We start from the raw sequence: 60,948 nt of genomic DNA, 5'->3' as shown, positions 1-60,948 counted from the left end.
TTCTGGCTCAGCCTTGTGTTCCTCGTTCCTCGGCATGACACCTTGTTAGTTTTCATTTCGCGTACTCAGAGGGTAAATATGCATTTCCCCACGTGCTGGTTGCCACATCCAAACGGTGTTTATAATAAACAGGACCTTTGCTCTGGAATAAAGCCTGTCCCCTGAGGGGCAACATAGGGTACTTCCTAGAAGGTGTGGTTTCGAGGCTGGGTAGAAGGATGTGGAGTCCAGGCAGACTGGGAACTGCGTTTTCCGGGGGTGGGGATGGGTCACCCCTGCTTCCTCCCACCAGGGCAGCCAATGCAGAGGTGGGCAAGGATGGAGGTGAGACGGAAGCTAGCTAGGGCTAGAATGTGAGGAAATGGTGACCTGGTGAGGTCAGTGAGGTCAGTGGATGCTTTCCAGTTAAGTGGGCGACGCAGCAACCCGCTGGCGTTTGTTTATGTGTTACCGCGCAAAGGAGCAGAGTCTAGGTAGCGTGCTGGCAGGAGGAATCCCGGCTCAGTGAAGGGAGACCCGTGAGGCATTGAGTTGTGAGTCCTGGGTACCATAGGCTGTATTCTGAATTAGGACACACAGCTCACTGTTGCTCCATCTTCTCACTGAAGGCTCATGGACATATAGCCCATGAAATGATGGATCTGAGGAGGTTTAGCCTGGAGTGGAGAGTCCAGGGCTTCAGCCACACACTAACACGGAGCTTAACTTTCCCACGAGCCTTCATACACCAGACCAGAACAGTGTGTGCTCAGCTGCCCTCTTACACAATGCTAATATTATTATGTAACTTAAGTTTATTTATTTATTTGACATGAAATCTTGCTGTGTGAATCAGGATGTCCTAAAAGTCCCCATCCTCCTGCCTCAGCTTCTGAAGATCTGGGATTACATGCCACCAAGTGGAGCCCTTGGTTACTGTTATTATTAATCATTCAACCAATGAATTAGATAATATTTGTTTGCTTGTTGGGGGGTAGTTTATTGAGTGGACTACAAGGAGGCACACAGGTCAGTAATAACCAAAACCTCATATTGTTTTTTTTTGTTTGTTTTTTTTTGTTTTTTTTTTTTTTTATGAGACAGGGTCTCATGTATTCCAGGCTTGCCTCAAAAATCACTAAGTTAGTCGAGGATGACCTTAAATTTCTGAACCTCCTGCCTCGATCCTCCAATCCCAAATTGGGATTAGACAGTACCACGCAAATGATAAATCTTAATAATTTTTTTTTTTTTAAATGTGATATAGTCTCTAGGGTCACGAAGTGGAGAGAGCCGCGGAGGATAGACTTTTCCGGAGACGTAAGTTTCTAGGAGCCTTGTGCTGTGCAGGGAAACGTGAGCTGGAGAGCAGTTTGGGGACACCTGAAATTCCCACCTCACTGAGTACCAGACCTCTTTGCTACCGAGGTGCAACCTGGGCAAGTCGGTTTAGACGTGGTGTTGTTGCTAGGCGACAGTAACCTTGGTTCCCTTTGCCAGATCTTGCTCGCTGCGACGCCGCCTGTGCAAAGGTCCTGACTGAGAGCTGGTTGCTAAGGAGCCTCGTTAGCGCAGTAGGTAGCGCGTCAGTCTCATAATCTGAAGGTCGTGAGTTCGATCCTCACACGGGGCATCCTGCATTATTTTGTTTGGGGCCTTTGTAGCCGGTGGCCCAGCCTTTTCTAGGGGCTGGGCATTCCGGGCTTGAACCCAGCGACCTCTTTTAGTGAGCAGCAGCGCGTCACAGGTGCGGGAAAGTGCGGAGCTGGGAGGAGGTCAAACGCTCGGGGGCGGAACCTGGCAGTAGGGCGTGGCAGTAGAGAGGGTGTGGCCACACGCAGGGGCGGGTTCTATCTGCTCGAGGGTCCGGTCAAAGCGTCTAGGGGAGGGCGAGCCCACGTCTAGGGGCGGGACCTATCGCCTTTGCGGGGTCGGGCGAAGCTCCGCGGGAGGGGTTTTGTAGGAGGGCGTGGCCACGTTTTGGGTGGAGCTTGAGGCTCCGGCAGGCCCCGCTAGGCCGTCTCGCCTACGCAGAGCGCTGTGCGTGCACGGTCGCGTGCGCGCGTCCGCGGTGATAGCGGGCATGGCGGTGTGCGCTCGGCTCTGCGGCGTGGGCCCCGCGCGTGGGTGCCGCCGCCGCCAGCAGCGCCGCGGCCCGGCCGAGACGGCAGCGGCGGACAGTGAGGCGGACACGGACCCCGAGGAGGAACGTATCGAGGCGGGGCCGGCGCGCTGCTCCCTGCTGGAGCTCCCGCCTGAGCTGTTGGTGGAGATCTTCGCCTCGCTGCCCGGCACCGACCTGCCCAGCCTGGCGCAGGTCTGCAGCAGGTTCCGCCGCATCCTGCACACCGACACTATCTGGAGACGGCGCTGCCGCGAGGGTGAGCGAAGACATCCCATATCCCGGGCATTCGGCCGAGATAGGAGATGGTGCAGAGTGCTAAACTAGGCCTGGCCGCAGAGTGAGACTCTTAGAAAACTAGTCAATTAACAGGCCTGGGCTGCAGAGTGAGACCCCGTCTTTAAAAATCCCACCCCAACAAACAAACAAACAATAAAAGAAACCCAAGCCTAACCAGCCTATCAGTCAGCCCACCCATCCAGTGCATTACCGCAAGAATGAGGACGCAAAAGCTGTCAGAGTCTCATTTGGAAGGCCTTTCTTCCATATGCGTACAGCTGCTCGGTACGCGCTCAGCCTGAGTGGTTTGTTGCTGGGTGTCCTAGAGCCTTCCTGAAGAGAGCTTCAGGGATTCTGCTGCTTGCATGCTACATGGGCTAGTCCCCTGACCGTGGGCTTCAGCGTTTCTTGTCTTCTGGCCACAGCACTCTGAAGACTGCTTTGTGCATTTTGTAGACATTCAGAGGATTTGCATTTATTTTCGGGAACCCCTGAGGTGATCTTCGTGGGCTTGCACCTCACCTCTCATAGTGGGATTGTGGGATGGCAGGCTGGGTGAGAAAAGCAGTTTCCCTAGGTCCTCCCCAGCGGCAGGGTTCTTTTTACCTTTGCTGTGTAATTTCGTGATTGACACCAGAGTTCTGGCCTTGGCTCCACTTATCCACTGTGAGGTGTTGGGCAGATTACCCCAAGTTTGAGTGAGAACATTTGGTGGCAGGTGCCTCTCCTGAGGGGTAAAAGAAGCATGCCCAAGCCCACAGTCCTGAGCGTGGCTGTTTGGCATGTCTGTTGGCCTATGTGTAATGCCCTGCTTATCTTTTGTCTTATTTTCTCTTTGGAGGCCTGATTTTGCTTAGAAAGTTAGTGAGACTCCTCAGTAACCTTTAGTCACATAGGAACAAGTGAAGTTTGTTTTCACTTTCTCTCTGAGCACTGTCTTTCCTTTTTACACATAGCATCTTTGGTTTAGTATTGTTATTGTGTGTGCGGCAGGTTTGTGAGTGGAGCATGCATGTTTGTGGAGATTGGAGGGCAGCTCCTTTCTCTACGGCGGTGGTTCTCCACCTTCCTAACGCTGTGACCCTTTAATACAGTTTCTCCTGTTGTGGTGACCCCCAGGGATACAATTATTTTCGTTGCTACTTCATAACTGTAATTTTGCTACGGTTATGAATCGTGATGTAAATATCTGTGTTTTCCGATGGTTTTGGATGAGCCCCGCACTAGGGTTATTTGACCCCTAGGTTGAGAATCTCTGCTTTGTGGGCTCAGGGGATGTGCAGCAGGTGCTTTTGCCCTCTGAGTTGACCGCTCTTTCATCCGATGTTTAGTGTGTACACCTGTGACACTCAGCTCCCTCCAGAGTGCTCCCTGTCCGCCTGCTGAGCCTGTGCTGGTCTTTGGGGAAACTGTAGATGTGGGTAGGTCATTGCTAAGACCAGAATCACAGACTTGGTTAAACTAGACGTTTCAAAGGGATGTGCCAGTCGTGCTAACTGAACCGGAGCTTGGGACACGCTCTGCGAGCTGTGAATAAATATGTGTCATGTCCCATCGCCAGTATGGAAAGCAGTGGCAGTTGGGGAGGGTCTCTTCAGTGCCCCCCGCCCCGCCCCCACTGCTACAGCTCTTTGGGACTCGAGAGCCGTGACCAGAGAATAAATCATCTCACTACACTCAAATTCCAATATTGAGAAATTAAAGGCCCGAGAACTGAAAGTCTCCGGAGTGTTGGTGTTACAGGTGTGAGCTACCACATCTAGCACTAACATTTTTAATTTTTTTTTTTTTTACTATTTTTATTTGTGTATATGTGTGTGTTTGTGTATGGGGTACGTGCATGTGGCTGCAGGTACCTTCTGGTTCCAGAAGAGGATATAAGATCCCCTGAGGCTGGAGTTACAAATGGTTAGGAACCTCTCCATGTGGATGCTAGGAGCTAAACTCAGGCACCCTGTGAGACCAGTATGTGCTCCTAACCGCCAGACAGTCTCTCCAGCCCTGCACACAATATTTTTTTTTCCTTTTATTTGTGAGTTTTAATCAGCTTATCAGGAAGGGTTTCAGGTGGTCTCTGACACTCTAAGGTGCTGAGCTTGGCCTGTGACTGTGCTGTCTGGGTTCCTGGCAGCCTTTTATGGGATGAGGTCTCCCAGTGCAGATCAGGCTGGTTTTGAACTCTCCATTCCCCTGCTTCATCCACGCACACACTGGGTACAGGCGCTGGGTGCTGTGTGGGCTCGGTACACCTGGTGCACAGCAGGTGAACGCTAATCCGTGCAGGTGAGGGATGGGTTGGCTGGCAGGCCTGGATTTGTGGCTCTCCGAGGCAGTCTGTGTGTTGTAACTTCCTGGGGAACTGCTGTGTGTGAGACAGTCCTGCCCTTACCTCTTTGAGCCCCTGAGCATCTTCTTTCCTGGATTCCAAAATTAAGTTGATTTTGGTGAAGAGCAGCACCTGTCCCCGCCTCTCGAGCAGGCCTGGGTCCTCCCAGCCCCTGCAGTTGCCTGGCAGGGCTGAGATGTTGGCCCAGGAGAGTGGGTGAGGCTGGTTGGAGTGGGATTTTCTGAGACTTGGGCCATGACCGATAGTCAAGGCATGGGCCGAACATGGTGCTTTAATATGTTTATCAGTGGGGCTTGGTGGCCTGGCTTGCAATCCCAGCCCTCAAGAAGCTGCGGTAGATGGATCAAAAACTCAAGGCCTGCTTGGGCTATAGACTGAGTTCCAGGCTAGCTCCTGTTTCAGAATAAAAGGTAGAGAGAGCCTGGGGTGAAGCTCAGGGGATGAACACTGGCCTAGCATGTATGAGTCGCTGGGTTTCATTCTGTAACTGTTAGAAATTAACAAAGACAACAAAAAAGCCAAACTCTTTCTTTCTACAAGGGTAGGGTGGTCTGGGCCTGGATGACGCCCTCCATGTTTAGACTGTTGCTAACACGGTGAGCACCTCAGAATCTTCTGTCCCCCGCTAGTGACATATGCAGGTGCTGCCTTTGCCCTCTGCTGCCGCGGCACACACGTCAGGTTGTCAGGCTGAAGACTGACTTGGGGCAGCTGAGCGCCATTGCAATCGTTCCCGGAGGTCTTTCTCTGGGCAGGTCAAAGTGCGCCTCCCATTAGCCAGCTCTGTCCTGCCTCAAGGGCTTGTGCCGAGGGTGGCGAGAACTGAGTACTCAGCCACCTGGGCATAAACATTTTTTTTGATGCGTCACCCCCTTGGCCACGGGCCACTTGTAGTTACGTCATGTGGGAAGAGCTGTCATGAGTCCTGGTCTCCAGAGCACCGAGGGCGGGAGCCTCAGTGCCCGTCCTTGCCTGGCAGGCCTCTGTGGTTAATGCTTCCTCCAAACCTGCTGCTGGCCAGTTTCCTACCTTGTGACTGGATGTGCCTCCCGAAGCCAGCCCAGGGCTACTGAGTTTCGACATTTCAGGCCCTGGTTCCAGATCAAACCATTCATGCAGGGGCTGGCAAGATGGCTTTGTCAGTAAAACCATCAGCTGCCAAGCCTGATGCCCTTAGTTCGGTCTCTGATCCCACCTGGTGGAAGGAGCAAACGGGCTCCACAGAGGCTCCTGCATGTATACGAATATGAGAAAATGTGACAATTTAAAAGATGGAATGCAAAACAAGGAAACAGTCAAAATTCGCTTTCCCCCTCGGCACCTTACTAGGACTGTAGGGCAGGCACCTTAGGTTCCCACTGTGATGCCGCCTGTGGTCCTGTGCAGTGTTGTGATTGGAGTCTGCCATGGGCGCTCATCCTGCCCCTTACTCTCTGACGCGATGGTGGCGGAGAGGAGAAGCCAGCGCCCCTTCTCTCCCAGTTTGACTCAGTCTCAGTCTGAGTGCTGTGTGTTAAGTCGCTGAGCTTAGAGGTGCTGTCTTAGGAGGACGTCTGGAATTGGTTTAGGAATTTTTTTTTTTCTGATTTTTGGAGACAGGGTTTCTCTGTGTAGCAACCTTGACTGTAGTAGAAACTCACTCTGTACACCAGGCTGGCCTCGAACTCACAGAGATCCACCTGCCTCTGCCTACTGAGTGCTGGATTAAAGGCGTGTGCCACCACCGCCTGGCTGTTTTAGGAATATTTAGTGTCTAGGGGACAGTTGAGCTCACCTGCTCTGTGGAGGGAACCCATCGGAGAAACAGACTGTCCAGGCAACAGGGCAGAAGGCCCAGAGTTGAGAGTCACCTCCCCGCAATCCCACAGCTCCCTGCTTGAGGAAGCGGTTACATTCTTGTTTTAGGCTGGCTGGCTTGTTCCTTGTGAGGCAAGGCTGTGTGCTCTCTAGCCCAGGCTGTCCTCATATTGGACAAATCCTTCTGTTTCAGCCTCCTGAGTGCTCAGGTGACAGATGTGAGCCACCATGCCTGGGGAGGGGTGCGGGGTGAGGCACAAACACGGGCCTTGATCTGGCAGGTGAGCTTTCTACCTCTGTCATTGGACTTGACTGTGGACTCGGGCTCTGTGTGTCTGATTTTTTTTTTTTTTTTTTTTTGAGGCTGGTTCTTGGTTTGTGGCCCTTGTTGGCCTCATCTTCCGCAGTGCTGGGGTTATGGGAGTCTACCACACCAGGTTTAAACCTGTTTTACTTTTTGCTGGGCGGTGGTGACACACATCTTTAATCCCAACACCCAAGAGGCAGAGGCAGGAGGATCTCTGTGAGTTTGAGGCCAGCCTGGTCTACAGAGCGAGTTCCAGGAGAGCCTCTACACAGAGAAACCCTGTCTCGAAAAGCCAAATAAATAATAAATAAATAAAAACAAAACCCTGTTTTACTTTTGTGAGATTAGATCTCACTTGGTAGTCTAGGCTGACTTTGAACTGTCCCTCCTGCCTCAGCCTTCGGACCTGGGATGACGGGGATGTACCATCACAGTCCGGTTCTAAGGTGTTCAGAAGTTGACTTCCGTGTACAACCTGTGTGATCTTTCTCTTGGAGGCAGGTGCAGGAGAAACGTGCTTAGGAGGTCTTTAAGGCTGCCCTGCTATAGTAAAACAGGCTGGGTGTGAGTCTGTTTCTACAGGCCTAGGGAAAGGCTGACCTCGCCACAGTGAGTGGGTGGACCTGGGTGGACTGGCTCTCTGAGGTGGCCACAAGGCATCTGAGAAACTGGGTGTGTCTTCCCTCTGGGCAGAGTGTAAACACCAGCGTGGGGCCGGCCGAGGAGACGGTCACCTCCTGAAGCCCGCACACCTTTGCTCTCCAGAGATGCCTGGGCATTGTGAGTCATCGTCCTCTGGCAGATGCCCAGCTGTCCCCAGTGAGCGGGAGGGCAGGCCAGGACTCACAAGCCTGGCACCGGTGTTCAGGAGTACCATGTCCCAAACCTCTGAAGGGTCCAGGGCAGCTGACTCTGAATTCAGACCAACGATGGGTAGGGCCTTTGCCCACAGCGGGCCCCTGCTCTGCAGGTGTCTGGGGATGACGTGGTGGTCAGTAGTGGCTATCACGAGAGCAGAATGGGCTTCCCGAGCATGTCTCCTGGGGACTGGAAGATTGCTCGCCTTCTGCTGGCTGCTTGAGAGGCCACGCTGACCCCGTGTGCACTTCAGCTGGTCTGTTTGTTAGCCCCCGAGTGCCCAGGTGCTCGTGGACAGTGCGGGCAGTAGCTGCAGGAGCGGTATTCTGAATTTGCTTTATTTAAGATTGAATGTTCAGGATGGCGAGGTGTCTCTGTGGTTAGAGCACTGGTCACTCTGGCAGAGGATCCAGGTTCAGTTCCCAGCACCCACATGGTGTTGCACAACCATCTGTAACTCCAGTTTTAGGGAATCGGCGTCTTCTGGCTTCCACATGCACTGCATGCTTATGCTACGCATGCATGCATGCATGCCAGAGACTTACGCACATGAAATGAAAACAAATGAATACATGTTTTAAAAAAATGAGGGCTGGAGAGCCAGCTTAGCAGTTAAGAGCATTGACTGCTCTTGCAGAGGACCTCGGCTTAATTCCTAGCACCCACATAGTAGCTCAGATCAGAACCTTCTGTAGCTCCAGGCCCAGGGGATATGACATGTTCTTCTGGCCTCCTCAGGCACCGGGCACACATGCGATACACAGACACGTGCACAGTCAGGACACCCATACACATTAAAATAAGTAAATCTTAAAAAAAAAAAAAAGAGTCAGTGTCTTCTGTAGTCACAACCACGACTGAGTCCAGCATCTGTGGCAGGGCAGACAGACTTCCGTGTCCAAAGCTGGAGCCTTGTGTGGAGGGGTGATCAGACTGTCCGCCCTGTCACTGGTGAGCTCATCTGTCACCACCTAGCTCCTGGCCTGGCCCCGTGACATCACTAGGAGCTTGCCTCCGAGGCCCAGGGAGTCCAGTATCACTTGCTGGCCTCTTGTCCAGTCCAGAGCCACCCATGCTTGCTTCTTCCTGATCTTTGAGCTGCTGCTGTTGGGCTTCCTCTGGAACTCATGCCAGGGGTTCCCGAAAGAGACATTTGGGGACAGTGACACTAAGTCCCCCGTGGTTGAAAGATGGACCATCTGCAGGGAGCAGCTGGCAGAGTTGGCCGTGCTGGGCCAAAGTCCGTGTCCAGAGGGTGTAGCCCTGCACTAGAGCCCCGAGGGGTGGGACCCAGTGATTTGACTGTAGTCCTGACTGACCCGGAACTTGCCAGTAGACCAGGCTGCATTCCAGCTCTACAGAGATTCGCTTGCACCTGCCTCCCAAGTGCTGGGGTCAAAGGTGTGTGCCACCACTCTTGACCTCAGAGTGTTTTAAATAGTTTTTTGGAAGTTTTCCTGTCAGAACATTTGGACTATTTCCCCCTTAGTAGCCCCAGCCCCCTTTGGTGCACCTCTTCTTTCTTGTAATCCCGCCCAAGCTTGCCTAGGATTCGCTATGTAGTTCTGTGCTGGCCTCAGATTCATAGTTGATCCTCCTGCTTTAGCCTTAACCCTACCAGGATTATACCCTGTGTTAGCATGTACCTTCTTTTTTCTCTCTCTCGCTTTGTTTTTTTCGAGACAGGGTTTCTCTGTCAGTAGCCCTGGCTATCCTGGAACTTGCTATATAGACCAAGTTGGCCTCAAACTCACAGAGATCTGTTTTCCTACTTCTGTCTCCTAGGTACTGGGATTAAAGGTGTCCACAATCACCTTTAATAGGCCTGCCTTCCTATTTCTTTGTTTCTTTTTTTTTTTTTTTTTTGTTTTTGTTTTTGTTTTTCGAGACAGGGTTTCTCTGCTTAATAGCCCTAGCTCTCCTGGAACTCACTCTGTAGACCACGCTGACCTCGAACTCACAGAGATCCGCTCGCTTGTGCTGGGATTAAAGGCGCACGCCACCACCGCCACCCAGCTCTGCCTTCCTGTTTCATCACAGAACTTTTCTGTCGTATTTGAAGTGAAACCACAGAGTTTTTTTTAATTTTTTTTTATTTTTATGTTTCACTGCAGTAAAAAAAAAAATTGTAATAACTGGATATGTAACAGCTGGATACGGAGGTACAGCCTGTGATCAGAGCATTCAGGAAGCTGAGGCAGGAGGATCACAAGTTTGAGGTCAGTTTGTGTTACACAGTAAGGTCCTGCCTCCAAAAAAAAAAAAAAAAACAAAAACCCATCAAGCATTCATCATTAAGTCTACTTTTCCTCAGGTCAGGGATGGTAGGCTCACTCTTTTTTTGTTGTTATTGTATTTTTTTTTCTTTTGGTTTTTCAAGACAGGGATTCTCCTCTGTAGCTTTGGAGCCTGTCCTGGAACTAGCTCTTGTAGACCAGACTGGCCTCGAACTCACAGAGATCTGCCTGTCTCTGCCTCCCAAGTGCTGGGATTAAAGGTGTGCATCACCATCAGCTGGCATTTATCATAACTTTAAAGGAAAACTTTAAGTCTAATTATTTAGTCTTTATTCCATCAAAGACCCCGTAAGGGTGTGATGTTACCTAACAATAATGATGTTACCTAACAATAACAATCTGGCTGCCTGGACAGTCACCCAGAGTTCTTCTGTAACACTGGAGCATCCCACTTTGGCCAACAGCCCTAGTATATCTGGCAGACATTTTTGAGAAGGTGGGAATTTTGAAGGACTTTCCAACCTTGTCTTGGCAAAATTTGAAAGTTGCTTTTTGTGTGTGTGTCCTGTTGGTCCAGTTTGGACAGTATACTGTCAGTAATTGAGGCAAGAGCAGTTTTTTTTTCCCCCCAAATGGCTAGCTTTTGCCACAAAGAAAGCAAACTCCATGTGGAGTTTGTGTGGTCCAGTTTACACAGTGTCAGGTCCTCAGGGATCATCCATGTTGTAGTATGAATCAGAGATGTGGCTCATTGCATGTTTGTGTCAGAATTTGCTGACCCTCCCACAGATCCCCCTCCCCCCATTCAGCTGCTGTGAGGGGTGTATGAACGAGGAGTGTGACATTTCTGGAGACCCTACTTTCAGTTCCTTGGGCCTAAGTCTGGCAGCAGACTCGCTGACCCATGGCAATTCTGAGTTGAATTTTCTTTGGGGCCGTACAGTGCAGATTTGTGGCTTGCATACACATACTCTCCCGGGTTTGTAGCCTGCCTGCACCCTTTGCATGCACACACACCCTCCCAGGTTTGTAGCCTGCCTGCACACCCTTTGCACACGCACACACCCTCCCAGGTTTGTAGCCTGGCTACACCTTTTGCACGCACACACAGTGCTGCCTCTTGTGGGGTAGATGCTTCTCACGGAGAATCACTTACACCACTTCTCTAAAGTGAGAGGAAGTGCCGACCTGCAGCACTAATTGCATTGCTCAGGAGCACTGTGCCCTGGCCTGGGGATGGTGCAGGGTTTTATCTCTAGCACCATGCAAAAAAAACAAACAAACAAACCCAAGTCAGGTTGGTGCTGAATGATGGCAGGAGCACTTGCTAGCCTTCCCGCAAGGGAAGTTACCACCTAGCTGTTGGCCAGGTCCCAGTGTGGGAGCTAAGCTAAGGGCAGCTTCTTTAGAAGCTTGTGGGAAGATTGCAGAACAATGCCAGGATGTTGGATTGTTCTTAGCCCTGTGTAGACATGAGGAGCTGTGAGGTCAGAATGACTCTGCTCTTCCCTAGTAGTTGTCCCAGAGTCTGTGAGAAGGAAAAACCCATCGTGGCTTGCTGCCTTCATCGTACTGCGCACGGTCCGGCCGCTCTCAGTTCTAGTGCGGGTTCCATCAGGTTAGGCTGTAGAACAGCGATGTGAAGGAAGGGAGCTGTATGATCGCCTGCAGGGCGACAGTGGCACAGTGTTTGTCAGGGGAGTGCAGGACGGAGGGAGCAGCACCGGCTGACTGGTCTCTGGAGCAGAGCTGGTGTCCCTGAATGTCACCTGGTGGTGGGTGAGGAGGGTGGACCAGTTGCTGCAGTCCTCTTGCCCCCAGTGGGTAGACCTGTTTGTGGCCTTCGCCTGGGCCTGACTCTGCTCGGCACGGCCTGAGAGTCAGTGTTGCTGAGAGATAGCTGCTCATGCTCAGAACTTGCCAGAATTTGCCAGATCACATCACCGAGGCAACGCTGGTGGGCAGCTGGAGTGTTGGGCGCGTTCATCAGGCTGCCGCCCACTCATCTAGATCGGCTCCAGCTGACCTGGCATCCTGTTAAATGCCACTCTGATCTAGGAAGTCCCCGCAGAGCGCCAGGGGAAGCCGCTGTACCTCAGAGCCCTCTCTTGCTTGTGAGGTTCTTCTGTCCCAGTCTCAATGGCTGCTGCCACTCGGAATCCTACACAGCCCCACAGCCCCACAGGCTTAGAGGGCTGTGAGCAGTTATATTTACCCTAACAGCTTTCACTGAGTTAGGGACGGCTTCTCACCAGTTTTAACTGAGCCCTTTTTATCTTTAAGACCTTGTCTCACAGTGTGGCCTAGACTAGCCTGGAATTCACTCAGTAGCCCAGGCTGGCCTTAGATTTACTGTGCTGCTGAGGATGACTCTGAATTTCTGATCCTTCTGCCTCTTCCTCCCAAGTGCTGGGCTAGCACCATGCCTGCTTTGTGCAGTGCAGGAATTGAACCCTGGGCCTTGGGCATGCCAGGCAGGCATGAGCTGCATTCCTAGCACAAATTGTGCTTTTTTGAGAGTAAAGAAACCTCCAGTAAAAAAACAAAAAACAGAGAGCCATATTTTGGGGCCTCCCTGGGCTGTGTAGTGAGTTCGGGCCAGCCTGGTCTACAGAATGAGACTCTCACAGAAATCAAGGATAAAGTAAACCAGTTGTCATGGTGTTAGGGTGTCTCGAGGCCCTGGCTCTGGTAATTGGCAGAAGGGTTTTTAGCATTGTTTCCTCCGAGACGTTCAAATATTACAGAGACCTTCACAGTCCCATGGGACAGTCCTACTGCCTGACCACCAGACAGGTTCTGTACAAGTACCGTGGAGTGCACTACTGTAAGCCACCACACACCTAGGTCACCATCCTATGTCAGCCATTTGTGGGAGCCTCATAATGACTGAAATCACTGGGTAGCCTGCCCACGGAATCTCCCCAGCCCCTGGTGCTGGGGATGAAGCACGGCCTTGTGCGTGGGAGGCACGTGTTTTTCCGCCGAACTCCACCCCCAGCCCATGATAAGAATTTCCTGGGTTTAATTTGCAGACTTAAATCATGTTAGTGGTCAGGTTTCCTCTCTGAGGTTAGCCTGGTTCCTGGATCAAATCTGTTGGTGCTTGATTACAAAGGGCTGAGGCCTGTCACATAGCATGTCCTCGTGATGATCAGGTGGGTGTTTAAATGTTCTCTAGCCTGTGGTTACCCATGTAGAGTTGACCTGTGCATTGGAGCGCTCAGCTTTGGAAGGCAGTTCACACAGACAGACAGACAGACAGACTGTGGGTCTGAGGACTTGAGTAGAGGCAACTTTTTGGGGCTCAGTTAGTCAGCATTAAGACCTGGTGCCTCCCACATTGTGTGCACCCGTTGTGCAGTGAGACTCAGGGCAGCTGTGTTTGGTAGTCGGTTCTGGTTCTTCCTGGCAAGGATACCTCCGTGGAGGTCAGACCCAAGGTGCTGGGTCTGGGCCACACTGCTGCCCTTGTCTCAGCCCCTTCCTCCTCAGCTGACTTTATAGAAACCACTTAGCTCCAGCAATCAATTGCAAGGATAGACTGTGCTGGGTCACCATATTTGAAGTTGTATTCTGGGCTGTGGAGGGTATGGTGACTTTCTGGAAGGTGAGCCAGAGATACACGGCTAAGATGCTCACATCCTGGTCCAGCCGACTGTGGTCTCTCCACTCCCCGTCTCTCCTGCACATCTGTTGGTAAGCATCCTTCCCTACAGTTAGAATTGCTGTGAGTAGGCGGGGCCTTTTACAGACAGCTGGCCTGAGCCCCGTGTTGTTCTGGAGAGATGAGCTCACCAGTGGGGGGAGCCAGGCCGAGGCCCCTGTGTGTGACTCAGTCTCTGAGGTTCACCAGTAACATCTGTTTACAGTTGCGCACACCAGTGTGCAGTGCTGGAACCTTGCCTGGATCTTCTCCCAGAGGGGACAGCCAGGCACAGCTGAGAGGAGGGTACTGTGTGGGACCTGGGGTGCAGGAAGGGAGCTTGAAAGGAACTGGCACCTCAGGTCCCACCAGAGCCCCCCAGAGAGCCTCCTCGATGCCTGCATCTGACAGCCATGAGTACTGACAGGACCCCATCCATCCAGAGCATGGGGCTGGTGACATCTGTTACTGAGGAGGAAAAGACCAGCCTCGGGGGACCATCAGAACTGAAGTGCTGAGGACATGGCATTGGAGACACCCTCCCTCCCCCCGCCGCCGCCGCCCCACTAGGCTGCACTGTGACCCATTCCAGACAGCTGGTGTCCCACCCTGTGCAAGGCTTGAGTCCTGACACGGGAGGTCCCTGTGAGCATCTGATGAGGTCATACTGTGAAGCCCAGCCTGACACTTCACAGCGTGTGATCCTGGAAGTGTGAGCTGTAACTGTCTGGGTCCCAGGGCCCTCTTACCCCTTCTCATGCCATGTGCTCACTACTGGGGGTGCTGACCTAGCTTTAGTCCTGGGTCACACTGTAGCTTGTGGTCCTTTGTTCAGGTCACATCCCCTCTGTGTCTCCTGCCTCAGTGCTAATGGGTAGGACATGGTCCTTTCCTGGACATGCTCCCAGGTTTAAGTATAGTGGATCCTGGCTAGCCCTTGCAGGGGCACACTGGTGAGGGATGGCACTGTGGATGGAGGCTGCCCAGGCCTGGTGCAGTTAACTGTGCTGGTAGCACCCCCATTCCCCAACCTGAGATCTGAGGCAGAGGGCTGACATTTGGTCGACGTGAGTTGGGTGTGGGGTGGAGCTGTGGTGAGCTGGAGGAGGTGTCAGGCTGCTAAGGACCTTTCTATTGATGTGCTGTTAGAAATGGGTCTGGGCTGTCAAGACAATTACCGCATCATCCGAAGTATTTGAAAAGGAAAAAGATCTACTTCTGCAGAAGGGTTTTTATGTGGCTGTGCCAAATTAGCAGGCAATCACACCCAGTGGAAGTCCCACTTGGGTTTTGTTTCTGTTGCTTTGTTTTGTTTTGTTTTGTTTTTGTTTTTGTTTTTCAAGACAGGGTTTCTCTGTAACTTTGGAGCCTGTCCTGGAACTAGCTCTGTAGACCAGGCTGGCCTCAAACTCACAGAGTGCTGGGATTAAAGGCATGTACCACCACTGCCTGACCCCCACTTGATTTTTATTCCTAAGGCAGGTGGTCAGGGCTCGACCTCACCCTCTTACATGGCTGGCTAACTTAAAGGGACAGTCATTAGCAAAGAGCCCACTGAGGAGGGTTCCTGTTGGATGCCTCTTTACAGATGTCTTTGAAGATGGAAGGTCCTTTGCCCCATTTAGCCCTTTGACAGAAAGGGCCGCACATCCGTTTGCATTTCCCTCAGTAGGACTAGGGCACTTTGACCAAAGGGACATTGGTGCCCCACTGCTCTCCAGCATCTGCTGTGAGGACCGGTCAGGGCTGAAGGGAGCCAGGATGTGCCCCTGGGACCATAACACCAGTGTAGACTTCATATAGGTGTGACAGGCACCAGTTCCAGACCACTGAGTACCTCACCTCATTGTACAGTTAGGCTGCTGGACCACAGCAGAGCAGACCGCACAGGTCTGCATTGAGGGTGGCCCTGCCTGCAGCGGAGCAGGGCTCTCATTTGTGATAAGGTAGAGAGGTTGCCACAGTGAAGTGCTGTAGCACAAATTCTAACTGGACTTAATGAAAACCCTGAGTCAGATATTGGGGTAGGTGCTGAAAGATCAGAGAAGTAAAGGAGCAGGCACTAGAGAGACTGCTACCAAATCCTCAGACCAAAGCGGGCAAGATCCTGTTTCCACGAACTCTCAGACTGAATGCGGTGAGCTCCTGTCTCCTCCCGCCTTGTATTCTCTGCCCAGCCATATCCCTTCCTGTCTTCACCTTCCTAGTGCTGGGATTAAAGGTGTGAGCCACTACCCTCTTGGCTCTGTTTCTCTTTTAGACTGGATCAATCTCCTGTAGCCCAGGGTGTCCTTGAACTCACAGAGATCCTTCTGCCTCCCAAGTGCTGGGGTTAAAGGTGTGTGCCACTACTGCCTGGCCTCTATGGCTTATTAGTGGCTAGCTCTGCACTCTGATCTTCAGGAAGCTTTATTTATTAGCCTGCCTGAAATATCGCCATAAAGGGCAGATTCTTATGAATAAAGGAGCGTCTTTCTGTCACAGTCACCATCTCTGCTGCTTTGTGAGTTCCCGATTTTACTTCTGGTGTGTTTCTTGTTGCAGAGTATGGCGTTTGTGAGAACCTGCGGAAGCTGGAGATCACAGGCGTGTCTTGCCGGGACGTCTATGCAAAGCGTGAGTGGCCCCTTTGTCTTATCCACCACCCTGTCCTTTGTACCAGAGTGCAGTAAGTGGTGGCAGCCATGACTGACAGCGGTGCTTCTTTCTCCTGTCCTGGACACAGCACTCTTAAGTTCATAATGGCTAAAGACATCTTAACCGAGACACCCAGGGCCTGTGTTTCTGTTTACCTAATCTAGATTTTACTTTTGGTGGTGTTGGGGGTTCAGTGCTAGGCAGATGCTCTCTTTGTCTGTGACCCACATCCCAGCCCATATGTTCTATTATTAACATACATGATAGTTGTATGTATTTGTGGGTACAGTGACCTCTCTACTATACATAACATATACTGGTCAGGTCAGGGTTAATGGCATGTCTGTTACCCCAAACATTTACTCCTGTGTTGGGAGGGCTCAGGTTCTGACTCAGAGTGAACAGTTGTCTGCTGTGCCGTAGCACACTGGCTCTGCCTCCTGCCCAGCTCCCACTTATACCTGTTACCAGAGGCCAGCACTGAGCAGTGCAGGCTGGATAGGGACACTCTGGTCTTCTGGACTTGAGCCTGTTGAGATACAGCTTTCAGGGATTGAGAAGCGGAGTTGTGTTTCCCATCAGCTCCCTCAGGTTTCAGAGTGACTGCGCACGCGCCACGGTCCACGTCCTTCGATAGCTCTGTGTTCCCTTTCCTGTAAGTGTGTTAACCCCTGGTCTAATTTCTCATCTCACCAGCTCCTTCACTTTCTAAAACCAGCACCCTTTGTCCCCAGTTAGCCTCTCTCCCGAGCCGGTGGTGCTCATATGTTTCACACGGTGGTCAAGTGGCTGCCATTCATATTTTGGGTGATGCCGTCCCCTTCTGACTGCTCTGAGCATGGCTGCCTGACCCTCATCATTACGAGCCGGTAGACACAGCCTGCTCCCTGGGAGTTAGGAGCTCCGGGCGGCTCATCCTCACAGGGGTGCAGCTGTGGACACTGCCCGGGTGTCCGTGTCCTGTGGCAGCCCAGGGAGCACACATGGACGGGGTTCCTCAGCTGCGGTCTTCTGTCCCGTGGGAGAAACCACGTGGGTAGAGACCTGGAGACAGTGTTGCCAAGGTGTGGTGTAGGCGAGCAGGTGAGGGCGGCAGGCTTCTGCTGTTGGACTCTGTGAATTTGCTGTAGACACGGAACCCATCCTCTCTTCCTGCTTCTAGCACCCCGGGACTTTGGGCTGCACAGGCCAGAGCGTGCGTCAGTGGTGATTCTGCTGTGTGGGAGCTGAGACTCTGAAAGTCTGTGAACACTCCTAACCTCTGGGACTGATGGCTGAAGAGAGTTAGCCTGAGTCCCTGAACAGGTGGCCAGGCTGGTTAGTCTGGATTCAGCAATAACGGGTGATGTTGCCCTGAAACACACAGCGCGAGGACAAGGAGATGGCGAAGCTGGCTGTGGGCCAGTGTAGGGGGAAGGAACCCTGCCCGACCTCTAGGGACCTGTCAGCCACACCTGCTCTCCCACTTCCAGGCCCCGAAGAGCTGTGACCAGGGAGTGAGGGGGTCACAGGGGCCACCCGAGTTTATGGCTGCAGTGAGTTGCCGTAAACAGGGAAACCTGCCCCATAGTGTGCTCTGCAGTAGCCTGACCTCCGGCAGGAGGAACTGGGTGCCGAGTCCCCTGGCAGCTGCTCGCATGTGAGGGGATGGCCCTCAGCCTTTCCTGCTGTGTCTGTTCAGGTATAAACCCTCGCGTGAAGTCAGGACGCTTCATGAAAATTCTCCCCGATTATGAGCACATGGAATACAGAGATGTGTACACCTGCCGTACGTACCCACGCCCTGCACTGTGGCTACGCTGTCGCTGCATGGGTCACTACAGGCTCACCTCCTGTCCCCGGGAGGATGCTAACCCCCGGTCTTTTCTCCTTTGCTCTGCTGCAGCTGTGGTTTGTGGTTTGCTGTGGTGGGTCAGGCTGAGGGGTAGCCTGGGCTCTGTATGCAGGGGATGGGATCCCACAGTAGCCTAGCCGTTTGGGCAGGCATCTCTTACCTCTGGTTGTTAAGGCGGTGACAGAGAAATTCAGATAGAGCCGAGAGCAGAAGGCAGTGTAGAGGCCTTTAAAGCTCTTTCATTTGAAAATAACATGTAACTGGGCTCAGTGCCACATGCCTGTGAGCCCAGCCCTCATGAGGTCGAGGCAGGAGAATTGCTGTGATAGCTTCCAGGATAGCTTGAACTATAGAGTAGGACAACTTTCAAAAAACAAAATAATAATAAGAAATGTAAACCACTCTCTAAGTCTGTCAGTTAATCACGTGAGCTTACAGAAAAATCACCCCCACCCCCACCCCATCAGACTCAGGGAACCACTGCTGCTTCTTTAGAACTGGATTCTTGGCCCAGTGGGTCAACACGCTTGCCTTGTAAGGCCGGTTACCGGAGTTCAGTTTCAGGAACCCACGGAAAGGTAGGAGAACTGACTCCATCAGATCGTTGTCTCGGCTCCGTGTTCTGACTGCAGCATGTGGACACACACAAATGAAATTATAACAAAGTCTTTAAAAAGTCACCTACCTTGGTACTCTGAATTCTGGAAGTTTCCTTTGACACAGCGAGAGTGAATTTCAGTTGTCAAGAAAGAGATCAGAGGGGCTGGAGAGATGACTCAGTGGTTAGGAACTCTGGCTGCTTTTCCAGAGGCTCTGAGTTCAATTCCCAGCAACCACAGGGTGCCTCACAACCATCTATAGTGGGATCTGATGCCCTCTTCTGGTGTGCATGTGTACACGCAGACAGAGCACTCCATACATGAGAAAGAGATCAGAGCTGGGAGTGGCGGCCCTGTCTGCCACTCCCAGCTCTTGATGGAGGCAGGAGGATTAGGAGTTTAAGGCTTACTTTGCTATATAGTAAGTGTGAGGCCAGTCCTAGCTCCAATAAAACCCTAAACAAAAGTTATGAATGGCCATTTTCCCCCTAACAAAAGCAGTAGAACGAATAGGCAATCTGTTTCATAATGCGCTCTCGAGGGCTGAGCGCGTAGCTACTGTGGACACGAGGTTCTGATTCCCTGTGGGGACAGTCCCAGCCTGTGAGATGCTTGCCTTTGTCCAGCATGCTCCTGGGTGTTGTGTGGGCACTGCATAGCCGCTAACAAACACCTTTGCTGCATTGGCTGGCATGGAGGTGGACTAACGGCCAAGGTCATGACAGGGCATGGGAAGCCCTAGGCGTGGGAGGGCACGGGACCTGGGCAAGGCTGAGCTAGGGAGCACTGTCCGATTGCTGAGTAGAGACAGTGTTTCCAGAACACCGTGTCCCGAGCCAACCAGCCCTCCCTGCTGAGCAGAGAGCAGGAGGTCCTGCCAGCCCCACAGGGAGGAGACGGCTCTGGGAAGCCATGGGAACAGCTGACCCCGTGCAGGGTCAAGGATCTTCCCCACCCCCGACCCTGCTGTAGCCATACATTCTTCTGAAACAGCATGGAAGCCCAGCCCTCCCAAGACGTCTGGAGAGGGTAGTGCCTTCTCCCTCACCCCTGGGAGGTGCTGCTGAGTGCTAGGGTTTTCAGCCTCCTGTTTGGTGGTCCTGCTGCTTGTCCCTGGCAGCAGTGACAGAATGGGGATTGCTGTCCTATCAAGGTTTGAGTGCATTTGAGTCACCCAGCACTTGGTGGGGGCTGGAGAGCCAGAACAGTACAAGGAGCGTCACTGGTGGTGAGCCCCTGCAAGCCCTAGCCTCTGAGTGCTACCATGTGACCCGGAGCCTCATGCCTCTGGCTTCCAGGCACTTAGTGTCAGCCGGGCTCTAAGGCTGTGTTTTCTCTTCAGCCTGCTGTGACGTCCCTGCACCGAAGGCTTTGGGACCTTGTCCTGCCTGGGCTTTAGTCACCCACAGGGGCCTGAGTTGGGACTTACGTGTGGATGGGATGTGTCCTGATGGAGGACTGTCACACGGGCCTGTGGAGTGCCAGTGATCGGCCTCAGCAGAGCATTCAGGGACACTCTTGTCCTTGGTTGTTGTGGTTGTCTGTCCCTGCTTGTGTGGGTTGGGGGTGACTGCAAAGTCCTCTGAACTTACAAGGTACTTGGAGCGACTGTGGGTGCCAGGTCTGTGGTGATGCTCCAGAGTTCTGAGGCAGATGCAGGGTTGAGGACATGGCTTTGCCTGTGGTAATAGGATGTGGATGACTCCCGTGAACCCTAGGCTGCACAGTGGAACATGCTAGGAGGCCTCCCACAGAGCTCCAGACCCCCTCCCTCCCCAAGGAGCCACTAACACCGATGCTCCCAGAGGGCTGGGGAGCACATCAGGAAGTCTGGAAACAGGTGACAGGGCGGGCTAGTCTTCTCGGTATTGTGCACTATGGCACTTCTGCCTTTGACCCTGTGACTAGGACAAGAGGCCTATTAGTTGCATTTTTCCTTTTGGACAAGAGGTAAGTATGGGGCCACTCAGGCTCACCCACTGTCCGCGAACAGACCTGAAGACAGAAACTTACCCAGTTATTTCTGTCTTAGGTGGGGGTCATGCTCGGGCTGTTTTTCTGAATGTTGCTGAGATGTCTTTGTTCTGGGCAAGCCTAGGCTATCCCTTGAGATAGCACAGGACTCACCCTGGGAGGCGAGTTTAGTGTTTCGGTTGATCCTGTGAGCAGCTTATAGACTGGCTGCTGGGAGAAGCAGCTTGTTTCCTCTCCTCTGGGTGTCCGGCTCTCTTGCTGGTGTGAGCAGAGGGAGGAGGCTGGCCTCTCCTCGGGGTTTGTGTGTAAATTAATGCGCCACCAGATGGAGTCACCCGTGACGTGTCCTCCCTGTTCCCGCAGCGCACAGTCACTAATCTCTGAGTTGCACTGGTTTCTAAAATGGGCGATTTCTCCAGCTTTTCTATTTTTCAGCTATAAATGATGACAGACTGTTACTGTTTTCTTCTTCCACCTGCCCTTTGAAGCATCCTCCTTACCGTGCAAGATGACACAGTGGCCACTCTTTGGAGTGTGCCCCCATCTCCCTGCACTCTGGCTCTGGTGTTGCCTGCTGTGCTTGTGAGTTTAGAGACAGGTAGCAAGGCGATATTCGGAAGCTGTGGTTCCTGTGGGTCTGTGTGCCTGCAGCCTGTGTATCCTTGTAGCTCTTTGAACATGTCTGGTGGCGTCCCAGACTGACTAGGCAGCCTGACACTTGTTAGAGTTGCTGAGGATGTTGCTAGCATTAGATGCATTCAAAAATGTCCACATTAGTATGCCCTGCCCCTGGGCCCTCCTTGGGCCCTTCCCTGTGTCGAGTTGTGTCACTGACCTGTGTCAGTAATCAGTCACGACTGCTTCCCTGAGCCTGGGCAGTGACCCATGCCTGTCAGCCCCCTGTGATGGTCTTGGACTGGGCCCGGGGGTGGTGGCAGTTCTTCACAGTGTCAGAGACTGGGCTGCCCCTCTCCCTGCACCACAGGCCAAGGCCTCTGGGTCCTATTCCTTTGTGGTCCTGCCTCCACGGCCTTCACAGACCCCACGCCTCTGCACTGACAGTCAGGACCCTCAGGGGCGTCCTGCTGCATCCATCTGTCGCTCTGAGCAGCAGTTGTGCAGAAGCAGTAGCTACGGTGGTGGGCACGGTGGGACCGTCATCTCTAGTGGCTCATGGTGGAGGTGAATCCTGTGCCCCAGGAGCATCCTGGGTGAGTGGAGCATGCTGGGTAATAGTGCCCCTTCTCTCCCCACAGTGCTTCACCGATACAGACACATTTTGGGGCTGTGGCAGCCAGACATCGGGCCATATGGAGGACTGCTGAACGTGGTGGTGAGTGGGAGCCTCGTGGTGGCTGTGTGGGGGGGAGGTGCCCACATCGAGAGCGGCAGTGCCATTTCTTGACTCCATAGAGGAGACTGAAAAGCCGCCCCTAGCGTTTCCGTTCAGGGCCAGATGTTACTTTCCAAGTGAACAGAGATTTGTTGTAAGCGGTCCATTAGCCCTCTGACTGTGCTCCTGGACTGTTTAAAGACGCTCAAGCAGCCATAGGGCCCTTAGCTCCCGGATGTCCCGGATGCTGAGGCTGCGGGCTCATGTCTGCGGCCACAGGCTCTGATGGGCAGTTGGCTGAAGGAGAGAACGACCCGTGGTGTGCCCACTGTCTCTTTGCTGCAGGTGGATGGTCTGTTCATCATTGGCTGGATGTACCTACCTCCTCATGACCCCCACGTTGGCGACCCCATGCGATTCAAGCCTCTGTTTAGAATCCACCTGATGGAGAGGAAGTCAGCCACGGTGGAGTGTATGTACGGCCACAAAGGGCCCCACAACGGCCACATCCAGGTAGAGGAGGGCTAGGTCCCCTGGGATGGGACAGGCATGTGCAATTGAAAGGCCATCCTCCTTCGGTTGTCACGACCCCATGCCATCCTGGTGGGTGCCGTGGCACCTTTAGCTGCGTCCTGACGCGGTTCAACTATGGCCCCCTAGCTGTAGGCTCTGGCTTGCCAAGCTCAGTGGAGTGGGGGAGTTTCCCCCCATGGTTTGTGTCCGTGTGAAGATGGAGGTTGCCGGAGCTCACTGGAACTTTCTTTTGCTTGGAGCTTCGCTGCTGTCTCTGCAGGCTGATTTCTCCGCTTCTGTTGACTGGTGTGGCAGTGTGCAGTCACGTGCTCCACTCGGCTGCTGCTGCTGCTGCTGCTGCTGCTGCTGCTGCTGCTGCTATCGCTGCTATCTCCTGGGGGGGGGGGGTGACACGACACACACGTGCTGTGCCTGCCTCTGGAAGTGCACGTGCCAGGAGGCGGGGTTCTGACTCTTCCTTTCCAGTGGCCTCTTACAAATGCATTTGGGCCTTTTTTGTTTGGAATGTTTTGAAAAAATTACAAATCAGCCATTTTGTGTGTATGTGTGTGCCACAGTGCACATTTGAGGGTCATAGGACAACTTACGGGAGTCAGTTCTCGCTTGTCGTGCAGGCTTTGGGGATCAAATTCAGATCTTCAGGCTTGCTTGATGATAAATGCCTTTATCTGCCAAGCCATCTCACCAGTCCTTAAAAATTTATTTAGGTGGACATGTGTGTATGTTCACCTGTGTGTGGATGCATGTGAGCATGTGTATGCATCCACGTGGTGATGGGACCAGCCTCAGGTGGTGTCTGTTGTTACCTGTGAGCTATCCCTCTTGTGTTTTGAGTCGGGGTCTCTTGCTGTGACCCGGGACTAGCCAGTTATGCTAAGCTGGCTAGCAAGCCTGAAAGACTGGTCCGGCTTTGTCTCCCCAGCTCTGGGATTGCAAGCCAATCCCCCTCACCCCACTCCCTCTCAGGTTCTAATGCATCCAGCACTATCACTTCACTGACTGTCTTCGCCATTGCCGCTGAGTAACACACCCCAGCCCTGCTTTTGTTCCAAGACAGTTGCACTGAGTGGCCCAGCCTGGCCTGGAGTTCATCCTCTTGCTCAGGCAGAACCCAAAATCTCCTGCCTCAGCCTTCCAAGTAGATGGAATTATAGGCCCGCACCACCAGACTTGACGTATTTTGGCGAGGAGGGTGGTGGACATTGGGACTCATTGTTTCTCCTGGTCCCTTTCCTTCTGTGGTCACGCTGAAGATTGTGAAGAAAGATGAGTTCTCCACCAAGTGCAACCAGACAGACCACCACAGGATGTCCGGTGGGAGGCAGGAGGTGAGTTCTGGAGTCTAGGAGGGAGGCTGTGGGAAGATGTTTGCATGCCTGGCTGTCTTTTCTCCTGGACACTGACCTGGCTCCTGTTGATTGAAATAGAGGTCCCATCATTGGGAATTGGCATCTCATAACTGGTGTCCTTGCTGCATACTGTCCCTCCAAGCCTGCCTATGCAGAGATGTCTGTGCATCTCTGTGGGCACATGCCTGACCCTGAATATTCTGAAATCACTCCCTGTGCTCTCCTGCACCGTCTAGTGGGGACCTACCCTCTTCAGACTGCTAGAAGCTGTGTCTAGATGTGTCTGTCATTCAGGGGCCCTGAGGGCTCTTCAGGGCTATTTCTCCATTTGGGACCTAGTGGCCTGGGTTTTAGATCATGGCAGCAGAGTGGATACCCGAAAGTGCTCGGCTTTCCACTGCTTGCACAGTGAGTTTATATTGCTTTTGAGGTTTGAGTTTTGATTTTTGAGCAGCTAAGTCACACAACCATGAAGAACAACTAGACATTGTTGAGTGTGCGTGTCTGTTTATGATGGCTGTACATCGGTAGCCAGCTTCCGAGTTTCCAGGGTTCCTGGTGGCCAGAGACCCACAGGAGAGTTCCAGTAAACAGTGCTGTTAAACTTCGGTTCCCTGCAGTCATGACTTGCCACCCCTGTGAGATTTTTGGAGTTCCCTTCAGCTGTTAAGTTTAGAGGTCGTGGGCTCAGTTTCTGGAGTGTGTGATGGAATTTGAGGGATTCTAAAGGCTGATAATGCCGCATGCTCCTGGCCAACAGGAAACAAGGACTTTCCTGGGAGCTGGGTGTCTCAAGATGCCCTGTGTTCACAAGGTCTGGCTTTCCTCGGTCCTGGGCCCTGGTGACAAATGCATATCTCTGACCACATCCCAGACAGGCGTGTCTATCCCAGGTGTCCACAGACACTGCCTGAACTTTTCCTTACAGCAGCTAACCAGCGCCCTCCCCTTACCTAGCCAGCCCCCTTTCCTTCTGACTGGGGCCTTTAGAGATGGCCTGGGAAGAGCAGAGGTAGGGAAGAGGAAGAAGTCTGACCATGTCATCCCCCTTGGCCATCTCCCAGGACTGTTGGGAGCATGTGATGGTGATTGCTGAGTGCCAGGCACAGTGTGTTCCCTGGACGGACATGAAAGTCACTCCTGAGCTCTGTTCAAGCCCTTGTGTAGCTGGAGCTTGCCCTGGTGGGCTGACCGGTGATCACCCTGCTTCAGATCGTGGCTGGGGCTTTCGGGTGGTGTTCACGCCAGTCAGCTCAATGTGATGAGGTCTTCGTTGCTTCCATTCGGTTGCTTTTATTTCGTCTGTTACCTATTTGGTTTTTATGAAAAATGTTTCCTCCACAAGAACAGCCACTGCAATGAAAGGTTTAATTTTGAGGGTGGGACAGGTTTTACTAAGTCAGCTTGACTGTCCTGGAGCTCACTGTGTCAATCAGGCTAGTCTCCAGCACACAGAGATCTGCCTGCCTCTGCCTTTAAAATTTTTATTTTTAATATATGTGTGTGTGTGTGTGTGTGTGTGTGTGTGTGTGTGTGTGACTATTTGGCAGAGGAGAAGAGAAGATCACCTGGATCTGGAGTATAGGTCACTGTGAGATGCTAGATATGGATGCTGGGAACTGAACTCAGGTCTTCTGAAGAGCAGGAAATGTTCTTAGCCATTGGGTCATCATTAGCATGAAGGATTTAATTTCAGTGGGGCCTAATTTTCAAACAGATTTTTGGGGGTTTTGAAAAAGCCTTACCCCCAGTTTGCAGACAACTTCCCCTCCTCTTTTTAAACAGAGGCCTGGAGCCCTGCTGTTGGTGTCCTGACCTCTCCCCTCAGTACTGGGGTGGAAAGGTTTGGTTTATGGTCATGTCTGCTGCCTCTTGGATATGTTGTGTGAGTAAGGAATGGCTCTGTTGATTGAGGACTTTCCCCAGCCAAAGCTTGGACATCTTTGTTAAAAATGGGCCAGATTGTGGTCATCTGACTCTAGGAACCCGTCTGCTGGCTCCTCATGTCGTAGAGCACTCAGTGTCTGGCTGGATGGTTTTGAGAGCCCTTGGCAGCTTCTCATTTTGTCCATGTGTCTGAATTCTTTGCAATTCTGTATGGTTCCATCATGGACTCTCTGGTTTCTTGGTGTGGTGTCTGCTGAGCTTGTGTCTGAAGTGTTGGATCTAGAGGTCAGTTTGCCGTCTTGACAGGGCGGAGTACCTGCCTTTCCCTTCAGGCCTTTCCTCTGGGCAGTGTTATTCTATGACCTAGGCAGCAGTGGCCCTGTGCACTGTGTTTTCAAGCCCTACTTTGTGCAGGGTGCTGGAAATAGAAATTTGTAAAATTTCGTGCCATACCTCTGGCTTCCCTTGGGTTCTGCAGTGGCTCCTGGGTTGCTACACATGAAAGAAACCCATCCCAAGATTGTAACTTCTGTTTTGTAAGTTTTTCTTGCTTCCATTTGTGGAGCTCCTACTAGTCACTGGAAATGCCAGGTCATGTTTGGAAGTCCCTGTTAATTGTGTAGAAGTAAACCTTTGAGCAGGGGTTGTCTGAGCAGGGTCTGACGTGTCCTGAGTGAGCAGTGCCGCCTGAGTGAGCAGGTGCTGCCTGAGTGACCTGTCCCGAGTGACCTGTCCTGAGTGACCTGTTCTGAGTGCTGTGTCCCGAGTGACCTGTCCTGAGTGACCTGTTCTGAATGCTGTGTCCCGAGTGACCTGTCCTGTCCTGAGAGACCTGTCTTGAGTGACCTGTCCTGAGTGACCTGTTCTGTCCTGAGTGGCCTGTCCTGAGTGACCTGTTCTGAGTGACCTGTCCTGTCCTGAGTGACCTGTCCTGAGCGAGCAGGTGCTGTTTCTCACTGGTGGGGGTTAGGATGGTGTCCTGCTGACCTGTGCTCTTCCAGGTGCCTCAGGTCTCGGGCTGTGCAGGTTAGAGCTGGATCGGTGTGGCTACCACTGTCTCCCACCATGGGCACAGTAAGGGGCTGTTGCCCAGGACAGGGACTCTGACCCCCGCCTTGCCTGAGGGAACCTTGTGACCTCACTGCCCTCTTGGGTGTCTGAGGCTGTGTACCTTGGGAAGGTGAGGACCCTGTGCTTTTTACAGGTGGGCTGTTCTCAGACCCCCACCCCAGATGCTCCCCAGGAAACCCCTTCGGCTTGGAAACATTCATTCAGTCAGGTCATACATACAGCGACTTCTCTCCTTCCATTTCGGTGACTCTCATACCCTTTTTCTCTGAAGGAATTTCGGACCTGGCTGAGGGAGGAGTGGGGCCGCACGCTGGAAGACATCTTCCACGAGCACATGCAGGAGCTGATTCTGATGAAGTTCATCTACACCAGTCAGTACGAGTGAGTCAGGGCCCCTGTGGTAGTGGGAAAGTAGCTCACCTCACGCTAGATGTGAGTGCAGCTGTCTCTGTGCGGGTGTGGCCTACCTACGGGGACTGTACCATCCACAGTCTGTGAGTGCTCTGAATGCAGCCCCCCTCTCTGTGTATGGGTAACACAGCTGTTTCCTCTCTTTGGATACTGTGAATTCAGTTCTCCCTTTTCTGTGTGGGTATTGTGGATTTAGTCCCCCCTTTCTGAGTATGGGTATTGTAGGTGCTGGTCCCCTTTCTCTGTGGCTGCTGTGAGCACACCCTTACCTTCACCCCTCCTGTGATATTACCTTTGTCACCCCAGTGTAGGCATCAAGTGTCCAGTGTGTGCTGAAGCCAGGTGGCCCTGGGAAGCCTGGTGTTAGCCTCCTCCTGGCCTCTGGTTCCATGTCAGGTCATGACCCCTCATAGTCCTGTAGACATAGGCTTCTTTCGTGAGGGTAATGGTGAGCTGTGCTGTACTCATGAGTTTGCCCTCCTGGGCCCTGAGCGTGCACACTGGTGTCAGGAGTGCTGTGCCCCAGGGCTGGGGGCGGGTGGCTTAGCCAAGGGGCTGCTAGGCATGGCGGATACCTGTCTAGTCAAACTGAGCTCCTTGCTTCTTCTGTTCATGCCCTGCAGCAACTGCCTGACATACCGCCGGATCTACCTCCCGCCCAGCCACCCCGACGACCTCATCAAACCAGGCCTCTTTAAGGGCACCTATGGCAGCCATGGCCTGGAAATTGTGATGCTCAGCTTCCATGGCTCACGTGCCAGGGGCACCAAGATCACGGTGAGCTATACCATTGCCTCACAGCCACCTGGTAGGCAGGCCTGAGTCCACCATGCTCCAGGGACACAGGATTCGGCGAACAAGGATCCTGCAGTGCTGGTCGTGCTGAGTTTTAGGTCCGCTCCAGCATGGATGACCCAGACGTCTAGGTTCTGATTGAGCTGGCACTCGGGAAAGGCACCCCAGGCTGCCTAGCTGACACTCTTGTGCAGCTTCGTTGGGACCCTCTGCCTAAGCTCATGTTGGCTTGGTCAGTGTTGTGGTCTGGGCTGAGATAAAGCCCTCGTCCTGAGTTCTGAATGACTGGCTGCACACGTGGCTGCTAACGGCCAAGGCTCCTTAGCCACCACATTCACCTGTCATTGAGTTCTGGGGTTTAGGTTGTACTAATGCCTCCAGAGCAGAAAAGCCTCTGTCGGGGGCTTTTCTGGCTCACATCCCTCTGCTGTGGGAGAAACTCCATACAGATCAGGATAGGATCCAGAATCAGAGTGATGCCGGCCTCCTCCCCTGGGGTTTTAGCACCACACCACAGAGTGGCTGGGCCGAGGTGATGGGGGCTTCCTCCAGGCAGATAGCCTGAGCTGAACCTCTGGCCTGCTCTCAGCCAGGCTCTGAGAGGGTCCACATTGCTAGGCAAGAGGAATCTCTAGACACCGGTGAGCACCTGTGTGGGCCCACGCTCCCAGTGGGCATCTCGTGTCACTCACTGGTGCTGTGGTGGTTCTGGGAGCTGATTTGTGAAGGAAACCTTCACTCTCGTGCCTTCTAGGTGGCAGACCCTGAGCGTGCTCCGCAAGCCAGGAGGTTTCTGTGGGTTTCCCAGCCCTGCTGACGGCCACCTGTCCTCTCTGCAGGGTGACCCCAACATCCCTGCGGGGCAGCAGACTGTAGAGATCGACCTGCATCGCCGCATCCAGCTGCCCGACGTGGAGAACCTCCGCAACTTCAACGAGCTCTCCAGGATCGTCCTGGAGGTCCGAGAGCAAGTGCGGCAGGAGCAGCAGGAGGCTGGCGAGGACCCTGCTCCGCCCCGGGAGCCTTTGGCCAAGGGCCCTGACGGGCCACCTGCCGAGGGCAGCAGAGAGCCTGGCAGTGGAGCTGAGGCAGCCGGGCAGTCGGCCTCATCTGGGCAGGGGCAGCCGTTTGTGTTGCCTGTGGGTGTCAGCTCAAGGAATGAGGACTATCCCCGCACTTGCCGGCTCTGGTGAGGATTGGGGCCCAGCTCTTAGCCAGCATGGCTCTGGTGGCTTCTGGGAGGGTGGCGGGGCCCCTGCCTCACAGCTTAGAAGTCTGTTTTCAGGTGTTTTGTCATGTGGGGGTGGGAGTGAAAGGTAGAGAGAGGTGTCTGGGCCGTGGGTCACGTGAGGTCAGGACAGCTCTTGGAGTAGATCCTCTCTCACCTCTGGGCTCCAGGGATTGGGCTCAGGTTGTCAGCCTCATAGCGAGCGCCCTTACCCACTGAGCCATCTTGCTGGCTCAGGGTCTGTTTTTGGCTCATGGTTTCAGCCATTGTGGTGGGGGGCTGGGCTATGTTCCTGCTGCAAGCGTGTGGCAGAAGCAACTCACGTACAGACCAGGAAGCAGATTATAGGCTAGAAGCAGGGGTCTGGCTATCCCAGTAAACTCCTTCCTACAGCTAGGCCCTGCCTGCGGAGGGGGCCACCGTCTTCCAGAACAGCATCAGTAGCAATCACACCCTGTCCTGGGTGTGGCATGGGGCGGGACACACAACACTGCAGGTCAAACACAGCACCCTTTCTGGAAGGACCCAAGGTGGGATTTCCAAGAGCCTCGGGACATGGGGCCACTTCAGGTGGCACAGACTGCAAAGCTTTGCCAGTGGCTCAAAAGATGACTGGGTTATCCAGGTGAAAAAGACAATGCCACACGGAAAGGAAAATGCCACACGGATTTGACAAGCGGGTGGAGCAGGGGAGGGTTCCAGTCCTGTAGTGGGCCTGGGTGTCCTGTAGGGGGTGCCATCACACATAGCTCACACCGCATGGTCAGTGCAATTCATGAGGCTCTGTACTTTCTTCCCACTACTCCCTGTCTCTCCTGCCTTTGAAGTCAGACAGCCCCTTGGTGGATTTGTCATATGTGCTGACTGTTGGGGCGGGGCTTCTCTGTCTTCCCTGTCCACTCCTGGAGATGCTGGGCCACTGACCCGCAACCTCACCAGCCGGGCACCAGCCCACACCTTCTCGACCTTTGCCCCTTAGTCTTTAGCCCTGGCCACTGTCTTCAGCTCACACTGGGCCCACCCGCATCATTCATGCCATTTTGCAAAGATGAGTAAGGGCCAGGTCCCTGCTCTCTGAGGAAGCCTTTGCTGCCCTCTCTCTAGGCCCTGCGGCCATTGTTTACCCGCCTGGAGAAGGACATGCTTTTCCCTGTCTACGGAGCCTCTAATCTGCAGTGCTGTTCTCTGCTCTCCCAAGCAGCCTCAGTCCTACGTGCCTGGGTGTGGGGAGGGGCACGGCAGAGTTCCTGGCGGGCCTGCCTGGCATTCCTACCTCAGTTGCCACAACGTTTTTGGGCCACAAATAAGCAAATCTTGGTCTCTTGCACACAGACTAAGTGTGCTTCTTTACAGAGTTCAGTCAGGGACCTCTGACCCTAACCCTGTAAGGAGGTTAACCCTCCTTGGGCGCTGCTTACCGGCCAGTTGCTGTGGTGTGACTGGAGCTATGGTAGTGGCTGGCAGTGTACTGTGCGTGCCCCATATGCACTGTGCGTGCCCTGTGTGGTGCAGGCTCCGGCTCTCCGGGCGCCTTCTGATGGCTTGCTCTCTTGTGTCTCTAGTTTCTACGGCACAGGCCTCATCGCTGGCCATGGCTTTACCAGTCCCGAGCGCACTCCCGGCGTCTTCGTCCTGTTCGATGAGGACCGCTTTGGGTTCCTCTGGCTGGAACTGAAGTCCTTCAGCTTGTACAGCCGAGTCCAGGCCACCTTCCAGAATGCCGATGCCCCGTCGCCGCAGGCCTTTGACGAGATGCTCAGGAACATCCAGTCCCTCACCTCCTGACCTCCGCGTGGGTGGAGAGACTGCACTGGGAGCCGGGGTGGGGGAAGCATGCACTTTGGAAATGAACGCACACCTTCTCACTAGGGTCCTGGTTGCCCCGAGGCACTTCTTGTATAGGGTGTAACATACTCTTGTATATTTGATTTGTCAGTAGCTATGAAGGAGAACTTTAAGCATGGTGGGGGAACAGAACAGTTGAGCCAGGGTGAATCTGACTGGCTGGTGGCTGTGGCGCAGAGAAGCAGGCGGAAAGCGAATCTGTCTTCAGGGAGGGTGACACAGCCACCGTGGATCACGGATCTGCTGCACCTGTTCCCCTGGATGAGCTAAACAGTCACAGCTGGGCAGTGGCACAGTGGAATTGGTGGGGTACGAGGCACAGAGACCCCAGATGGCTTCCATTTCCTCACTTGCTTAGACGCGGGCATCCTACCATGACCTGTTTTCCTGTCCTGACTGTAGGAGCCACCAGGGAGTGTCACTGCAGTCTCCATTCTGGCCCCCTGGTGTCCTCCGTGTCACACCTGCTCCAGCGTGAGAGCCAAGCTGTCAGGGCAGCTACTAGCTTGCCCCCAGAAATCACACACACTCCTGGTCTTCCACATGAACGATCGAGAGCTGGCCCAGCCTGTTTGTCTGTAGGGCCTGCCCTGGCTGGACGCCACAGCCCCATTGCTTTGGTCGTGTGTCTGTGCAGGTGCCTCTCACAGTGTTGACGGTGTCAGTAGAAATGCCCGTGAACCCTTCCTAGGTGAGAGAGGGCAGCTCTCAAGACAGTCACACTTCCGTGTGGCAGTATATTCAGGAGTGTTGCTAATTGAGGACTCATCTGCTCAGAGGTCAGTGCTGGGCTGTACTCATGTCTGTTTTGGGAACCCTTTTTGAGGTCAACATTTGTGTCTCCCAAAGGGCAGAGACCCTTGGGAGCTCCTGCCAGCACTTCCAAGGTTTAGTAGTCTTCTAGGCTGCCTCTTCCCCCTTGGTCCTTGTCCCTGGGGGCTGCTGCAGGTCCTTGTACTGGGTGTTCAGAACTTGTCCTACTGAAGGTGGCAGCCACAGAGGATGGCCGTATCCTCTCTCACAGTGGCAGGCCCTTCCTGCCAGAAGGGTCTGCAGACTTGGAAGGCAGTGTGGCACAGGAGCCTGGTGAACTGGTTTTTTATGCTGGCTTTCTGTCGGGTGCTGTAACAGCCTGCAGTGAGCCACCAGGGCTGGGTCCTGACATCCAGCATCTTTTGCAGGGTTGAGCCCCAGCCTTTTGTTCCTTTCTTGGTTAGCCATGAACATTTCTATTGTGCCAAATGGGGCAGGCTCTGGACAGTGGGGGCTGTGACTAAGAAGCCGCAGGGACAGTCCAGACCAGACAGCTGGACATGCAGGTGGCCGCTCTTGTGGTTTCACCGTGTTTGGAGAAAACCAAGGATACATTTTTACCCAGGCCCCGAGGCTTGCTGTGGGATGCTGTGGTTCAGAGTTTTAAATCTCCTTAGGCACTTCCAGTTAAGAAGGGGTAACCACACATATTAACCAACCACATATTAGCTTTCCTAAACACATGCCCTGTTTGCTGCAGGTGAGGGTTGATAAAGCTGACATCACTGTTGAGTACAGATGAAACTGTGTTGCCTGGTGTGGGGAATAGCCAGGCCCAGGCACTCTGCAGGCAGCAGGTAGACGCCTATGTCCCTGGGCCTCCCCATGCGAGCACGCTGGTGGCCTTGTCATTTTGCGGCTCATGGTGCATAGTCCGCGGAAGTTGGAGAGAAGGCCTCTCGTGGGTTTGCACACTTGGCCTGCTCCACTGTGTGTGGTTGGGGTCAGGTGCAAGCCTCAGGAAGCTTTTCTGGGAGGGAACGTCCTTTTGCGTGAGGATGTTGCTGATGTCTGTTTAGGCCCCGATGTGTTCAGGCCCTGATGCAGTCAGGACATTGGCCACCGTTTCTGAGACTTCCAGCATCTACATGCAGTCTGTCCTTGGGAGCCCAGCACTGGGAGTCCTGAATCACCTTGTGTCCCTCTGGCATCAGCTGCCTGACTGACTGTGGCATGTCTTCAGACCCTGGGCCGCTCTGCTCTGGACTGTCAGCTCTGTGGCATCCCTGTACCTCCTCTTGGACCTCCTGTCCCTGCATGTCTACCAATAGCGGGCGCTTGGCAGTGGCTTCTGGCCAGATGCTGCGCCAGCCAGTCCTTCCTCACAGTGTGCAGTGAACTCAGATGCACTTGCTTGTTAGACGTTCCTTTGCCGAGACGTTGGAGCTGAGCACTTGGATAGCCAGAGCTCATCACCAACCGCTGCTGTCTATCCCAGCCCTCCAGTGACTCTCTCTGGTCGCCAGGCTTGCTGGGACAATACACCGCCCATCATATGTTCACTTTTTGGTACTTGTGGGCACTAGTGGAAAGGAACCATCCTCCTCAGCTGTCAGGATTTGGTGAACCCCAGGACACCCTTGTTCCTTGTTCCCAACCTTGTTTGGGGCTCTTTTCCTCAAGACAGTATGCACGGACGCCATCCGGCACCTGACCTGTAATGTGACGCCGGGCAGAGCATCTGGGTGTGCCCAGCCCCTTCTGCTCCCCACCTTTGTGTCCTGATTGGGAAGAGTGTCAGCCTCCTCAGATCATCATCCATTTGCTGTTATGTACCCAGTCTGTGGTTCTGGGGAGAAGCTGTGAACAGGGGGTATGGTTTAGAACTTGTGAATGCGGCACTGGCAGTCACAGCCCCTTGGCCCATATGACCAACCTTCAAAGAGGAGTGTAGTGGTGGGTAGGGACACCGAAGGCACCTGAAGGACAGCTTTCTGTGGCTGGGTCCTTTGTGTTTGCATGGAGACCAACAAAATTCGCCAGAATGTGCTTTCTCAGCCTGGTGACTTGTGCTCACAAGCCTGTTTGGAAAATGTGGTTTGTCTCGAGTGCATCCAAGTTCTGGATAGAGGGCAGCTCTTAAAAGTCCTCTCAGGTCAGCTCAGCTTTGCCTAAGGGTCAAAGAAGGACCCTGAAAAAGTAGCTGCTGTGTTCCTGGTGTCTGACGTCACCTGTGACACTATCACCTGGGATGTGTGGTTTTCTCCTTTCAGTTTTCAGTAAACCTGTTTTTGAAGCCTTGTTGTGGGCCTTGTGATTTCTTTCTGTGGGGTTAAAATGGAGTTGGGGGCCCCCAAGGGGTGGCTGGCATTGTGCATCCTACACATACACACACACACACACACTTTTTAAAAAAAGATTTATATATACAGTGTTCTGCCCACGTGTGTTCTGGCAGGCCAGAAGAGGGCACCAGATCTCATTACGAATGGTTGTGAGCTGCCATGTGGTTGCTGGGAATTGAACTCAGGACCTCTGGAAGAACAGCCAGCACTTTTAACCTCTGAGCCATCTCTCCAGCCCACACATTTTTATATATTTGCTTGCTTGTGTGCATCACACGCATGCCCAGTGACTAAAGTATTCAGATGTCAGATCTCCTAGTACTGGAGTTATAGATGGTTTTGAGCTGCTATGTGGGTATTAGGACCCAAATTCGGGTCCTCTGTAAGAGTGACCAGTGCTTTTAGCTGCTAAGCTATCTCTCCAGTCCCCTGATCTAAAGCAAAGCTTCAGCTTTTGCAAATGAGGGTGAAGAATTAAGGTGATTGCTGAGAGCTCAAGAAAATGTTGGCTTGTGTCCTTGCCCCACCCAATGTCCCTGAGGTCCAATGGAGACAAGGTGGCAGGCAGTCATGCCCTTGATGGACAGAAGTCCCTTAAGTGTTGTGACGACATCCATAGCAAGGTGGCAGCTTTGAGAACGCTGGTGCCTGTCCGGGTGGTTGAGAAAAGTCCAGAGCAGCACCCCAGCCATGTGGGGGCATGGGCAGGCAGGACCCAGGGCCGATGTGCATGAATCACTGTTGCCCCATGCAATGTTGGGCGAGGTACAGTATTATGTTTATGTAAAGTGTAAGAACAAAACAGCTATATTTGATTAACACAGTGTCTTGCTTCACAAGCATGAAGATCTGAGTTCAGATCCCTGGGGTCCTGACATAAAAAGTTCAACACTGGCCAATGGCTCAGGCTTATTTCTAGCTGGCTCTTAAATCTTAAGTCAACACATTGCCATGAGGCTGGGGTTTACCAGTAATGTTCTGGCATCTTCTTCAGCAACTACATGGCGTCTCTTTGACTCCACCTTCTCTATATCTCTGTTCAGATTTCCTGCCTGACTTTACTCTGCTAAGCCATTGGCTAAAACAACTTTATTCACCAACCAATTAAAGCAACACATAAACAGAAGGACAGCCCACATCATGGAGGGACCAGTAAAGTGGCTCAGTGAATAAAGGTGCTTGCGAAATCGGGAGACCTGAGTTTTGGTCCCTGGACTCCATAGTAAAACAAACAAGCAAAACCCCAGATGCCATGGCTTGAGTCTAATCCCAGCATGCCTATTGGTTGGGAGGTGAAGACAGGAGAATCAGCTTGAAGCTCATGTATGCAGCAGAAGGGAAGAACCACCCCAGCAAGGCTACTTTGATCAACCACGTCTCCTCCACGCCCCCCACAAACACAGATGCAAAACCGTGGGGTCCCCGTGACACAGGACAACAGGGTCACCAAGAGAAGCCCCAGTGAGAGCCCATTATCAGTGATGTAACAGAAACCAGAGGCCTCAGACCGGACCAGTGACTCAAGGCAGCCAACACTTAGAAGGGGAGATGGCAGTGCGGAGGGTAAACTGTCTCAGACGCCACACTGCAGCTTCCACGACGGGGTTCTTCTTTGTTGTTGTTTGCTTTGGTTTTTCTTTTACATTTTGTTTTTGGGGGAGGTTGCAAGGGTGTAGAGTGGATGCAGGGGGACGGGGTGATGGGTGGGTTGGGATGCATGATGTGTGATCTGCAAGGGATCAATAAGAGCTAAAAAAAATTCATGCACATGTGGCTGTGTAAGTCTGAGTGACTTTTTGATGAAAATGTTTTAAGTACTTTTTAAAAATTAATGTTTTTTTCTTTTTAAAAAAGATTTATTTATTTATAATGTATACAGTGTTCTATCTGTATGCTTGCTGAGCAGAAGAGGGCACCAGATCTCATTACAGATGGCTGAGCCACCATGCAGTTCCTGGGAATTGAACTCAAGACCTCTGGAAGAACAGTCAGTGCTCTTAACCTCTGAGCTGTCTCTCCAGCCCTTAAGTATTTTTTTTTTTAAAAAACGAAAGCAATAGAGTAAGATACTCAGTGTTAACCTCCGGCCTCCACAAACATGTGCAGTCATGCACCCACAGCAGGTCCACATACACAGATGCCACACAGGAAGTCCACGTACACAGATGGCACATAGGAAGTCCACGTACACAGATGCCACACAGGAAGTCCACGTACACAGATGGCACATAGGAAGTCCACGTACACAGATGCCACACATAAAATTTAAAAAGCATGCAGTTAATGCTGCCTTGTGGCCACTGCTGGGCCTCTGCCCACACCAGGGCGGGGCCACTGCTGCAGATGTACCAGAAATGCCTACAGGAGCCGCCAGTGGCCTTAGAACAAGACACTGGTGTCCACGTGGGGAAGGTGCATTTGGTGATGGGCAGATATGTCTCCACACAGCTCTCAGAAATAGCTTTGTTTTCATAGAGGTGGGGCGACGCTACGCAAGTTGCCTGCCTTTGAGGTACAGCCCCAGGTCTGCAATACTTTAAAGCAAAATATCTGGTGGCCCTACTTGCCCTTCCCATTCCTGAGTCTGACCATGGACTTTTTTGTCCCATGGGAAACAGCCCCCAGCTATGAGCGTAGAGCTAGATGCTTTTTGGTGCTGAGATGGCAGATGGGGGCTCATTGAGGGGGTCATGGTCTGTCAGTCGGCACTGATGTAGCCTATTTCCTATTTTAGGTGTCTGGGTAGCTCCAGTCTTCCAAGGCACACAGTGTTTTTGGTCAATCTGATGCCCCAAACATTCCTTTCAAAGAGGCTGTGGTGTGACCTCTAGTGGGCACTCAGGGTCACTGCAGCCCACAATACCTCAGGAAAGTCAGGGCTTTGTAGGGCTTTCACAGCCCTGACTGTGGCTTTCAAGCCCATAGGTGGCACAAAGCAGTGCCCTATGTCCTCAGGGAAAGCTGCTATGCAGTGAGGGCGTTCTTCACTCTTCCAAAAAGGGAAGACTGCTAACCCCTTGTCCCGCTGGGTTTTTATTATTCGTGCGTGCTAGAGTAACCTGATGATACTCTTTACTTCTTACAGTGTGGAGGGCCGGACCACATTCTCCATTGCTTCTCGGAACAAAGGTAGAGATTGACCTCTGTGACCTCAAGGTGTGGCGGTACACGCCTTTAGTCCTGATGCCTGGGCGGCAGAGGCAGATTGACCTCTGCAACCTCAAGGCGTGGTAGTACACGCCTTTGGTCCCGATGCCTGAGAGGCAGAGACAGGCAGACCTCTGTGAGTTCAAGGTGATGTAGCACACGCCTTTAATCCCAGCACACGTGCTTGGTAACTCTCTACCGCTGCGTCCCTGCCTACTCCCGAGGCATCATCTGGGATAATGGGCAGCGGACCAATCCAAGAGTGACACGTCAGAAGTGAGGACTGTTTCCTTTATAAGGGCTGGGTTCCCCTCATTCTGGGTCTCCGCCATGTAAGCTTATGCTCTCCCTCTCAAGACGCATAAAGCTTTACTGCAGAAGAATCCTAAGTGTCCCGCGTTGTTCTTGCTGGCGAGATGGTAGCGCGGGACATTACAGGTCCTAGGGAGCCCAGCCTGGGCACATCATGGCAGGTGCCAGCCTCTGTCCCTCAGTGTCACCCAAAGAAGTGACTGTGGGAAAGAAAGGTCGAAAGTGCCCAGCACCTATAAACCTTACCTGTGATCACACTCTGCCTTGCTCAGTCAGCTCTTAGCGAGGCCTCTTCTGTGGACCCTAAGAAGGGAAGCCCACAAATAGCTGGGGACAGCCAGAGCAATTTGGGCTGAGGGAGGAGGTGGTTTAATAAGGGGACCACACGGCACTGTGGAGCACAAAGAAGCATCATTGTCACAAACAGGCTGAGCTGCCTAGGGGATGGAGACTGTCAGTGTGGCTGTTTGGATGAGGATACGTGTGTGTGTGTGTGTGTGTGTGTGATTAACTACGGCCCTGGAGGCTGTGATGAGGACCTCTCAGCCCCACAGAAGCCCCCGAACTGGCTGCCTGGCTGAGAATGGCCTGCAAGTCTGAAGGACACTCGGGCAGTTTCTGCGAGGCCTGGGGGTCTGGGTTCCCGAGTGTCAAGGTTGAGGGGCTGGAGAGGTTGGATGTGGGGCAGAGTTAAGAGGTGTAGCACAAATAATAAAATACCCAGAGACAGAATTTGGGGTTCAACCCGAAAACCAGAAAAGCAAGGCAATCAAGTCACTAGTGAAGTCTTACCTCTACCAAGGCTGGGCGCCCACAAACTTAGCAGACTAAGCCTCTCTCTCCTCCCATTTTATATTCCCTCTAGTGCTGGGATTAAAGACGTGACTCCATAGTACTGGGATTAAAGGTGTGAATCACCATCACCTGGATTTATTTTTGCATTGATCTTGCATAGCCCCGGGTGACCTTGAACTCACAGAGATCCATCTGCCTCTGTCTCCCAAATCCTTGGATTAAAGGTGTGTGCCACCAATGCCTGACCTCTAGTGGCTTAACTTTGCCCTCTGTTCTTTAGGCAAACTTTATTAATTAAAACATAAATAAAACTTCACAATATTTCCATTTTTTTGTCTAAAATAAAAAGGCTGTAACTAATATAAGAAAAAATATATACAATAAGTACAATAACTACATACCGCATATACAGGCAATATGTGCATCAATAATGTCTAGTCCATTTGCATTTGACAAATTCAGAGAAAATATTCCATATCTATCCTATCTTGCTGAGTCCAAAGTCTTGTACTTAATTTTCTTACTATCATAACTTGTTTTCTGTGTCTGATAAACAAGAAAAACTATAACTATCAAGTTTTCAACTCCCTCAGAGACCCAATGAGAAAATAATATTGAGTAAGCAGGAAGTGTAAGCAAATATGCTTTCTTTTTTCCATTTTATGTTTTTTTGCTTCTTTGTCAACAATCAGGTATTTGTAGGTGTGTGGATTGATATTCGGGTCTTCTATTCGGTTCCATTGGTCCTCCTGTCTGTTCTTACGCCAGTACCAGGCTGTTTTCAGTACTGTAGCTCTGTAGTAGAGTTTGAAGTCAGGGATTGTGATGCCTCCAGAAATTCTTTTATTGTACAAGATTGTTTTGACTCTCCTTAGTTTGTTTTTGTTTTTCTTTCCACTTTCTGGTGTCTTCTTCAATTTCTTTCTTCAAAGATTTAAAGTTCTTGTCATACAAGTCTTCTACTTTTTGCTTAGAGTTACTTTGAGATATTTCATGCTATTTGTGGCTATTGTTAAGGGTGTTGATTCTCTGATTTCTTCCCCAGCCCTTTTATCATCTGTGTCCAGGAGGGCTACTGATTTTTTTTTTTTGAGTCAATCTTGTATTCTGCTACACTACTGAAAGTGTTTATGAGTTGTAGAAGTTCCTTGATAGAATTTTTTGGGGTTGCTTATGTAAACTATCATACCATCAGCAAATAGTGAGCGTTTGACTTCTTTTCTGATTTGTATCGCCATCCCCCAAGCTGCTTCTGTTGTCTTGTTGCTCTAGCTGGGACCTCGATAACTAGAGTGAATAGATATGGAGAGAGCAGACAACCTTGTCTTGTTCCTCATTTCAGTGGGATTGAAGAAGATGCCATCTAAGATTTTGTTTAAATTAATAAGGCCATCAAGTTTTATCCCAATAGTGGGCTGTAGCTGAGAAATGTCTTCAACAATCTTTGGAAGTCATTAAGAGTCTGCAACTGATCTCTCCTAATTTGCACCTTTTTTGGGGGGGGTCTAATTTTCTATAACCCTATTTCATAACCTAAATAATTAATAGAATATTCTCTTTGTGTTTTTTTAGGAGCAATCCCCAACAAGGCAAATTTTTCTTTTCTTTTAAAAACATTCTTTCTAAAGTATCTACATTGGAATCAGATGGCAAAATGTCTTCCATGTAAATGGTAAACTATAGATTCAAAAAATTGCTTGCATACCATTTCCAGTGGCTGATTTATAAAATATTGGCACAGGGTGAGGCTATTTAACATTCCCTGTGGGAGAAACTTCCACTGATGTCTTTTAGCAGGCTGAGAATTATTATATGTACACACTGTGAGGGCAAATCTTTCGCTGTCCTTTTGTTGTAATGGTATAGTGAAGAAACAATCTTTTAAATCAGTAACTATAAGAGACCATCCTTTAGGGAATAAGTAAGGAAAAGGAATGCCAGACTATAGAGAGCCCATTGGCTGAATTACCTTCACCAGCTGGCATAGGAGCAACTAGAAACTAAGCATACTGAGGAATCAACCAACCCTTGGATTTCTCCTGTATTTGTTGTTAAAAAGAAATCTGGAAAATGGAGGATGGTAACAGATTTAAGAGTTGTAATAAGGTGATTCAGCCAATGGGCTCTCTACAGTGTGGCATAATCCAGAAGGGAAGGGCATTCTGAATGGATTATTCTTGAAAAAAAAAAAACAAAACAGTTTCTAGGAATGCTCGGTCTACAATCACTTTTAAAGTGACCTTGTTTGACACAATTATAACATTTGACTTCAAATTTTTCTTCAAATCCCTGGAAATAACCTATCCTACCCATGTATCATCATGCTCATGAGGTTCTCTATTAATTATATCTCAGATCCATTCCTCTAAGGTGATGACCTTGCCTTTAATGGCCTAATTATCTTTTTGCAAAGAGAATTAACATTCTCAAAAGCCACAGTTTCTATGATAATTTGTCTAGCTTCTTGAATTTGGTATCGTTCTATTAACTGCAGAAGTCAATCTTTGTAAGAAATCTGTAAAGGGTTCCTTTAGGCCCTGCATAACTTTAGTAAATGACTTAATTTTCTTTCCTAATTCTCCATTTCTGTTTCAAGCATTCAAAGCTGCTGTGTGGCAAAATCCAGGGTATGGTCATCATACACAGCCTGCCTTTCTATAGTAGTATAGTCTCCTTCTCCAAGAATTCAATCTTGGGAGATTTCCCTGCCTTTAGTTTTTCTCTGTTGCTCAATAATCTTAGTCTCTTCTCTGAACCAGTTACTTCTGTAATTGTGTACCAGTCTCTAAAACTTCATTAACCAAATATTTCCAAGTCATTGGGGGATAATTCTATTACAAACTGACCATGAGTTTAACATTTGCTTCACAAAAGGCGAATGAATACCACAAGAGACTTTTGCTTCCTTGAAACCCTTTAAATCTAACAATGGCACAGGAGCCCAGTTAGCTGTACCAGAGCCTCTGCCACATGGCTATTCCTGTAAGGTTACTGAATATATGAAGGTTGGCTGTCTGAAAACCTCAGGCTGTTCCTCTCTATTATAATGCAGTGCTAAAATTGGTTCTCTATTAAAGTCTTCTGTCTGGATTTGAATCTCTCTGTGATCTGTTTTATTAGATTTTTCTAAGGCCTGGATCTTAGTACTCAGATTAATCAACTTTTTTAGTGATAAGACAAATTTCATAATGCTGATGTTTATAACTGACATCACATAAGTTCCATCTAAATTAGATATCCTCTCATTTAATCGTTCCATTTTCAAACTGTCTAGCATTTTATCATATAGATCCAAATCCCTCCATTGTAATGGTTTTTCCTATTTTTTTTAATGTGGGGAAAAAACTCTTTTAACTAATCCCTCTCTTTAAGAATTCCCAATGGTCTTACCAAATCCACCAATGATGTTGATGACGATGTGAGCCTTATTGCTGCTGTGTAGAACAGTAAAAGCGTTTCAAGTCAGTTATATAGTTTGGCAGCAGCCTGAGAAGGGGGTTCAGGGAGAGCCTGCAACCCACAGTGGAGAGGAGGGAGGGAGGGAGGGAGGGAGGGAGGGAGGAGAGAGAGAGAGAGAGAGAGAGAGAGAGAGAGAGAGAGAGAGAAGAAAGCCTAGCCAGGTAGAGCTGGAGTCCCATGTGTAGCTTCAGTGGGAGCCCACGTGCATCCCTGGCCTGTGTTGATGGTTAAAAAGCTTCAGGCAAACAGCTTTTTTTATTTTGTGAACTTGTTCCCCAAATGCTGGGCACCAAATATAGTATGAATAATAAAATCCCAGAGACAGAATTTGGGGTTCAACCCGAAAACCAGAAAAGTAAGGCAGTCAAGCCACTGGAGAAGTCTTACCTCTCCCAAGTCTGGGTGACCACAAACTTAGCAGACTAAGCCTCTCTCTCCTCCCATTTTATATTCCCTCTAGTGCTGGGATTAAAGACGTGACTCCCTAGGACTGGGATTAAAGGTGTGAATCATTATCACCTGGATTTATTGCTGCATTGATCTTGCATAGCCCAGGGCGGCCTTGAGCTCACAGAGATCCATCTGCCTCTGTCTCCCAAATCCTTGGATTAAAGGTGCGTGTCACAACTGCCTGGCCTCTAGTGGCTTAGCTTTGCCCTTCTGATCTTTGGGCAAGCTTTATTTATTAAAACATAAATCAAATATCACTATAAAGAGGTGACTGTTGGGTCTGACTCCACTTCCCTGTGCATCAGTGGGCTATGATGTGTCACTGGCTGGGTCCCACGAGTCTGTGCCTAAACTCTGGAGCCTGCTGCATGGAGCTTCTGAGTTGACACCAGATCAGGGCAACTGCCGCTGGCTCCACAAAGCATCCACTGGGGTCCTGTGCTGGGTGGCCCTTTGGAAGATAAGCTGCAGAAAGCCACTATAGAGCTCTACACACAGTAGACCTCATTTCTGTCCACTTCTGTAGTCGCAGGGCCTCTGCTGCCCTGCTGGAGTCAACAGGGAACAAGAGCTGCCTGAGAGGGATCGTTTATCCTACCATCACCATGGAGATTCTTTTCCCAGCATTCCATAGTTCCACTGGAAAGCCAGTTCCTACAGAGCACCATGGTAGTGGGGGACAAAGAGGGTGCACAGGCAAGTAGGTGGCTGCTTCTCCCAAATATTTCACAGGGAGGCCTAGGACCATGGGGTGCAGGCTGACGGAGGCATTTGGGAAGTAGCAAGCTATTAGAGCCTGTGTGGGTTTCTTCCCTTTCCTGCTCTGATGACAGTGAGGAAGATGACGGTGACACCATATCCCACGGCATGCTAGGGGAGGACGGAGTGAAGGAAGACCAGGCACAGCCACTGAAAGAACTGGGACGTGCCACCACTGGAGACAGGGAGGAAAGGGTGGCAATGATACCGGTGACCCTAAGAGGAAAAGGTAAGGGTCAAGACAGCAGAGCTGGCAGAGTGTCTACTCCGGGACAGTCACAATACCACGGTCAAAGCAAGAAGCTAAGAGTCTGTAGCAAGGGCACCAGATGAGAAATGTAAACTGAGCTGGCCTATGGTGGCACACACCTTTAATCTCAGCACTCAGGAGGCAGAGGCAGGTGAATCTCTGGGAGTTTGAGGCCAGCCTGGTCTACACAGTTAGTTCTAGGACTGCCAAGGCTATACAGAGAAACCCTGTCTTGAAAAACCAAAACAACAACAATAATAACAGAAACCTCCACCAAAACAAAACAAACAAAACCTCACAAAAACCAAACCCCAAAATCTACTTTAAAATAATAATAATAATAATAAATGTAAAATCCCACTGATCAGAGGCAATGGGGTGGACTTGCGCTAGAACCCTTCAAAGCCTGGAAAGTGTCCTCAGAAGGGGAGTGTGTTCCTAGCACTTTGTTTTCATTTTCTGTTTCCCTCCCTTCCTTCCTTCCTTCCTTCCTTCCTCCCTCCCTCCCTCCCTCCCTCCCTCCCTCCCTCCCTCCCTCCCTCCCTCCCTCCCTCCCTCCCTCCCTCCCTCCCTCCCTCCCTCCCTCCTCCCTCCCTCCCTCAGAACTGGAATTCTTGGCAACCCTCATGCTCTCCAGTGCTTTCTGAGCTCAACCTCCTGAGCAGCTGGGACGGCACCTTTCCTGCAGCTCAGACTCCTCGGCCGTGGGCTTGCTGTACTGTCCAGCATGGCTGTGGTGGCCATCCTTTCTTCTCCTTTCTCGCATCCTCGGGATGTTCTTGTTGTTTCTTGTTGTTAGGAGCAGAGGCCCATCACGCTGCTGCATCAGTCAGCATTCCTGCACGCAAGGGAGTTGGGGTGCCCAACCCAGCCCACCAGGTCTCTAAGACATTTGCCAGCTATGGCACTGCTGCAGCAGTGCGAGGCCTGGGGACTGTGGGACAAGCAGCCCCTCTTGGGTGTGGCTGTCAGAAGGTCGCTGGGAAGAGCTTGTTCAATTTGGGATCCGCTAGTGGCAGACCCTTCCACAAGGATTCGAAGCGGTCATGAGGAGGTGACCCAGCAAAGAGAAGAGAAGGAAAGCCCAGGGACCCCACAGGGCCTACAGGGCGGTTGTAGGGACGTGTTCTGGAATGGTCACCGCCGTAGTATGGAGGCAAATTCCTCCATATTCCATATTCCCCTCCTCTGCTAAGGGCAGCTCCGGGATGGGACTGGAAGGAGCCACCTGGCAGAAATCGGTTCCCTTCATCCGCCTATTTGTTGATTGGCAACTTTTGTTTCCTTGATACTTAACTTTTGCAATTCTTTGTAAATTCTGGATTTTAGCTCCTGCCTGAAGTACGGCTGGATAAGATTTTCTCCCATTCTGTGGGCTGGCTGTTTCGGGGAAGGTGGGCGGGATGTGTCCGGCACACGCATGGTTGTTAGAGGACAACTTGCGGGAGTCCTCGCCTTCCACCATGTGAGTCCCGGGATCGAACTCTGGCCCTCAGGCTTGGCAGCAGGCGCCGTAGTCCGCTGAGCCATCTCACTGACTCCAAGCGCTATGTTTGGTCTTCCCAAAGCTCTGGATGGAAACATTTCTTTTAAAGTTACAATTCGCGCACATCTGACGGGCATGTGAAGCCCAGGCTTACTGAGCTTTCACCCCATTTAATAACGAATGGCTCTGGATAGAAGTGGGTCCCAGATATCAGAGGCCCTCAGAGGGAATGTAGCTCATGGGAACTCCCAGTCCTGTCCTACCTCCTGTCTCTTTTCAGGGGACCGAGGTCGGGAACAGGGTCCGGACCGGGACCGGGGTGCCTTGCGCGCGCATAGGACCATCCACAGGAAATGGTGAGTGGCCTAGGTCTGGACACCACGTCAACTCCGGCGGCGAGTGCAAAGGGAGCAGGACCCAAGTGTCCAGAGTCCCCTCCATCCCACAGGTCCCATGAGCCGCTGCAGAGAGTAGCCAATCAGCTGTCAGCTCAGTGCACGACCAAATATGACAGCTTCTGATTGGTTGGTTGAGGGCCAATCAGCGGCTCCAGCGGGAAGCTGTTGCGAAGCACCGCAACCCTCCAGCCCTTGCGAGGACTCTGGACCAAGCCTGGCTCTGGTCCGACACGGCTGCATAGCGCATGCCTAGCACAGCCCATCATGACAGATCAGGTCAGCCCAGAGCTTGCACAGGTGACCTCGAAGCTCACCTGTGAGTGCCTGGAGCCCCGGGGCCGCCCGGTTCAGCGGTAGCGCAGTGGCAAGGAAACGGAAAGGCGACCTACTCTTTCCATCCCTGGAAATGTCAGGAGCAGGCCTTCAGGCATGGCTGTATTCAGGTGTGCAAGGACTGTGGCCCTACATGGTTTCTCCTCAACCCTCATTCCCCTTGTGCTGGCTTCCTTCCCAGGCTAGATGACCACCCAGACCTCATGGGGTTTTCCTTGTTATTAGGGGAGCTCCTTCATCAAAGAAGGAGCCTAGAGGCAGTTCCAAATTTAGTCTCCAGGGTTATGAGGCTGTAGTGACCAGTCTCTGAGGCTGGATGCTGTGCAGGGCAGCCCCATGTCTTGTTTCCAGTCATCAGTAGGAAAATTGAATGCAGAGGCCCGAAGCATACCCTGACACTCCTGTAATCTCAGTACTCAGGAGACTGAAGCAGGAGGATTGCTATGGGCTTGAGGCAAGCCTGGATTAAATAGCAAAATCCTGCCTCAACTAAACAAAGCAGACAATGATGGCTGATTATAATGAAACACAAAAACGCTCAGATAGTGTGCTTTCTGACACGAAGCAAGGTGACACCCACCATGAAAAATCAACTTTGCGCAGAATTCAATGTCTACATGCCAGAGATTCTCATGGCCAACATCTTGGCAGTGTGTGGCTGGGATGGGGGGGTTAAAGTAACTATTACTCCAAGAATTCTGTCCTGCTGTGCCCCCCCGTCTGCTTCTGTTCCCCTTCATTTTGCTCTGCCCCCCTCAATTCTCTGTCCCCCTCTGTTCTGTTCTCTGTGCCCCTATGTCTTGTCCTGTCTTCCTTGAGGCAAAGTCACCAGGTCTCCTGGCTTTTTGTAGCAGTTTTGATGGGCTCTCCCTCTTATTGCAGCAAGCTTGTGTATCCCCAACAAAACCTCAGTGGAATCCTGGGAAGTTTTGTCCTTAGGCCTGTCCTGAGAACCAAGCCCGGCTTTAACTGGGGTGTATTTAAGCAAACTGGCTTGGGAACACAGGGTCCTATACCAGTGGGGAAGTTATCCTGGGAGTGAGCCTGCCCTCTGTCACCCCGAAGCACCTCCTGGGCTCAGAGGGAAGACTTCTCCACACCGAGCTTAGTGCCCAGGGTCACCAGTGCCCAGCCTACAGTTTGTACAGATCCCAGAACACTCTCAGCTGTGTGTGTTTATTTTCTAGGAAGGGTTCATTTCAGACCTTCGGAAAGGAGGTGTGCATCACGGGTCACTCGGTAAGGACGTGTCCTCAGCCCCCGTCCCTCCTATGTCCCTCCTATGGGTGAAAGTGGGGAGATGAGGGTCCTGGGTGTGGCCCTCATGGAAGCATGGGCTTGTATGGGTCATCTCTTTGCTCCCATATTTCTGTGTAGCGTCACCTCCTCCCTTCTCGTCCCTCCTGGGACCAGGCTCCCCAGGAAACCCAGAAGCCCCTTCAGTGACTCACCCTGCCTACCAGCTTCTTCATCTGCCCCATAGCGGAGGCGGTGGCCTCAACATCATGTAGAAAACTGTAGGCCTATCAGGGAGTAGTCACTTTCTCCTGACTCAAATCTTCCATAGACAAACTTGCTCGCAGTGAGGCAACAGTGAGTGGCCAGGATTCCCCCAACCCAGCTTGTAGACACAAACTGGCAGACGTGTAGCCAGTCTCATCCTGAGCCACAGGTGGACCTGAGTAACTGTCCCCTCCCCTGGGTGCTGTCCTCCGCTCCTGTCAAAATGCCTTTCACGCTTAGTTCTGGCCTGTGCCTTGCTCAGGGGCCAGCTGGTTAGTTCTGTCCTCTGTGTGTTCTGCTCAGGTGTACCCTGGTCTCCACACCGCCCTCCAGGAGTGCATGTGTTGCCAATGCTATGCCAGGTTTGGGGGCCACTTGCCCGTGCCCTGGGCTGATGCACTGCTACCGTACTGGGTCCCTCTGTCTCTGAGACCACGAAAGCAGGTAACTAAGTGATGTAGTAGTTCGTCACTTAGGGCCAGGGCACATGTCCAGATCCAGAGCCCATCAGAACCACAGGTAGTCTATGACTGAGCTTTCTGGGGCACAGTTGTGGTTTTAGTTGGAGATTGGACCAATTAGGTAAGTACTCTCTGTTGAGTGAACAGTCCCTGCCCACCTTCTTCCTCTCCTTCCCTTCTGCCTCTTTTGTTTATTTTTCATTGTGTCTGTGTGTACATGTGCCACCATGGTAACACCTGAGGAGACCGGAAGACTATGTTTGGGGGTTGGCTCTTTCCTTCAACCATGCAGGGTTCAGGGATCAAACTCCTGTCAGGCTTTTGGCTGTGTACCCTTACCTGCTAAACCATGTCTTTGGCTTGCATGGTTCTTTTGAAATTCATTCGTGTGTTGTGTGTATTAGGTCTGGAGTGTCCTCCCATCTCCCCCACGCCTGCTTCTCTCCTGTGGGTACCATGCCCACTGAGAGCAGTTCACTGAGGGGCAGGGCACTGACACCCATGAATCAGGCCATGCCCTCATCCTCCAGGGCAAAAGGAACTCAGAAAGAGCTACCTGGACTTGGGTGGAGAGGTAGAAGGGCAGTTACCTCTCGTCCCTGCCACAGGCTTCTAGACAGTTCATTTACCATGGACAAGGTGCCAAGGAAGTTCTTGTCGAGGCCAGCCTAGTCTGCATAATGAGTTTCAGGTCAGCCAGGGCTACATAGAAAGACCCTGTCTCAAAACAAAACAAAACAAAACCAAAAACCAAACAAAAAAACCACAAAAAGGATAAAATACCAATAAATAAATTAATTTAAAAAAGAATAGAAAAGACCACACAGCTCCTAATTCTTCCCAAACAGTCCCAGCAAGTACAGACCAAGTACTCAAACACAGGAGCCTGTAAGAGCCATTCCCGTTCAAACTACCACAAGTACCATGCGTGTTTTGGAATATTTTTTACATTTATTTATTTATTAGGTTGTATGTATGAATGTGTGTATGGGGTGCACACGTGCCAAGGGGCATGTGTAGAAGTCAGAGGACAATTTACAGGAGTCCGCTCTCTCCTCCACTGTGAGTCCCAGGGATCGAACACAGGAGGACAGGGCAGACAGCCTGCTGAGCCATCTTGCTGGTTTCTGTGCCTGGTGCCATTGGAGATGGAATTCAGGTCACTGTGCAAGCTAGGCTATATCCTCCCCTTTTAAAGACAAGGGTTTCCTGTGTAGACCAGGCTAGCCTTAAACTCACAAAGACCCATCTGCTTTCTGAATGCTGTAATTAAAGGCATGTGCCACCATACCTGGCGCCCCCTCACCCCTTTGAACCTTTCTTCCTGTTCACTGGTAGGTCTCAAAGATGATGCGGTGTTCTATCCCCAGAGCCATAAGGTCATGTCGTTGCCCCTGCCACTGCTTTGGGGGCCGCCTTCCGATGCCCAGGGATAGGGCTGTTATGCCCTATTGGGTGCCCCAGGGGCTGAGGTCACAGAAGAAGGTAAGAAGGGGGCTTGTGAAACAGGACTGAATGAGAGGTGGGAAGGGGAGGAATCCAAGGGACCACCTCCTCCCTAGTGGCCACGGCGTGGGCAGCTGAGGACAGAAGTTCATATCTTGTGGAGGCTGCTGGGAAGTGTAAGCCTCATTCTCTGAGCATAGTGAGAGGTCACGTGATATCCAGCCTGCTGCATCTTTTCCTCTTTGCTGTCTCCTCCTCCGTCTTTCTTCCTATTATGCCCTGTGCCCAACCCCATCTCTCTGGAGCTGTCTAGACTCCTTGGAGGTTACTGGGAGGGATTCTGGCTCCGGGTTTCCTTCCTCTGGAGCCATCTGCACCCCAGCTGCAGTTCCAAGCCAGGGTTGGCTGCAACCAAGCTTCCTGCAGCCTAGAGGACCTTCCCAGTATTCTGCCTTCCTATTTAGAAGTCTTTTTTTTCTTCTTCTCCTGCCTTCCTACTTTTGGGTTCTCCATCACTGATCAGTAAGCGATCCCCAGCATCAAGAACTCAATCCTGAACCGGGAACTACAACACCCCTTGCCCTGAGGTCTCAAGTCCTGACCACTCCCCCTGTCCCCCACTGTGGATCACCAGATGACATACTGACCTACCTTCTCATCTCTTAGGTGGTGAAGAGGCTGGAGAACATTAAAGACACCCCAGGTAACTCCACGTCATGTGTTACCTCATCCCGCCCTGGAAAGGGGCGGGACAAGGCCACACAGGTGACACAGCCATCTCTAACCCTTGCCAGGCATCACTAGCTGCCCGCTGCCTTTTTACAAACGACACAGCAGGCCAGCAGTCTTAGCAGTGACAAGCTGCGGCTGGTGACGTGTAAAGTGGTTTTATTTAAGCTGTGAACTTCTGTGACCTGTGGTCCATAGCATGTGTACATGTTCACTTTTGCACCGATGTGTATTTCTGATGTGACAGCTCCTGTATCACACACATGTGTGCATGCCTTATACAATCATAACAGTGTGTGCGCGCTGCACAGTGTGTTCATATGCCCATGCATGTGACCTGGCATGTGTGCATTCCCGTGTTCATGGTTGATAATGTATGCTCACATTCACATGCTCAGTGTATGCACATACACACTTGGCAGCACACTCACACATTGCAGATGCTATCCTCAGACACACCGCCATGGCTCAGATCTCTGGGAGAGACAATCTCTTCCCCACATTGCTTACGAGTTTTGAATTCTGTTCTGGACTTGATTTTGAAGTCCAGGCTTTGGTCTGGTGTCAGGTGCCACTCTGCTCTGTGCCAGTGCCGCACAGGGAATGCTGTGTGCAGGACCTGGGCTGGGGACACCGTTCTGAAAAGGCAGGTGCCAGGAGCTTTCGGAAGGAAAGGGTAAGAAGCGCTTGGGAAATGGATAGCCACCAACCAACCTGTCCTTAAACGTGTCAGAACGTCCCGTTCCCAACCCCAGAAGCAACATTGTTCCCCTGAGTGTAGATTCTCCCAGCCCTGCAGGCACAGCTTAAAGGCAACAAGTTTGAAGCATAGCATTTGTTGGGGACAGCCCGAGGACACTCAGCACTCTCATCAGTGTTGGGAAATGTCACAGCAAAATCTTGGGGTGCCTTGAGCTCGTCTCAGTAGAATAGATGGCGTGGGCTGTCCTTGACAGGCAGCTCTTGCTATGGGGAAACAGAACTCTGAGTCACAGTGACACTGACCCAATGGACGCGTCCCCAGGACACATGGCTCCCGGAGAATCGGGTCCTAGGAAGCCACACAAAAGGATGTCCTCACAAATGTAGGGTGCAGAGGGAGGGTTGATAGATTTTCAAAGTCAGTGTTGTTTTACTCCGGTCATGTCTTCACTTTGTTTTTGTTTTTTTTTTTAAGGACTTACTTTTATTTTATGTGTATGAGTGTTTCATCCCTGCAGTGCCCATGGAGGCCAGAAGAGGGCATCAGATCCCCTAGAAGTGGAGTTACAGATGGTTGTGAGCCCTTACGTGGCTGCTGGGAATCGGACAGTCTAGTCTCCGAGCTCTTTCTCCAGCTCCTCCAGTCGTGCCTTCTAGCTGAAGTGACTTATTGTTTTGTTTTCAAGATGAGCTCTTCCTTTGTTGCCCCAACTGTGTGAACTCCTCTGCTCAAGCCGTCCTCCCTCCCTCCTCAGCCTCCCCTGTGGTAGGGATTGCAGGCACCTCACTGTGCCCCTCAGTTCAGGTGACCTACAGAGGTTTGTCAAGCCTCTCACCTGTTCACTGTAGGAGACTTCAGAGGCGGAATCAGGACGACAGCCTGTCCACACTTCTGTGCCTTCTTCCGTATCAGTGTGATTCATGATTTGGTTTCAAATCCAACAGGTTTCCATTTGAAGATTGCGTGTGTGTGTGTGTGAGTGTGTGTGTATGTGTGTGTGCACGCACATACACGCACCCTGAAAAAAAGTCAGGACTTTTTGCATGCTAAATGACATCCTCAGACACATTTTTATCTTACAGTTTTCTCAACAAAGAAGGTTCCATGACTTTCTGCTCTGTACTGTGGTGGGATTTTTTTCCAGAACGAGAGTGCATTTATCATATTGTATATTAAGAGTGTTTTTGTATTGATACGATTATGATAAAATTAAGGCTTATATTTCTATTAATAGGCAGAGGGAGCTGGAGGCCAGTCTGGTCTACAGAGTGAGTTCTAGGACAGCCAGTGTTACACAGAGAAACCCTGTCTTGAAAACAAGCAAACAGACAAACAAGAAGGAACTGTCTGTTGAGACACCACCCTGACACAGGCTGCACAGGCTGGGTGGGGCCAGTTCCCCACAGCCTCACAGCCCTGGGTTTCTGGGGACCCCAGCAGGTGTCCTGCCCTATCCCCAACAGTGCTCCTCTTGCCCCTAGAGTGCTCTCTGGAATCAAGCAGCTGGCACGGCTGTTGGCGGGTCTGTGGGGACCGGCGTCTCCTCCTCAAGTGGCAGCAGCTCCAGGCCCTTTATCAAGATGAGCTGCCAGACCCTCGGGAGGATGAGCCACATGCTGGCGGCTTAGGCTCCCTCCTGCCCGTGAGCTTCAATCTCCTGACCCTGCTGCAGGCTGTCCTGAGGGCCATCATGGTCATTCGGTGAGCTGCTGGGGTGTTGAGAAGGGGTGGGTCTGGACTCCTCACTCACTCTGGAATCTCGAGTCCCTGCCACCAGCATCCTGCCCCAGACTTGTCTTGCATCCTTTACTGAAAGAGCATTGAGCCCTTGGATGCCACGGTGACAACACTTGTAAGGCTCTTCCAAGGGGTGTCCTTGACTTCACAGGCCTGGCTTGGGGGCAGTGGTGCTGGCCCAGCCCCCTGTCCAGCTGGGATGTGGGGAGCCCCGTGAACCTTCACGTCACAGACCTGGCTGTCCCTGTGGCCTGGTAGACACTCAATGGCCAGGAGTCCAGCTCAGAGCCTTTGAAGTGGCAAAGGTGCTATGGAGCCCTTCCCTCCAGCTCTATAAAGTTAGGTGTTTCCTCCCTTTCTGAGAGTGGGCACTTAAGGTCAGAGGCTCACTGGGACCCACAGCTGGGAATCAGAGATGCTGCGCTGACCCCGGTCCACTTCCCCAGTTCCCGAGTGTAGAGGGGGTGTCCCCACAATCCTCTCTGTGAAGGCTCCTGGCAAGCCTATGCTCAGGAGAGAGAGCCCTCAGCCTGGGGACAGTTCCCAGCACTTGCCTTTCTCTTGGTTTTCTAGCCATTTGTTCTGGGACTGAGGTGGAGTCTTCAGCCACTGTCATGATCTTCAGCAAGAATGTCAGTCACGATCATTTCCTCAAGGGAAGCCCTCAGAGCAGGAGGGTCTGAGACATTCGCTGTTTCCACACACGATAAGACCTGCACCCACGATCCAGTCGGAACTGGAAGCCACCACTGTGACTGATAGCTGAAGGGGACCTGGTGTGAATGTCCAAACAAGTCTGTTGTGAATGCAGCCAATAAATGTTATTTGTGAAACTATCACATGCTTTGGCCGTATGTATGTCTGGGCACCGTGTGTGTGCCTGGGTGCACGTGGAGGCCGGAAGAGGGCATCAGATCCCTGGAACTGGAGTTACAGATGATTGTGAGCCATCCGTGTGGGCACTGGGAATTTGAACCTGTGTCCTCTGGAAGAAAAGCCAGTGTTTTTAACCACTGAGCCATTTCTCCAGCCATATTTAAAGAGCTACTCATGGTTCTCCTTTACTAAGGGGAAACTTGGCCTCTGTCTGTGTCCCTGGAGGGGACTCATTTCTACATCTCTTTTCTCTTGAGGATCGACAAGGTTTTATTTAGTTTTTTTGTGTGTGTGTGTGTGTGTGTGTGTGTTGCTGCTGTTGTTGTTGTTTTGAGACAGGGTCTCTCTCCACAGTCCTGACTGTTCTGGGATTCTATTCGCTCAGTAGACCAGAGAGGCCTTGATCTCACAGAGATCTACCTGCCTTTGCCTCTTGAGTGCTGGGATTAAAGGTGTACGTCAATGCACCTGACCTGAAAGGGTTTTATTTAAGACATGATCCAGAGTGTCTCCTTTTAATGCCAAATAGTAGCATTTAAAATTGTATGTGAGGGGAGAGGTGGCTCAGTGGCTAAGAGCACTGGTTGCTTTCCTGGAGGGCCTGGGTTCCTATTCCTACCATCACATGGCAGCTCACAACTGTCTGTAGCTCCAGTTCCAGGGAATCTGACACCTTCATACCAAATGCACATAAAGTTAATATTTTTAAAATTTGCATGTGAATTGAAACATTTACATTTATTTATATATTTTTTAAAAAATGTGTGCAGTAACTGTATAGCGCTCTAACCGCTGTGCCTCTCCAGCATCTTGAGTTTTTCTTGTTTTGAGACAGCATTCTCATGTAGACCAGGCTCGCCTCATACCCGATTCTCCTGCCTCCTCTTTCCAAGTGCTGGATTTCTAGGCATGTGACACCATGGTAACCATGAACTAAAAGGTGAACGGGGACATCATTTGCATGTTGTAAATAAAAGTCACCACCTTGAAGATAATTTATTCGCTGAACCAGGAGCTCAGGATTTGACTCTTGGGATCTGCCTGTCTCCGTCCCCAGGGCTTCCTGGTGTGCACGACTGCACCATTTCTTTTTGTGGAAATGCTGGGAATCCGAACTCGGATCCTAATGCTTGCATGCAGGCACTTTACCCACTGTCTCTCCAGCGCCATTCCAAAGGCTCCCGTAAGAAGCTCTCACCATCCCCTCACCCACACGTCCCCTTCTAGCCAAAGCCCTCCACAGCTGGGAAACCAGTCTGCTTTGACCTTAGAGCTCCGGGTCCCAGCCTTCTACAGGATAAGATTTCTACACTCAGCCTCACACGCGTGAGTGTGCAGGGACCCGCCTTCCCTGTTGGCAGGTGGCAACTGGCGAGGGCAGCAGCCTCGTTCCCCAAAGCCTGGCTTGTGCTGTGCACAGCAGCTGGGGCACTTCTGCTGTGCGAGAGCAGAGCCGAGGTCTGTGGCAGCTTTTGCGCTTGAGGCAACACAGTGCCCTGGGCCAAGAGCTGAAGGAGACTGTGGATGAGGCCATCCCCCTGGCAGAGGGTCGGTCAAGGACTGCCAAGTCTGCGGCTGTCCGGCTCCAGCAGGCTCCAGATGCTACCCAACCATACCGGACCGCACAAGTAGATGGGGCCTAGCACCCAACACATCAGAGTTGCCACTCAAAGGCAAGGGACACAACCACAGGCTCCCTTGGGAGGAATCCACGCCCCCAGAACTTGACAGTCATCCACCCTTTTTCTCAAGAGTTGTCCTGTGTCTGCCTTCCTTGGGTCTCAGTGGTCACCACACACTCAGCTCTGGAGAGTAGTCGTCAGTCTTTAGGGCATACTCCCTCCTGAATGCCTGAGCGCTAAACAGTGCGTTCATATACAAGCATCTTATGGATGGTTCTCAAGCCCCTGGCTGCCCTTAGTGAGGAGGCAGGAAAATTCAGGGTCCTTTTGCACAGTGCTGGGGCGGACAGAACAGCTGAGGAGCCTGGACACCGGGTTGCTTACTCCCATCTCCTTTAGAAAGGGGGGAAAGCTGCAGGAAGAAGGTTCTGGATTGTTCTTTGCGCACAGCTGGAGTCTGAATCCCAAAGCTGACAACTGATAAGGGCCTCCCTAGTTCCAGATCCCCAAACGTGACCGCATAGGACCCAGGTTCCAACATTTTTACAAAAATAAACAGAAAACTAGAAACAAACAAAACCAAAGCCAAAATCTTGTCAGTGGCCTCATGCGAGTATCTGACTATAGCATCCTGGCTGTGGCTTAGGTGACACCGTGGGGCTCCTGGCCCATGTGGTGCTCGCCGAGTCCCAGCCTTGGTGCCTTTGATGACCTTGTTTGCTGAGGCCACGTCATCTTCCCCCAGCCCCAGCATAGAACATACACTAGCACTTAGTGACAGCTTCCCTCAGTGAAGGAGTGAGTTCTGGAGCCCCACCCTGCCAGAAGACACCACACTCTGTTCCTGAAGGTGGCCACATGCCCAGGAGTGGGCTTGAGGAAGTCAGTTGGTATGTGATGGGTCGGGCTTTGTCTGGCGGGAGCCCTTGCAGCCTGCCTTTCTCTCTCTCTTGCTTTATGTTGTCTGGGGCCTCCTGTCTGGCCTCCAGTGACCCACAGGCTTCCCTCACACAACCCTGCAGTGTGCCTCCACTCCACACTGTGTGATTAGAGCTGCAGAGGCTCTGCTGGACCACTGAGGCAGGGCAGAGGTATTGGCTGGCTGTCCACCTTCATTGTAACTCAGTTGCTGTGAGCACCTTTGCTCCTCTCTCCCCCTGACTAGTTCCCAGCATTTTCTGGTTACCTGTGTCTGACTATGGTAACCTAGTCACTAGGAACTAGAAGGGACCGCTTGGGACATCCAGTCCAACCACTTTATCCACAAACAGGGATGCTGGGTCCAGGGAGTGCCGTGCCCCACCCACGGTCACACTGCTGCCGGCAGCTGCAAGGCTTGACCACAGCTTCTTCTTGTCCAGGCTACTTCCAGGGGCCTCCTCCCGGCTTCCCCTTCATGAGGAGACTTTCCACATTCCCTGCCAAAGGAATGGCAGGTGAGCTCATTTAAGGGAGGCTTAATGGGGAAATGGAGGCTCTTCAATCAATTGATGATGTCTGCTGCAAGCCCAGGCTGGATCTGAGGGGTGGGAGTGTCTTGAAGTTTTCAATGCTGTCCAGTGTCTCTCACTGAGCTGGGGCGGGGGGTCTGAGAGGCCCTCCTGGAGCAATGGAAGCTTCGTGTTTTCTCCTTTGCCGTTTCTAAGAGGAAGAAGCCCTGTTTGAAGACACCATTTTTGTACCGAAACAGCAAACCCTAGGCTGATCCAAGAGCCCTGGAAGGTGCTGGAATTTCAGAGAAGGCCAAGACTGGCATTCCTGAGTGTCTCAGCATTGCCAAGCAGGCATGTCCTTTCCAGACATCCCACATGGAAGGAGGAAATGCCAGCCATCACAGCCCTCCAGCTCACGCTTGGAGAACTGGAGATTATTACAGAGCGGGTGAGTGGCCTCAGCTGTTGGGTTTACCCTTGTGTTTCGACAAAGGCACAGGCTTTGTATGGGATGGGGGTGGGGTGTTCTGAGTTTGGGGTGCCTTCCCAGAACCAGGCAGAATTGTCTGTGAGAGGTGGTTGTGAAGTGAGGCCTCTTGCCTGTGTGACAGCCTTGGCTTCTGCCAATCCCTTGACAGCCCCCACCTTGTTCCACAGTGTCTGCCCCTCCTCCTGCCCCCTCTAATGTACCTGCTCCCCATTCCTTCCAGAAAACATTTTTTATTGTCTGTGAATGTTTTATTTTTAAATTACATAGATTTCTTTTTATTAAAACTAACCCCATTCCTAACCATTCAATTCCTTCCTTATTCCTCCATCTCTTTCCCTTCCAAACTTCACATATGTACTCTCTCCCACACTCCACATCCACTGAGTGCACTTAGTGCTGCCTGTGTGTGCATGGGCAGGGCTATCTATGGAATCATGGGTAATCTCTCAGAGGCTGCATCCCTGGAGAAACCTACTTGCTTTCTTTTCGTGATTATCAGCTGCCGATAGCTCCTTAGACAAGAGTGGGAATTTCATGATTCCCATCCCACATCCATGCTGGATACTGACTTGCCTGATCCGGCACAGGCCTTGTGTACGTAGTTACAGCCACTGTATAAGTTTTATTTCAGGTGCCCACACCCTCCGACTGTTACAGTCTTTCTGCCCCCTTTCCCACTATGATCCTCAAACCCTGAGGTAGGTGTGTGTGTGTGTGTGTGTGTGTGTGTGATATAGACGCCTCACTCATAGTCAAGCAACCCACAATTCCTAATTCTCTGCACCTTGACCAACTGTAGATTTCTGCATTAATCACCACCTGGATTATTCCGGTCTGAACTCAGATCACGTAGGTCTTTAATCGTTGAACAAACAAACCATTAATAGCTGCTACACCATACCACAGAAAAAGAAGCCTCTCTGAGGAGGGTTGAGAGATGCCCTGGTTTGTTGAGGGCCAAGCTAGTCCAGGACGTTCCCTGAGGCTGTGATGTATGGAGAAGGAATTTAGCTCCTTTTCTAAAACCAGGAAGGTGCTTGGCAAAGCAATGGCCTGGGGCCAGGGCCTTGGGGTTTCAGATCCTAGAACTCCACTTTCAAGGAGCCTACTCCTTGAAGGTCTGTGGTTGTCAGTCCCAAGACCACTGAGCCTTTGGTCTGTGTATTACACTTGAGATATCCTGTGTTCCCTTCGTGCAGCATGGTTTGATCAGCCTCATGTTCCTTCCCTTATGTGATAGTTTCCTGATAATTCTCTCCCATTGCCCCCTCAGACTGTATATAAGATGCTATACTTAATAAATTTGCTTGGAATGAGCCATCAACTTGTGCAAGGCTTCCTGATCCCAAACTTTCCTATTTTCCTTAATTTCTCATTTCCTGGTCCTTTCTCTCAGTAATCTGTCACTACAGAATGAGCTGCTGTGCTCCGTCACAATCTATGAGCACAAAGGTAAGAACTCAGGTACAGTTTCTCGTTACTTACCAGAACAATTGTATTAGATGCTCCTATAGAGTTTATAACCCAGTCAGCAATATGTTATTGGCCCAGCAAACAGTACCAGGAATGAATTCTGTTTTGTTGAGTGGTTTTTAAATCCAATCAGAAACGATTGGCTACTACCATAGCGTTCATGTCATTGTTGCGCCAAGAATGGTTATTCTACATGTAGAAACAGGTTTGTGAATCTGTCATTTTGAAAAGTAGCAAAAGCCACCTTCTTCTTCTTCTTCTTCTTCTTCTTCTTCTTCTTCTTCTTCTTCTTCTTCTTCTTCTTCCTCTTCCTCTTCCTCTTCTTCTTCTTCTTTCTCCTCCTCCTCCTCTTCCTCCTCCTTCTTCTTTGTTTTTTTCCTTTCTTTTTTTTTTTCTTTTTTCTCCCCCACCCCCAAGACAGAATTTCTCTGTATAACAGCCCTGGCTGTCCCGGAATTTTTTTTTTTTTTTACATCAGTCTGGTCTCACACTCACAGGAATTCTCCTGCCTTTGCTTCCTGAGTGCTGAAATTAAAGGCATGGACCACTTTAATTTGGAAAAAGCGGCCTGCAAGAGAAAGATGCCATGTGACAGAGCTCAGGTGGAGTTTTTTCAAATTTTTTTTTTTAATTGGGGTAAGTGAATAGGAAAATGGGGGAGGGGAGAAGGGAGACCGGCCTCTAGGGACAGAAGAGAAGAGAGGAGAGGGATAGAGGGAGAGAGAGAGAGAGACCGAGATAAAGGTAGAGAGACAGACAGACAGACACAGATGGAGACAGAGGGAGAAACATAGAGGGAAGGGAGGTGGACAGGGCCCCTTTAAAAAGGAACGTAGTGAATGTGCACAGTTGGTGGAACTGTTTGAAAAGGATTCAGAGGCATGGTCTTGTTCGAGGAGGTGTGTCTTTGGGGTTTAGGTTTCAAAAGTCCGTACCGTTCCTGCTAAACTCTTTTTTAAAAAAAATACTTATTTATTCATTTATTATGTATACAATATTCTTTCTGCATATATGCCTGCAGGCCAGAAGAGGGCACCAGCCCTCATTACAGATGATTGTGAGCCACCATGTGGTTGCTGGGAGTTGAACTCAGGACCTTTGGAAGAGCAGGCAATGCTCTTAACCACTGAGCCATCTCTCCAGCCCCTTGCTAAACTCCTTACACAATGCTTATGGAACAGATGTAAACTCTCAGCTACTGCTCCAATGCTGTGTAAACCTGCTTGCTGCCATACTCCCTGCCATGCTGGTCATTCACCAGCCCTCTGGAACCATGAGCCCCCAGATTAAATACTTTCGTGTGTGTGTGTGTGTGTGTGTGTGTGTGTGTGTGTGTGTGTGTGTGTATGATTTTCGAAACAGGGTTTCTCTGTGTAGCCCTGGCTGTCCTGGAACTCGCTTTGTAAACTAGGTTGGCCTTGAACTCATGTTGATCCACCTGCCTCTGCCTGGTGAGACTAAAGTAAATGCTTCCTTTTTAAGTTGCCTTGGTCATGGTTTTTGTGATGGCAATAGAAAAGACACCATTCATCATCCATCCATCCGTCTCTCCGTCTGTCCGTCCGTCCATCCATCCATCCATCATCCGTCCATCAATTTACCATCCATCCATCCACTATCTATCTGTCTGTCTGTCTGTCTGTCTGTCTGCCTGCCTGCCTGCCGACCTACCTATCTGTTCATTCATCACCCATCCATCCTTTTTGCTGGGGAAATGCTATCATAAAGGCAATATAAAAATTCATTATCTACTTGGTGAGACAGCACAACTGAATCCAAGCATTCTGGAGGCAGGAGGATCACTGGTGAGGCTTCAGTCAGGGTTGTTCTTAGTCTACAGCATGGATGACTGGGACCCACTATTATAGGACTTTTTAAGGAGATACCTAAGAAATTGTCGTCTGTGGAAGGCAAACCTCGGAAGCTGGCTCTCACCTTCCTTCTGGGAACTCACTTTTGACATGTCCTTGCCTCTCCATGGAACAGTGGGAGAGAAACAAGGTGGAAGCAGGGTCCACAAAACGCAGTCAGGCCAGGGACTGGTCCATGCCTATGTACAGCTGGTGGATTAAGAGTTTCTGAAGCAAATTGGTGGGCTGTGGGGTAAGGACGAAATAAGGGCTGTAAACATCCTCATGATGGCTTCTGACTCTCTTCTACCTCACTCCATGTCCTTGGCTTCCCACTGACTCCTTGGCCACAGAAGTTCCCGAGCCAGGACACATAATGTCAAGCAAAGTAGAAAAATGGATGATTCCATGTGCTCTTCGGGGATGCTCCTGACCTAGGATCTGAGCATAAGGCTTAAGGCTCTTGCTTCCAGCGGAATGTTAAGGGAGGGGGGGGACTAGAGATTGTTTCCTGCAGACTCACTAGCTGAGCAGCTCAGGGTCTTGCCAAGGTCAGACCCAGAGGTGCAACTATCCACCCAGGCTAAATGTGCAGGACAGATGTGGGGTGATGAGAACATTCCTTTCTGAAACCCACGCTGTTTGTGGCCCCCAGTGCCTTTTTTTCCCTAGGTAAGTTTATTTTTCCTGATTGCTTTTACTAGATAAACTCTGCCTCAATGGCCGGAAGGGGACTGCTCTCTGTAGAGGGGACTGACTGAGGGTGGCAGAGAGGACGACATAAAGCTGCAAAGCCGGCTGTCAGGTTACCAGCTTCTGAGAGTCCCCTGTGTCTTTGGGGTCTTACGTAAGGACTACACAGAGGAACCCAGACAGTCTCATGTCCCTTCAGCGGACGTCGGGTGCTGACTAGTCCTGCACGTGTGACCTTGTGTGTCCTCTCTGAAGCCCTGCTTGCCAGACATTCTCATCTTCAAATCTGGCCAAAGACACGTGGGTAGAAGTTTCTTCCATCCTCTGCCCAGGGCCCATCACACGTCTCTAAGTGCTGAAAACCGTAGCAGAGGCC

At 51.3% G+C, this 60,948-nt stretch overlaps 2 protein-coding genes and 1 non-coding gene across 5 annotated transcripts; all 3 read left to right on the top strand.

The window, feature by feature from the left end:
- The first annotated feature begins 1,539 nt into the window (after nt 1-1,539).
- Trnam-cau (transfer RNA methionine (anticodon CAU)) lies at nt 1,540-1,612 on the top strand. Its single transcript has one exon. It is a non-coding gene; the product is annotated as a tRNA-Met (tRNA).
- A 435-nt stretch (nt 1,613-2,047) lies between these two features.
- Nucleotides 2,048-34,123, top strand: Fbxo31 (F-box protein 31). Of its 2 annotated transcripts, XM_048437424.3 has the most exons (10): nt 2,048-2,360; nt 16,117-16,188; nt 17,891-17,977; nt 21,873-21,949; nt 22,295-22,462; nt 23,737-23,811; nt 27,062-27,171; nt 27,825-27,978; nt 28,836-29,185; nt 30,787-34,123. In XM_048437424.3, the coding sequence occupies exons 1-10, from the start codon at nt 2,063-2,065 to the stop codon at nt 31,007-31,009; spliced, it is 1,614 nt and encodes a 537-aa protein (XP_048293381.2). In that variant the 5' UTR covers nt 2,048-2,062; the 3' UTR covers nt 31,010-34,123. The 2 variants fall into 2 exon arrangements, with proteins under 2 accessions (XP_048293381.2, XP_087756630.1); XM_087900504.1 differs by lacking the exon at nt 17,891-17,977.
- Nucleotides 34,124-42,954: 8,831 nt separating this feature from the next.
- C22H16orf95 (chromosome 22 C16orf95 homolog) lies at nt 42,955-52,971 on the top strand. Of its 2 annotated transcripts, none has more exons than XM_085682252.2 (9): nt 42,955-43,030; nt 43,164-43,318; nt 45,106-45,181; nt 46,744-46,795; nt 47,363-47,503; nt 48,859-49,005; nt 49,633-49,669; nt 51,880-52,099; nt 52,709-52,971. In XM_085682252.2, the coding sequence occupies exons 2-9, from the start codon at nt 43,198-43,200 to the stop codon at nt 52,725-52,727; spliced, it is 813 nt and encodes a 270-aa protein (XP_085538378.2). In that variant the 5' UTR covers nt 42,955-43,030; nt 43,164-43,197; the 3' UTR covers nt 52,728-52,971. The 2 variants fall into 2 exon arrangements, with proteins under 2 accessions (XP_085538378.2, XP_087756629.1); XM_087900503.1 differs by having other exon boundaries at nt 42,964-43,026.
- The last annotated feature ends 7,977 nt before the right edge of the window (nt 52,972-60,948 follow it).

Source organism: Myodes glareolus, chromosome 22, assembly GCF_982192425.1.
Source record: "Myodes glareolus chromosome 22, mMyoGla1.1, whole genome shotgun sequence".
Taxonomy (NCBI): domain Eukaryota; kingdom Metazoa; phylum Chordata; class Mammalia; order Rodentia; family Cricetidae; genus Myodes; species Myodes glareolus.
This window is presented reverse-complemented; position numbering and strand designations above follow the sequence as displayed.

Excerpts from the sequence above, each read along its gene's own strand:
- Fbxo31 (XM_048437424.3), top strand. The coding sequence starts at position 2,063 with ATGGCGGTGTGCGCTCGGCTCTGCGGCGTGGGCCCCGCGCGTGGGTGC. Across the intron at positions 2,361-16,116 it reads GAGACGGCGCTGCCGCGAGG|AGTATGGCGTTTGTGAGAAC; the intron begins GTGAGCGAAGAC and ends TTCTTGTTGCAG. Across the intron at positions 29,186-30,786 it reads CCCCGCACTTGCCGGCTCTG|TTTCTACGGCACAGGCCTCA; the intron begins GTGAGGATTGGG and ends TTGTGTCTCTAG.
- C22H16orf95 (XM_085682252.2), top strand. The coding sequence starts at position 43,198 with ATGCTAGGGGAGGACGGAGTGAAGGAAGACCAGGCACAGCCACTGAAA. Across the intron at positions 46,796-47,362 it reads TGTGCATCACGGGTCACTCG|GTGTACCCTGGTCTCCACAC; the intron begins GTAAGGACGTGT and ends TGTTCTGCTCAG. Across the intron at positions 49,670-51,879 it reads GAACATTAAAGACACCCCAG|AGTGCTCTCTGGAATCAAGC; the intron begins GTAACTCCACGT and ends TCTTGCCCCTAG.